This window comes from Embiotoca jacksoni, unplaced genomic scaffold, assembly GCF_022577435.1.
Source record: "Embiotoca jacksoni isolate LCO1_2020_lvr unplaced genomic scaffold, fEmbJac1.0.p SCAF_15, whole genome shotgun sequence".
Taxonomy (NCBI): domain Eukaryota; kingdom Metazoa; phylum Chordata; class Actinopteri; family Embiotocidae; genus Embiotoca; species Embiotoca jacksoni.
Window position 1 is genome coordinate 12,436,945 of NW_027185285.1, and position 56,962 is coordinate 12,493,906.

At 42.8% G+C, this 56,962-nt stretch overlaps 4 protein-coding genes across 8 annotated transcripts in view; 3 read left to right on the forward strand and 1 right to left on the reverse strand.

Annotated features, from left to right (window-relative positions):
* The window catches only part of LOC138197688 (solute carrier family 2, facilitated glucose transporter member 6-like), a 6,384-nt gene extending 3,007 nt beyond the window's left edge, over nt 1-3,377 (forward strand). The window contains exons 4-8 of the mRNA XM_069148547.1: nt 210-309; nt 521-714; nt 915-1,090; nt 1,318-1,607; nt 2,940-3,377. Coding sequence (XP_069004648.1) covers nt 210-309; nt 521-714; nt 915-1,090; nt 1,318-1,607; nt 2,940-3,277 — 1,098 coding nt within the window. The 3' untranslated portion in view covers nt 3,278-3,377. The remainder of the gene's footprint in view (nt 1-209; nt 310-520; nt 715-914; nt 1,091-1,317; nt 1,608-2,939) is intronic.
* A 7,854-nt stretch (nt 3,378-11,231) lies between these two features.
* litafd (LITAF domain containing) lies at nt 11,232-18,015 on the forward strand. The gene is made up of 5 exons (XM_069148549.1): nt 11,232-11,300; nt 15,681-15,730; nt 15,845-15,934; nt 16,134-16,335; nt 16,880-18,015. Exons 2-5 carry the CDS (start codon nt 15,685-15,687, stop codon nt 16,995-16,997), a joined length of 456 nt encoding a protein of 151 aa, XP_069004650.1. The 5' UTR covers nt 11,232-11,300; nt 15,681-15,684; the 3' UTR covers nt 16,998-18,015.
* A 2,719-nt stretch (nt 18,016-20,734) lies between these two features.
* On the reverse strand, nt 20,735-46,497 carry usp7 (ubiquitin specific peptidase 7 (herpes virus-associated)). Of its 4 annotated transcripts, none has more exons than XM_069149687.1 (31): nt 45,978-46,497; nt 41,718-41,822; nt 40,951-41,149; nt 38,976-39,114; nt 38,544-38,632; nt 38,341-38,449; nt 37,685-37,815; nt 37,129-37,183; nt 36,969-37,049; nt 36,479-36,569; nt 36,129-36,211; nt 35,489-35,598; nt 34,597-34,774; nt 33,000-33,144; nt 32,681-32,811; nt 31,925-32,059; nt 31,321-31,422; nt 30,634-30,739; nt 30,052-30,144; nt 29,832-29,899; nt 29,486-29,586; nt 28,671-28,824; nt 28,201-28,268; nt 27,370-27,478; nt 26,484-26,561; nt 26,216-26,316; nt 24,208-24,307; nt 23,755-23,874; nt 23,600-23,671; nt 23,067-23,157; nt 20,735-21,817 (listed from the first exon to the last, which is right to left on the reverse strand). In XM_069149687.1, exons 1-31 carry the CDS (start codon nt 46,063-46,065, stop codon nt 21,711-21,713), a joined length of 3,339 nt encoding a protein of 1,112 aa, XP_069005788.1. In that variant the 5' UTR covers nt 46,066-46,497; the 3' UTR covers nt 20,735-21,710. The 4 variants fall into 4 exon arrangements, with proteins under 4 accessions (XP_069005788.1, XP_069005785.1, XP_069005786.1 ...); XM_069149684.1 differs by having other exon boundaries at nt 27,370-27,472; nt 45,978-46,162; XM_069149685.1 differs by lacking the exon at nt 45,978-46,497 and adding an exon at nt 45,331-45,738.
* Nucleotides 46,498-49,178: 2,681 nt separating this feature from the next.
* Nucleotides 49,179-56,139, forward strand: hapstr1a (HUWE1 associated protein modifying stress responses a). Of its 2 annotated transcripts, none has more exons than XM_069149688.1 (5): nt 49,179-49,612; nt 50,919-50,999; nt 51,640-51,707; nt 51,937-52,147; nt 54,096-56,139. In XM_069149688.1, the coding sequence occupies exons 1-5, from the start codon at nt 49,417-49,419 to the stop codon at nt 54,410-54,412; spliced, it is 873 nt and encodes a 290-aa protein (XP_069005789.1). In that variant the 5' UTR covers nt 49,179-49,416; the 3' UTR covers nt 54,413-56,139. The 2 variants fall into 2 exon arrangements, with proteins under 2 accessions (XP_069005789.1, XP_069005790.1); XM_069149689.1 differs by lacking the exon at nt 49,179-49,612 and adding an exon at nt 49,632-49,884.
* Nucleotides 56,140-56,962: the final 823 nt, after the last annotated feature.

Genomic DNA, 56,962 nt, shown 5'->3' on the forward strand with positions numbered 1-56,962 from the left:
AAATAGGAAGACTTTGTAACTGTGATTTTAAGTGAAGTCTCTGTGATCTAATGCAATGAAAAACATATATTTTTGAGTGTGGCCGAAGAGGTCCAAATACTTGTACTTTTTGGGGACACTATATGATATATCTCACCGCCTTTTGCCTGAACTCGTACTGTATGTGCTCATGGGACTGTGCATATGTCTTATGTGTGTTTGTGTCACAGGTTTACATCTCCGAGATCTCTCACCAAGCGGTGAGAGGAGCACTCGGCTCATGCCCTCAGATCACAGCTGTGTTCGGGTCCCTGGTGCTCTATGCCTTTGGTAGGAACATGCCTATTTTTCATATTTCATATTTTTTTCTCAGATACAGATTAGATGACATAATTGCTTCTGCAAGGGTCAGATCTGAAGAAACACCTCTATTCATTCATCTTGCATTTCTGAACTCGTATTGAATTTGTATGTTGTGTATTTTGCTATTAACTGGCTTAATATTTGTTCCTACTCTCTTGCTTTACATGGTGATGTACAGCTCTGGTGGTACCATGGCGGTGGCTGGCAATTGCAGGGGAGGTACCTGCTCTGCTGATGGTTGTACTGATGGCATTCATGCCCTCGTCCCCCAGGAGGCTCCTCTACCTGGGACGAGAGCACCAGGCTGAGAAGGCCCTCCGCTGGCTTAGAGGACGTCACTATGACACATACATCGAGCTCAGTGCCATACAGGTAAAAGACAAGCAGCACTACAATTTGGGTTCAAGAGATGAAATGTATAGGCACAATGACGTTTGAAAGTTTAAAATGTGAGAAGGATGACATCATTCTATACTCACGCTGACTTCAGTGATATACTGTACATCCTACAGGAGTTATGAAAGCAACGTAGATGTATGTTTGTGTCGTCTTGTCTCTCTCTACCAATGCAGCACAGCATCAACAAACAGACTAAAATCACATTGTCCCAGCTGGCCAAACCCATATACTACCGGCCAATCCTCATCTCAGTGGTGATGCGTTTCCTGCAGCAGATGACGGGTATCACACCCATTATGGTCTACCTGGAGCCCATCTTTGCAGAGAGCAAAGTCTCCCTGGAGCCCAGGTTGTGTATCTTTTTTTTTTCTGTAGTAAATTTTGCTGCTTGCAGTGCTCGTATGAAATGTGCTTCAGACAGAAAACAAAGTTTATTAGATTATTTAAATACTAAATAGTCACAATCACTTTGCAAGTCATGAATTTTCAATTGGTTCTGAATCTTGTTCTTGAAACTGTTTGCTTTGCTCACTGTTGACTCAAGTTACTCACTTATCCCTGTTCTGTATCTGTCAGGTATGATGCCGCCATAGTGGGTGGGGTCCGCCTCTTTTCCGTTGTCATGGCAGCCAGTTTGATGGACAAGGCAGGACGCAAAGCCCTGCTGTATACGTCAAGCATGCTGATGTTTCTGTCCACTTTGACTCTGACCATAATCTCCCCGACCACACCATGTGCTCCAGGTCCTGCTCCCCCAAACCTCACCGCTCTGAACTGCAGTCCTCATGATGACTTTACTTTACAGGCGAGCCACAAAACCGCGGCAAGCCTCATCCCTCTCATCAGCACTGTAGTGTTTATATTTGGTGAGTTTTGAAAGCGAGGCTCTACAGGGGTGACACTCAGAATCAGTTACAAAGAACTATTGGACACTAAGATTTTAATTCTTGCTCGGTTTTATGAACGTCCTGCGTCACCATGTGGTTGACCTCTGTGGTTCTGAGTAAAATAGGTTGACAAGTATTGGATGGATTACCATGAAATTAGGTGCAGATTTTTGGTTTGCACCGTCACCTAACAGCAAGAAGGTTCTGGGTTTGAACCTCCTGGTCGCTGGGGCCTTTCAGTGTGAAGTTTGCATGTTCTTATTGGGCCTCTTTGGGTTTTCTTTGGGTGCACCAGCTGCCTCCCCAATTCCAAAGACGTGTGCAAGGTTAATCGTGCTTTAAAATTGGTGGGAATTTGAGTGTGAATGTCTGTTGGCCTTGTGTTGGACTCCTGACCTCTCCAAGGTGTGCCCCACCATTGCCCAAAGTCAGCTGGGATGGGCTCCAATATTTGGCATTTGACATTAATGTCCACTGGTTGGTTGGAGTTCCTTTTGTCACTCCTATTGTCTTTTCTTGTCCCACTGGTGGCCGAGATAGCCACCTGTGGCCGGTTCCACCACTTCTTCCTTGTCCGCTCCAGATCCGTCCCTGGTTGCCCCGGAATATCATGACCTTGGTGAAGTGTTCAGTAAGGACCGGGCTCTCTCTCATCCATCTCATCGGCCTCACGACTGAGCTATCGACCTTTTACCAGGGGCCACCTTGCCTTTCAGTAGACTTTACAACCTGTCCAGACCAGAAAAGGAGGCTATGGAGAAATATATCACTGACTCCTTTTTTGAAGTATTTTGAAAACTTGGTCATGCCATTTTGTCTCACCAACGCCCCTGCAGTTTACCCAAAGCTTGATGAAAGATGTCCTTCGGGATTTTCTGAAGCATTTTGTTTTTTGTCTACTTAGACGACATACTCATCTTCTCCTAGGACCTTTTTCTCATGCTTTTCTGTCCGTTCCCTCTTTGTTCCTCATTTGTTCCTCTTTGGCTGTGGGCGTGGCCTCTTTCAGGCCCCTCCCTTGGCTCACTCCCCCGAGCAGCTGGCAAATATCAGTATGGTCATGGGGTGCTAAATGTATCTCATCTGTACATAATGAGAACTAAAAAGTAAACAATTCATTTTACTACCTTTTTTGAAAAACGTAAGTCTACTAATTTTAGCCAATTAAGAGTCTGATAAACCTGCTAAGATATGCTGTGACTGTGCCCTGACAAAGCACTGCACATAACATTTGATGCTTTTAATGTTATGACAACATGAAATTGAAAATGGTTGGTTTGCTTTGTCATCACATTGTTGCTTGTCTCCTAGGATACGCCATGGGATGGGGCCCAATCACTAGGCTGCTGATGTCAGAGGTGCTGCCACTGGTTGCTAGGGGCGTGGCTTCCGGTCTGTGTGTCACTGTCGGCTGGTTGACGGCCTTCATACTCACACATGCCTTCACACACACGGTGGACAAGTACGGCCTGTTTGTGCCCTATCTGTTATTCGCTGTGGTGTCCGTCTTCAGCCTGCTCTTCAACGCCGTGTGCATCCCAGAGACTCGCGGTCGCTCACTGGAGGAAATAGAAAATTATTTCAGGACAGGACGCATGTTCACCGTCAACGAGAATCCTTCCACTATACAGTCCAGCTGGACCTCATAGATCAGTCTGAAAAAAAAAAAAAAAAAGCAATTCAAGTTGATTTTTGATGTTAATCAGTATTAGACCGGGCCTTGTATGTTGAATGTAAAGCAGAATTGAACCACCGTGCCCTATATATATATATACATACATACATACAGTGGGTACGGAAAGTATTCAGACCCCTTTAAATTTTTCACTCTTTGTTTCATTGCAGCCATTTGCTAAAATCAAAAAAGTTCATTTTATTTCTCATTAATGTACACTCAGCACCCCATCTTGACAGAAAAAAACAAATGTAGAAATTTGTGCAAATTTATTAAAAAAGAAAAACTGAAATGTCACATGGTCATAAGTATTCAGACCCTTTGCTCAGTATTGAGTAGAAGCACCCTTTTGAGCTAGTACAGCCATGAGTCTTCTTGGGAATGATGCAACAAGCTTTTCACACCTGGATTTGGGGATCCTCTGCCATTCTTCCTTGCAGATCCTCTCCAGTTCCGTCAGGTTGGATGGTGAACGTTGGTGGACAGCCATTTTCAGGTCTCTCCAGAGATGCTCAATTGGGTTTAGGTCAGGGCTCTGGCTGGGCCAGTCAAGAATGGTCACAGAGTTGTTCCGAAGCCACTCCTTTGTTATTTTAGCTGTGTGCTTAGGGTCATTGTCTTGTTGGAAGGTGAACCTTCGGCCCAGTCTGAGGTCCAGAGCACTCTGGAAGAGGTTTTCTTCCAGGATATCTCTGTACTTGGCCGCATTCATCTTTTCTTCAATTGCAACCAGTCGTCCTGTCCCTGCAGCTGAAAAACACCCCCATAGCATGATGCTGCCACCACCATGTTTCACTGTTGGGATTGTATTGGGCAGGTGATGCTCAGTGCCTGGTTTTCTCCACACATACCGCTTAGAATTAACGCCACAAAGTTCAATCTTGGTCTCATCAGACCAGAGAATCTTATTTCTCATAGTCTGGGAGTCCTTCATGTGTTTTTTGGCAAACTCTATGCGGGCTTTCATATGTCTTGCACTGAGGAGAGGCTTCCGTCGGGCCACTCTGCCATAAAGCCCCGACTGGTGGAGGGCTGCAGTGATAGTTGACTTTGTGGAACTTTCTCCCATCTCCCTACTGCATCTCTGGAGCTCAGCCACAGTGATCTTTGGGTTCTTCTTTACCTCTCTCACCAAGGCTCTTCTCCCACGATTGCTCAGTTTGGCTGGACGGCCAGGTCTAGGAAGAGTTCTGGTCGTCCCAAACTTCTTCCATTTAAGGATTATGGAGGCCACTGTGCTCTTAGGAACCTTGAGTGCTGCAGAAATTATTTTGTAACCTTGGCCAGATCTGTGCCTTGCCACAATTCTGTCTCTGAGCTCCTTGGACAGTTCCTTCGACCTCATGATTCTCATTTGCTCTGACATGCACTGTGAGCTGTAAGGTCTTATATAGACAGGTGTGTGCCTTTCCTAATCAAGTCCAATCAGTTTAATTAAACACAGCTGGACTCCAATGAAGGAGTAGAACCATCTCAAGGAGGATCAGAAGAAATGGACAGCATGTGAGTTAAATATGAGTGTCACAGCAAAGGGTCTGAATACTTATGACCATGTGATATTTCAGTTTTTCTTTTTTAATAAATTTGCACAAATTTCTACATTTCTGTTTTTTTCTGTCAACATGGGGTGCTGAGTGTACATTAATGAGAAATAAAATGAACTTTTTTGATTTTAGCAAATGGCTGCAATGAAACAAAGAGTGAAAAATTTAAAGGGGTCTGAATACTTTCCGTACCCACTGTATGTATGTATATATATGTGTATACATATATATGTTTATGCACAAGGGTAAATCAAGAAGTTCAGAGACTGCTGCTCATCCGTGCACACGTAGCACAGCACCATGACGTCCAATGAGCAAATGATACAAATTTCGTCGCTTGATTGTCATCAGTTCCAGAGTTAAACAGGTTTTTGTGAGCAGTGGACCTGCCGTGGGGTGGAGTGCACACATGAACAGCAGTCTCAAAACCTATTGATTTACCCTCACATATATATTGAAAGTCTTTCCTTTCAATATTCATCCAGCCATTTATCCAGCCAAAGGTTAGATCATATACCTTTGCCACTTTAGTATTCCAGTTTTTCTTTTTTATTCGTATATTCTATATGACGACAGAAAGCACACCCCTCTGATGGACTGGAAGGTTTTATACCCACATCTTGAACACGGCCTGGTCAATGTGACCACTGATGTGTACACGGGGTAAACACAAAGGAACATGATGAAACTAATATAACAATTCTTCAAAGAGAACAAACACAGCTTTAAACACGGCCTCCGAAACTAAGTGGTTATTTAAACACAACAATGCTATTTTAATATAAAGATAATGGATTTACTGCTCTACTTTACAACATGCCATTATTTTACAGTGACACATCATAACACTTACTTGCGTGTTGTCACCTTCCCACATAATTGATGTACACTTTAATTAATATTATGTACTGTGTACCTTTAGTAAGGTCTTTAGAGAGACTTAAAAGTGAAAATAGACAACAATGTACAAACTCTGTGCTCTGTTCATGATCACATAGCATCTATTTTCTATAAAAATTACATTTTGTCCTTTGATTCTTTAGTTTTAATTTACTGATATGGATGTAGCACAGTTTGCTTAATTGTCCTTTATTGATTATTTTTCATAGATTGAGATCAACAAGGCTTAAAGATTAAGAAGCACGTTTTGATTGTGTCATGTCTACATGTTCTGTGCAGTATTTTTCTCCCTTCTGTGATCCTACTGTAACATTTAACAGACTGGATTTAAATGCAAACTTTGCACGTTTGCCTCGAGTAGCACCAACAACAGTGTATTTCATGAGCGTGGAAAAAGAGCGTTACCTACATAGACTACAGACAGAATATCAGGAAAAGCAGATGACGGTACTGCCACGCTGTTTGACTGACTCATGACCTGACAGGTGTGGTGCAGAGACACAACAGCCGTGAGCAGTTCACTCCACTTTCGAAGTTCTGTTGATGTGCATTTCATTGTTTTGTTTCTTAGAAAAAAATAAATTTAACAACTGTTAACTGAATGACTTCTGTCAATCACACTTTGACACACACCTAACGTCTGCAAAAGCTAAATAGAAAAAATATAGCACATAAACTTGAACATATAAGAGCCTTAAATGATGTCTGGAAAAAAAAAACTGCTTCATCATCTTCTCTGTGCCAATAACAGAGGACAGAAAGTAATGCCAGCAGGCTCAACGTGAAGCCCTGCCAGGTCACACGTCGTAGTACACTCTCTCTGTTGCAGGTTTGACTCTGACTCAGCCAAAGATGCACATGAATGCCCAGTGACTCATCATCCTGCTAGTTAGGGCTGGGAAATATATTGAAATACTGTAGATTTTGTAATACAAGACTGGATATTTTCTTAGATTTGAGATGATGTGATAACATAAGTGTTGTGTTTTCCTGGTTTTAAAGGCTGCATTACAATGAAACGGTGTCATTTTCTCAAAATACATAACTTTCTAGCTGTTCTATTATTTGCCTTTATTTTAGTCATTATATCCACATTACTGATGTTTATCAGAATTCTCATTGTGTAAATATTTTGTAAAAGCACTGTCACAATATCGATATTGAGGTATTTGGTCGAAAATATTGTGACATTTGATTTTTGTCATCCAGTTGTCCAGTGATTGCACAGAATCACTGCATAATACTATGAACTATGTGCATTGAAAATTAAAGTGGACACATGTAAATTTGGGACCAACCACACTGTTACATGACAGTATTCCCTGATGGGAAAGGTCTCACTGTTGAGTGCTACCAAATTAACTGGTGTGTAGCGCGACCCAATACACTAATAGATGACATTTATATTTGAGTGCAGAAAGAATCAAACCGAATGACCGAAGCTACATGGAAAGATGCCGCCACTGCTGAACTTGCCCTCAACATCAGGAAACCATGAATGATCTTGTCAGACAGGACTCCATTCCTGGAGGTATTACTTCCGGTAACACCTTTAGGTGACAATCGTAAACCTATATGTTGCTGTGTCAGACATGCAGCTCTGTTCTGTGTGTGATGTTAGGTGTAGTTACGGTGTTGTAACACACGATCATCAACCAATTTTCTGACAGAATTTTTTTGAAAGGATTATAGGAACTTTGCGTCACCTGTTTTGAGTAATTGTGACAGTAAATACTGAAACAGAATCATCAGCTCTCCTTCCACTTTAGATATGAAAATTTCAAAATACAATAAACGGAGCTACACACTTACAAATGAGTATATTCTTTATTTAATTTGTTGTTATAGGTCAGAAACACATGTACTTTAACAAAGTTTTATCCTCCACATCAAAAAGGTTAAAAAAAACAACAACACAAAAGACACAAAGGCATTGAAGCTAAAAGAGACGCTGACAGCTGGTGGAAGGAGACATCAGGCAGCAAACTGATAGCTTTTCTCTTCCTCTCAGTCAGTATTTAAATACCTGCTGAGTCAGGGACTATTTTTAGATGCCTGACTATAGCCACTCCCTTTTTTACTTCCTATCAATGCCTCCCTCTGTCTCTTCTTTTTGTTTAATGCTCCACATCTGTGCATACCTGCCCACTGCAATCAGACTGTTCAATAACTCACCTCTGGTAAAATCCATCACACAACAATGACACCCTGGCACTGCTGTCTTGTATGTCATTTTGTTCTAATCCATTTCACTGTTGTTTAGGTTTAGGTTAGTTTTCTTTAGTTAATATTTAGTTTATTTAATATTATTTTATTTGATTTTATTGTATAGAATGTGCACTTTTAAGATTGTGAATCAATAACAACAATGCCACTTGTAGATTAAGTAAGAAGATCTTCTACTGCACCCAATAAAAAAGAAAATGAATGTCAAAATATTAAAAACATGACATGAAAAAAATCTGATTTCTCTTTTTTTCTCTTTTTTCTCATATCTGGCTTCTGGCATAACACGCTTTTTTTCCTGAGTTTGCCTTTTAAATAACGAGGTGTACCACGAGGCTCGATCCGGACCAATACTCTGTGTGCTTCTGATTCTCAACCATACCTCTTCAGTAGATTATAACATTGTTCAAGATCGAGTGTCAGATGTTTGCACTTTCACTGATGTTCTGGGCAATGGACATGTTTGATTTTTGTTCACAGTAAATCACAGCTTGTTTCAGGATTATGACGAGGATCAATGAATCATTTCAAAATTATACTGATAAACCATCAGCCCTTCCAGGAATGTGCTCCAAGCTGCTGTCCACATTTTCAAGCACTTTTAATCAGAGAACAGCATTAAGGACTCAGGCAGAATGCTATAAGTGACAGATAATAGTCATATCAGTGTTAGTGCATCCAAACTTTCTAATTCTCCACAATATTTCAGCCATTTTGTGGAAACCTTTTTCCTAATTTTTCATATGTAATGTAAGTTTTGCATTTAAATCACATCATTAGATTCTTATTGTATTTCATTTGATCTAGCCTACTTGTTAGCTTTTGTAAGACTAATTTTACTATTTTTAAATGGGTTTAATCTTCATATAACCAACAAATTTCCTCCTGTCCACATACTGAAATGTCCTTGGACAAAACATTGACATTGCTCCTGATAGCAGGCACCTTGCAACTGATCAGCCTCTCAATCTCTGTATTGTGTCAAGAATGTCACTGTTTAGGCAAACGTCACAACACACACACAGACACACACACACCATAGCTTTTCAAGGAGTGGGGATTGGTCTATTCTGAGGAATGTTGTTCATCTGGCCCATCGAAACACACTCACACTGACGAACACACACATTCATACCCGACAACCACCTCACCCAGATGATATTATGCAGAGACAACACCCCACACTCTCACACACACACACCTTGACAACTGTGGATCATCCCAATGAATGTTATGGGGTGAGGGAAGAACAGAAAACACAAACAAGAAGCTAAACATTAAAGTTATTATCATATTTTAGACAATAACAGCATATTCTGAGATTAAATGGTTTTAGTCTCACAATCACTAAGAAGATGGAGTGCAAAAGGGTTGAATTATATGTTGTTAATGTTCCCCCTACATTTCACACTGAACTTTTTGGAGTTTTCTCACTATTTGTCACCACTTCATTTATATATTTTGTAGCTTAGAATTTTTTTTCTGTATTCAGATTTGCTTGTACTTCAGTTCTAGGTATTTGTCATTTTTGGAACTCTGTGATGTTCACTACAAAAAAAACACAAAAATTCTCGACAACCTTCATGGTTTTAATTGTTTGCTCGTGCTAAACTAGTCTATGATGATAAAAGTTCTGTTGAGTTGACCTGATCGACCTGAAAAAAGGGTTCTGGGTTTAATGATCATTGGTTTGGACCCTAAACATGCTGGAAAACACATTCAGTCTCCTTCAACACACAACATACACGTAAGGTGCGCCTCGACAAGGCCCTCAACCTCCAGCAGTGGTCTGTGATCCAGTGACCAACAGCAGAAAAATGTGATTGAACTGGCATGCTCCCAACTGCTTGAAAGAAAATACAAGGAGCTGAAATTCAATGACGCCAACATGATAAAAAACCTAAAGCAGGCACTGTAAATTCTAAATAAAATGATTTAAAAAGTAATTAAACCAAAACAAACCCAAAAGGCACGAAAAGAAGGCTAAATGTGCCATCAATAAAAGCTGCAGCACATACAGTAGTTTTGATTGATGGCCTCATGCTTTGACCAACAAATGCCTTGATGCCATCAAAGCAAGTGGAAAGCTGTGAACTACGAATGAAGGAATACATGATGGAAAAAATGCCATAAAAAGCCATGAATTTGCAAAGAAAAGTGCCAGAAATGTTCGGATGCAGACCCCAAAAGCTACTGGACCATCCAACAAGCAGTTATGATGAAGTAAACTGGCCCTTTAGGAGGATTTGTTACCTTTTCATAGAGCTGGTTGAAGCCTTACATTTCATGCACTGATATAACAATGACATTTTGTGTTTCTTCAATCTTCACTGCAAACCAGTTGTTTTCCAGCTCAGGTGTTCTTGACCATCATCTAATGAGTTAGCAAACAAAGGAGAAATTTTGTTTACTTTATCAGAGAGTGTTTAATGTTATATATTATAATATTCATTTAACAATAGTTCTATTCAACAAAAATCAAATATATCAGGTCCAGAAAAGTCTTCGTTTACAGGGCCTTCTTGGGAAGAAATCTTACTTGAATGTGAATTCGGTCTACTGTTTTTCTGGATGCTGGAAATGATCACAATTACAGGACTTCAGCCCATGTTTGAACTCAATCAGTTACAGAAATTCAGCCTGTAAAATATTCTTTATTTTTGAACTTTTATTTAGCTGTCAATTGTTAAATATTAGTAACTAAACTAAACAATTCCTTTCGGAACAAATAGGTAAATTGGTTTTTAATTTTGTTGCTGAATGGGCTACTTTTTGAGTGTCTCAGTAGCTCCTCTGTGCTTGTGAAAATACTCTGAATTATTGTGACTTTCTGTTTAAAAATGTGTCAACATATGTCATCCAGGGTTTGTGGATGGTCTGCAGGTCACATGTCAGGACAAAACCATTGTGTGACAACTCAGATCTGTGTTAGATCAGTCCAAGCTGCAGGGGGGAAACAGGTTGTTCAAAGAGAGTGACTCTCACACACACACACACACACACACACACACACACACACACACACACACACACACACACACACACACACACACTCCCTCAATAATTTCACAGACACAAAGAACAAGTTAAAAAAAGAGGATCAGTACAGCCTCTGAAAGTTGCATCAAAGCCACTGAGTGACTCATTGCTGCTGCATGTTCAGGTCTTTGTTGGTGAGGGCGGAGCTGTGGGCGGGCGGGGAGAAGATTTTGGAGATACAGGTGATACAGGTGATACAGGTGGATGTCTCAGTTACAATCTGTCCGGACTCTACATCAGCAGGTGTTCACACACATCTCTGCATACTGAGTGCAACACCACGCCAAGGTAAGACTGTCAGAGACATCTGTGAACAGAGAGGGGATTGGATTTTAGTTTGAAGGAGCTGAGATGGAGATTTCTTAGGCTTGTAAGAGAGGTTTTAAAACAGGAGTTTATTAAAAATGAAATGAGTTTATTCTTCTGTTAATCAGCGAGTGTTTTGTCATCTGTGCCCATAAGAAGGCAGAGATGACAAGAAAAGATACAGTAAGTTTTGGCCAATCAACTGCAAGTTATTCAGCACAAAGGTTATTCATCTCAAACTTTTTTTTAATCTTTTTTAGTGAATCTGTCGTGACATAAATGTCTTTTTACTGTTGGAATCTGACAGCAGCTATAACAGGATTTATATGATCCAGTTCAGCCTGGAGGAATATTTTAGACAAAAAAGATCCTCCTCGTTGTTAACATTTTTTATTGTTTTTTTGTAGGTTTAGTATTTGAGGTTTTGAGGAATCTGTTCATATGTGAGTGCAGCCTGATATTAATGCAGCTGTGATAAGAGTCCACATCTTGTTCTGTGATTTTGTTGTTTCTTTGTTTACCGTGAACTAACCATTTAGCTGAATTACTATCAGGACCTGTAGGGACATTAAATCTGTACAGACAATAACACGGCATTTTAATGAGACAGTGTCTGATGGACAATCTTTTTGGCATCATTTTGAAAACAGAGATTTTGGATGTACTACAATGGACTAATGTTAATGCATTTTGTAGATTGGTTAGTGTCAAGGGCAAAAGGTTAAACAAATAAGTAAATAAAGCGAAAAGCTGGAAGTTAATAAGAACCAATTGACTATAAATGTTGAATCTGAGTGATTTGACACAAGACTCTGATTTGCTCTGATATGATATGACACTGAAATATGACTAAATTGGAACATTTGAACACTTCATTGACTTTTGCTCACATAATATCAGGATGTGTTTCATATTCACATATTCTACATATGTTTTATTACACAGTTTAAAAGAAGCAAAATAATTTTGACACATCGACTGAACTTGAACATCATATATTTGATGTTTAAATTGTTACAATTTGTTAATAAAAACACAGTCATCATCCTTAAAGTATTTCACTTTGGAGGAAGATGTACAACGTTGCAGGGTGGCTCTTTATAAGTGTTTTGGCTGATTGGTTGGTTGTTAAAGCAGAATCAAGTTTGACTAATAATCATAGTGACTGAAGTGATTAACTGGATCATTTCCAGTTTGAATCATTCTTCTCCTTCATCAGCTGATCATTGAACTGCATCATGGAGGCAAACAGCAAGCAAACATTCTTCCTTCCTTCCTTCTCTCACTCCCTCCCTCCCTTTCTGTCTCTCGCTCTCACACACCCACACAGAGAGAGAGACAGAGTCAGGTTTGACCAGAGCACATACAGTGAGACCACACCTGTGGTATAGACGTGTTTCAGGGTGTTACCTTGTCAACATGAAAGATCGTCCTGGTCAGCATCAGAGTTTCATTGAACTCGTTTGTAGTTAATCGGGTGTTTAACCACAGTGGAAATCACCACCAGTCAAATCATTTCACCAGGTACTCCCCTAAAATCTGATGTTTCATATTTTGAATTCATCTACTTGTTTATTTCATACTCATTTCTCCATTCTTTAATTCACTCCCAGAAACCCGCCTCAATAATAAAGTTCCAGATGCAGCAAATTGCAACCTGAGCTGAGGTCTTTCACTTCCGTCCTCGCTGACAGACGATGTATTGTCTGATCAGTCGCCAGAAACTTTCCTCCATTGTGGTTTTAAAGTATCTCTGCAATGCGGCGGATGGATTTTTCGTAAGAAGCACTCAGTCACCAGCTGTTCAGAGCACAGTGGAACAAAGCCAGCGAGTGAAAGGACGACTAGTTATCCGAGATCAGTGCTCGTATACCTCCAGAATCAGCTGGTGCAGTAGTTTCTGCAGAGGAATATTCAGGCTGTGAAAAACTGCAGTTCTACATTCATGAATTTTGCAGGTAGCAAAATGTCGAGATTTTGGAAGTACAGTATATTTTCATCGAAGTATTTTACTTATTTTAGATGAAACCCAGTGATCCCATTCTGTCGGACCGATTTCACAGATTTATGAAAGGCAGCCGTTTAGTCTGCAGTGTGTGTGTGTGTGTGTGTGTGTGTGTGTGTGTGTGTGTGTGTGTGTGTGTGTGTGTGTGTGTGTGTGTGTGTGTGTGTGTGTGTGTTCAGTCGACACACCTTCACTCTGTGACACAGACTTTTACAGAAGCATGCAGCTCAGTCGCATTCCTGCACCATCATATGGGTGGATACAGGATCAGTGTGCGTTTGTGTGACACAGTGACAAAGCAGTCTGTCATCTGCTGCAAATCCAAAGAAGTGATGAACTGTGGCTGCGCATCAGTGGATGTCATGAATGAAAGGAGGAACATCCAGCAGGGTAGTGTGTCTGATTGTGTGTGTTTGTTACTCATGTTGTAGGGGCATACATCTGTGCACAGTCACATTGTCACTTCTTTAGGGGACAAAAAGGAATTTGATTTATAGCTTAAATTATTAGATTTTAAGGTGAAGACTTGGTTTAAGGTTGGAGTCAGGTTGGGTTTAGGTAAGTCAGAGTTGAGGTTCGGATTGCAGTTGTGTGATACAAACATGACTGTGTGTCTGAGAGAGGTGTTTGTCAGTGCGTTTGTATGAGAGAGAAAGAAACTGTAATGTTTATACAAAGAGACTGCTACATGATAGCCAGGCTGGAGTGTACTTTGTGTTATTGTGTATTTGTGTGTGAGAAAGCGTGCATAGTCATTCTGGTGTGTGTTTTTGTGTTCGTACATGAAAAGAGGGAAACAAAGAGAAAACAGAGATAAAAGATAGGTAGAGCATGTGCATATTTTAGTCATGTATGGGATCAACTGGTCACGTGGCCATTGTTTTTTAATGGGCCTTAAGGCCATCTGACAACAACAGGAAGCAGCCGCAGAGTTGGACAGCAGCTGTTGTGAACAATTACGTTAACATCTGTGAGTACTTTATGAATCATCCATTATGGACTTATTTGGATTATTTGGATTTACCTGCAGTACAGCGTAAGGATAACATTACAGGAACAGTATTTCCCTTCAAGAGCTGCAACAAAGTCTAATAATATGTAAATACTGTTACCATGCTGAAAGTTTGTCAGAAATTTCGTAAAAATTACCAGATAATTTGTTCCACACTCCGTTGTGATCTATGTAATGATTTGTGGGTCAGATTGGAGTCACATGACTAATCATGATTTAACCTTCCTGCTGGTCTTTCGTGAGCCGTTTTCACAGCCATTTTGATGCAACGACAAACCCGAGTAAAGCAGGAAGGTTAATGCAGTCACGTCCCATACTGGGGGATTTTTGACTAATGGCCATAATTACTGTCGAGCTTCTGAACTAAAAGGACAGTGTTATCATAGACAGCACTCATATGCAAACTAAATTTGAGATTTACTCAAACTTAATTTGTATTTAACTCAATTTGACTTGACTGTTTTTATTTCTGTCTTTGTCCTCTGGTTTTGCTGTTTTTTGTGGATGAATAGTTTTGAGAGTAATTGTGTATTTTCTTCTTTTTTTTTTTTTTTTTTTTTTTTTACATTTGTGGCGGAGGGAATCCAGCATACATTTTTTTTCCTAAATTTTATCTTAACATCACAGTGCACCATCCAAACATCATCTCAGAGCTGCATTAAGTTACTCCTAATATATGACCAACATTTTTAAACTGCTGTTACACAAATTGAGTTGTGCATTTTTACATCTTAAACAGCCTGTTGTAATCATCAGCAGTTTTACAAGTAACATTACAGTCATATAAAGCCAAACAATGCTGTATTTAGAGGGAAATGACTGATGAAGCTTGAACATGAGGATGACAGTCAATAGAATCACAGGTAGACGTTTATGATTAGAAGAAGTTTGAAGTAATCAGATTTGTCTGATAAATAATCTCACTATTACAAATGAAACAAAGACTTCTCTGTGTTCCCTCAACAAGCACGAGTCTTGCAAGCATCTCTTTGTGAACAATAAAAACAAAATCAGTGAGGTAACTCACCTGAAAGATGCCAGCCGTCACTCCCAGAGCGGACACACCCGGGTGTTTCCTCAGGTGCTGACAAAAGCATCCACACAATGCAGCGTATATTCCCCCGGACCGACAACTCACCCTTCACTTTGCGCTAAACAGATGTCAGTCAGAGATGACAGATGTCTTCAATGGAGCCTGGATGATGTTTTTACCTCCAGCAGTGAGGCTTGGGCTCTATCTCGTGGCAAGAAAGAAGCGTCACATTTTGTGGAGGAGAGATGAAAGTGTTACGGTAGTCTTCAGTCTTAACTGCAGCCCTCAACTTTGTGTGCTCTCTCTTTGCAGCACAATGAATTCGGATGGAGCAAAAGAACTCCCTCCCTACCTCACACCAGGTAAGAGCAAGCACAGACATGCTCACACATCATCTTCCTCATCATCATTATCGGCTCATTAACTTCATGTTGTTTTAATTTCTTCTTCTTCCTCTTCCTCGGGTCCAATTGAAGGTCAGGGGGACGGAGTGAAGGTCTACCACGTCCACACCCCCTTCACCCCTCCCAACTCACAGGAGACCTCCGCCACTCAGGTCACGCCAGGTATACTCTCACACCTGATATTACTATTTTTTTTTATTTTTTTTTATTTTGCAAAAGATATCAGAAACCTGGGTTACAATTTATTCTCCTACATTTTGAATGAACTCTTCTGTTCCCTTCCCTCTTTATTTTCTCATCGTCTCATTCTCTCTGTCTCCCTGTCTTCCTCGTCTCTCTCCTCCTCTCTCCCATCCATCAGTGTACACCAGTGGAGGAGGAGCCCTGAATGCAGGTCTGGAGTCTGAAAACGGCAGAAGAAAGTTTGTGAGCTACGATGTTGGTCTGGGACATTCCTCCGGCATGACGAACTGCAGCTCCTGCCAGCAGCAGGTCATGACCAACGTCACCTACAAAGCAGGGACGTACGCCTGGCTCATGTGCCTCCTCTTCATCTGCTGCGGGTGAGTGTGTGGTGCACACGGCTAATAGTGTTCTATCTGTTCTACATTACATTTTTAGGGGGGGGGGCTCCAAGGCAAAACATCGCTGTTGCGCCCCCCCCCCCCCCTCCCCCCCCACAGGGTGTCTTAGACAGCATACACAGTTCCTATAAAGTAGAGTGCACAGAGCGGACTATGTATGTATATGCAGACCAGCCAGTTAAGTCCCAAGACAAGGCTGCATCATCAGCCAATGATGCAACACATACCATAGTTGATATTGAATATTTGCAGAAATCTAATTGACAGAATGAAAGTTTAGCAGTGAGGCTTTTCAAAACACGGAGGGGTAGGACTCTATTTTATTTCTGTAAAGGGAATTTAGTGCAGTTTTTTAGTCCAGGGATGATTGGAGGGACATTGGAGAGTACTGCTTTTTTCTTTTTAATGAAATATAATATTCTGCTTCAAATTACAAATGTATGAAATGAACTGTGTTTCTGTGTGTGTGTGTGTGTGTGTGTGTGTGTGTGTGTGTGTGTGTGTGTGTGTGTGTGTTTTTCAGGTTAATCCTGTGCTGCTGCCTGATTCCTCTCTTCGTGAAAAGGTTCAAGGACACGTACCACACGTGCCCGCGCTGCAACAGAATCCTGCACGTCGAGAAGAGAAAATGCTGTAAATGACAAACATGAGGGCTGAAGTGGACCCTTAGAAATAAGAAATAACATCCTGTTACCTTTGTCTGTGTTTTCTGAAGCCGACAGAAAAAGGTCACAGTTGAAATGTAGCTTATTTCTATGAATGAGCCACAGCATTAGCCGGGGCAAAAACCAAACCTGAATGACTTCTGCATTGCATCATATATTATTAAACAGACTGGGAGTGACTGTGTTGTCAGAGATTAGATGTCATCAGCTGACTGTGATAACTCTGGCAAGTCAAAGCACACCCCATGCACTTTTTTTGGAACCGTTACTTTATCATTATACTCAGAAACCTTTCATACATAATGTTGTTATAATGAAGGCTTGTACATAGACTTTATCAATTAGGCTTGATGGGATTGTGCATTTGGAATTTAAACAGACCAGCTGTCCATTTGAAGGGACTGTCACCACTATAGAATAAATAAGAGCAAAAGAAAACAAGCCAACACAATACATCAAACCAAAGAACAGAGGAGATGTAAGAATATTTGCTCATCTGCAGTAATTGCACAGCAGATTTGTGTTGGAAGTGTTTTGCAAGGTTCAGGTCATCATAAATGAAACATTACGCAATAAAGTTAGACCGATGTGGCTTTTTTCTGTAATATTTATGTTGTCAGAAAATTTCCCTAATAATTCTTATATGATGGGATGAAGGGTAATCTGAAGTTCAAAGGAAAAATCGTATATATTGTATAACAGCAGCCACCTGGAAAAATTAGTTTGGATCATTTTATCTCCCAAACAGTCGATTTAGTATCTGAAAATAACATATCTTCGTTTATTACGTTGCAAGTGACAATGCAAAAATACAGCTAGAATTATATATTATAATTATATATTTTTGTCCGATTTCTCTTTTATTCCAATTTATTGAAAAAAAAAAAATCGTTCCGCTTCACTTTGTCCCTTGGATGAAATAATATGCTTGGAATTCATTTATTTACAATTTGATACAAATGTTCTCTAAATAAAGTAGATGAATATATAGTAACCGGCTGTGTTTTATTTATTTTTTACTTCCTCCAGAGAGGTCAGAGGTCAACCAGCTGACTTATTGGTACATTTTGTGGTTTGTTCTCAGAACAAGATGCAACTTTAAACGTAAATTTTTACTTGACAAGTCCGAAGAAATTAGAAGATCCAGAAAAAGCTTCTAAATGAATTTTGTTCATTCATTCATCCATCATCCGGGGTCAGGTCGCGGTGGCAGCAGGCCAAAGCAAGCTGACCCAGACTTCCCTCTTAACAACATCTTCCAGCTCATCCTGGGGGATCCCGAGGTGTTCCCAGGCCAGCCGGGGGATATAATCCCTCCAGCCTGTCCTGGGTCTTCCCCGGGGTCTCCTCCCAGTTGGGTGTGCCCGGAAAACCTCCAGAGGGAGGCGCCCAGGAGGATCCTGATCAGATGCCCGAACCACCTCAGCTGACGTGAAGGAGTAGACCTCGTTCTTTCGGTCACGACCCAGAGCTCGTGACCATCGGTGAGGGTCGGGACGTAGCTCGCCCGGTAAACTGGGCACATGTTGTAACTGCTGCAGCCGCACCGATCCGGCGGTCGATCTCCCGCTCCATCCTCCCCTCACTGGTGAACAAGACCCCGAGATACTTAAACTCCTTCGCTTGAGGAAGGCACTCCGTCCCCACCTGGAGGGAGCAATCCACCGGTTTCCGGCAGAGAACCATGGCCTCAGATTTGGAGGTGCTAACCCTCATCCCCGCCGCTTCACACTCGGCTGCAAACCGCCCCAGTGAGTGCTGGAGGTCGCGGTCCGAAGAGGCCAACAGGACCACATCGTCTGCAAACAGCAGAGATGCGATCTGGAGACCCCCGAACCCGCCGTGCTCCTCCCCGCCATGCTCCTCCCCCCGGCTGCGCCTTGATATCCTGTCCGTGAAGGTCACAACCAGGATCGGGCACTGCTCCTCTTGGATCTGAGGTTCGACAATCGGTCGGAGTCCTTTCCAGCACTCTGGCATAAGCTTTGCCCGGGAGGCCGAGCAGCTGATACCCCGACAGTTGGATCACACTCTCCGGTCCCCCTTTTTGAAAAAGGGAACCCCCCCCCCGGTCTGCCAGTCCATGGGCACTGTTCCCGACCCCTATGCGACATTGAAGAAGCGTGTCAGCCAAGACAGCCCAGCAATGTCCAGCGCCTTCAGCATCTCAGGGCGGATCTCATCCACCCCCGGCATCTTGCCACCGAGGAGTTTTATGACTACCTCAGAGGCCTCTTCCAGGGATATGGGTGCCCACATGAGTGTTGAAGTCTCCCAGGAGAACTATGGAGTCGGCAGGCGGCTCCCTTTCCATTTTAAATTTTACTCCAGAGGTGACTTTTTTTTTTTTTGCTTTAAAGAAAAAGTTGTTTGATTATATCAACACAAATTTTATTCCATACACGTCACCCCGTGATCTACTCCTGAGGATGGGAATCCAAGGACAATATTTCCATTATCACATCACTGTCAGCTCAGCAGTGTGCTCCTCTGTCTTGACCTTTGACCTCACAGGGAAAATACCTTTCCCAAAGAAGTCTCTTATTCTAAAGCATACTGTGTTTCTCAGGTTTATCGTAACAATTACGTTCGTTTTCGATGTCCGTCAAGATCCTCGGGCATCAGGCGGGAGGATATTGAATTCGAGGTGGGAGGCGGCAACAAACCAGATGACTTACCACACAGAAACAGGAGGAAGTGTTGTCGGCCGGGTATCAATGTTCTCATCCCAAAAAGTCAAAGCAGTGCTTTAACAGTGTTTGGTCCCGGTCGAACACTCGGATGGACAAGCAGCAGAGCTGTGGATTTGTTTTTATAGAAAATTTTATTCAACATACATTTTCCAGCAAAAAGGCAATATACAGGAATAGTTGTCGTACACTGCTGCTACACTGAGGATTTTAAACTGGAAAAGATCAAATTAAGGTGTGATTCTGCAGGTCATCTTCGTACTGCACTTTTTAACAAGACAAACCAATGCAGTTAGTTTTGTAAAGAAACAACAATCCAAAGGTAACAGAAAAAAAAAAAAAAATTGTCAATGGTACATCAGGAACGCAAAAAAAAAGAAAAAAAAAAGAAACCTACACACAAGAAATATGAACACCTGGCTCCTTCTGTACCCAACAAAAAAAGGCGTGTGTTTCTCTTAAATTTTACATGTTCATATTTTTAAATATACAATTCTTAAATGTTGTCTTTACAGAGCCAGCTATGCGTTATTCGGGGTGCATTCCATCTGTGCTTTAAAAGAAACAATCCACAAAAAAACAAAAAAAAAATTAATTCATAGGGCTTTAAGTGTTTCTTACAATGCTGGTTTTGTCTCTACACAATCCTCAAACCTGTGGGGCTCTAAGTGTCTGCAGCTCCCTACCAAGCACAGCGCAGTTACTGCTCCCAACCACCGGGGGGCGACAGTGTCAACCAAGAGAAGAGAAGCTGTGTGCGTGCGGTGAGTGTTTGTGTTTAGAGGAGGAATGACTTGAGAAAAATGAACACAGCCCCTCCGAAAAAGAAAAGAATATTAAAAAAAAAAAGAGAGAAAGTCGAGGATGTCATGTTTGTGTGTATGAATGTGTGTGTTTGTGTGTGTTTGTGTGTGTTCCTTGAAAGTAGTGCAGCAACTCGCACCTGAAATGTACATCTGCCGGTCCTGAGAAACCTCTTGACATTAAGTGTCAACGTTCAAGATGAAATACAGACAAACCTCCTGATTTTTCCCCATTTATTTTTAAACAGATGCCGTTTTGCAGATTTTTTTTTTTTCCATTTCATTATACAAGATCTGCAGAAGAGAGACAAAAAAAAAAAAATTTAACTTCCTCCAACCAAACTAAGTGAGAAAGAACTGTGTAAACTTGGAAATACTGTTTTTTGTTGCACTATAGGATGGGAACAGAAATCAATAAGAACCTCATCAGGGCAACTACAGAGCCTCGGGGAGGATGATGCCAGCTCAAGTGGCCTCTTTGCCATTTTTCTGTCAGGTACTCCTCGCAAACATCCTTCCATCAAAACTCTGCACACAGCAGCATGACGCCTCATTAAACAACTCTTTATTTAAAAACAACCCCCCAAAAAATCTGAAGGAAAACAAGCTGGTGAGTGAGGTGGGAGAGGGGGGAAAAAAGCTAAGTCTAGAAGTTCATATATATATATTTATGTATATATATATATATACTTATATTTATACTGTGTCCCAATTCCTCTCCTCTTCACTTCTTTTATCCTAAAATCCAATTTCTTTTCTCCTACTTCCAGACAGGCAACAAAAAGCAGGCAGTCAACAGGTAGAGAAGCCAGAAAAAAAAATTAGCCCCAAACGTGGAGGGAAACGGGGGGAGGGGGAAAAAAAACAGTCAGGAGGTGGTTGGTGCAGTTTATTTTGTGGTTGAAGAAAAAAATCCGTCAGCTGCAGCAAGATCCGTATGACTGAAGACGTGGTGCCGGTGTAGAGCTGTAGAGGTGTAGAGGTGTAGAGGTGTCCAGGCAGGGTGTTAAAAGTGATGAATACACACATACGAGCACACGCGCACACCCAAACGGTCTCTCTCTCTCTCTCTCGCTCGCTCGCTCGCACACACACGGTTGGTTACAGTCTGTGGTTATGGTTTGTTAAAGTAGGTAGGGAGGAAGGCGGAGCAGGATGAGGAGGATGAGGAGGACAAAGAGGAAGGGCAGGCTGCTTTAGTTGTGGATCTTGATTGCTTTCTCCAGGTAGGTGTAGCGACCTCTCTTTGGAGCTTTGTTGAAATGATCCAACCCTAGCCAGGGGCGCGGGTGGGACATGTTACCTGTGGCGGAGATACGGCGAACACGTCATCAGACAGATTGACACCATCACGGAGGAATCATTGACACGACCGACATCACTAACGGCACAGAATCGGCTTCGGCATCGAACGGTGTTTTACGTCAACTGAACTCTCGGGTGTCGGCGCGACATTCATTTTGAGCAAACGGTTTAAAAACGATCAAACGAGTCAAGCTTCACGGATTCTGACGACCTCTGTAACTACAGGCAAAACCAGGCACTCCCGGGTCAGGCTTCGTTCAAACGGACTTCAGCACGAACAAACGCAGTCGCCCGATTCATTTAAATCGGATCGGTAAAGCTAAACGGAAGAAGAAAGAAAAAACAAACGGCTCAACTAGCTCAACGTTTGGCCGACCAGGAAGTAAACCATCAGACGAGGTGCAGCAGAGGTCAAACGGACTCCTCGTTCCATATCGTTACGCCTCTCCTTGCAGCTGCTGCGATTAAAGATGAAATCATTGCTGATCACAGCGATGCCCGCGTTCTGCCATTTAAGAAGAATTCTAAATCAACGATTTTTAACTCACACTGGACTTCCTGGATTGAGCTCATGAACACCAGAGCAGCCTCCTGCACTTCCTCCTGCACTTCCTCCTGCACTTCCTCCTGCAGAAGCGTTTGAAGCTTTCGGTACGACCGCCGGTTCAGCGGTGAGCTGAATGTCATTAAACTGAAGGCGACCGACGGCTTCAAACCTCTACGATGCAGCGACGGGTCGTGATTTTCCATTATTTGAGTTGTTATTAGAAAATAAAAAGTCAAATAGTACACGTGACTATCATCCTTCCTTTTACCCGCTTAATGTTCCCGTCTTCCCGCCGGCTGGTGATAAAGTGTAACTACGGGCAGAAGGTGGCGGCGACGCGCCCGAACGCTGTCTGCCAACATTCAACAAGGTGAGAGAAGAAGAACAAGTCGCTAGTAGTCGAACGGCAGCCGACTCGTTCCCGGTGAACATCGAACAGTAATTTGACTTGAAGTGCCCACTGTTACCGCGGTGACCAGTGTCAGCAAGTCCCAAAGCGCTCAGAAGTTCCAAATCACACTTGCGGAGGATCGCTGGAGCCGCCGTGTGCCGATATCAGAAATACATTCAAGTTGAGTCACGTCTCCCAGGAGTGAAATCGAACCGTGACGGAAGGCTGATTGGTGGATAAACACTCGGGGAGTTTGTGCCATTAGCGGAGCGTCGGGAACAACAGAACAGCAGCAGAGGCAGTAAATACCTGGCTGTGGTTCAAAGTCCTTCAGGTTGACCTCATACTCGTCTTCAGTGATGTACTGATGTCGGCCCATCATCACAATCGCAAACTTGAACTGAGAAACACACGAACACTTAACAGTTAACGTAGAAGACGAGCTGTGTATACCACTGAAGTTTTAATGATCAGGACGAGACCGGTAATATTATTATAAAACAAGTCCTTGTATTAATGGCAATATTAAGACTCGCTGACGTAATGATTTCATTCGTTGTACACGAGAACATCTCGTGTGGCTAAAAGCAGCGACTGTTGTTTACAAACTGAGAAACTGAGATCATGTTTGGTTTGTTTTTACTGAATATCTGAAGGTAAACTAATGTTCACGATGAATTACTGCTCAGATAAATGCTGCACATTATTATTTTTTTTGCAATTCTATGTTCTTAAAAATCAGACATATTGGATTATTTTGTCAATAATGTATTTATCGCAGAAATATTGTGGTATTATTTTGGAGCCATATCTCCACTAACAGTAAGCAAAGTGGGACGTACCTTCTCAAATTCTTTCTCCTGGATGTCCAGCATGGTCTGGATCCTCCTCATCACCTCCCGAAATGACTCACCCTGACGAGGAGGAAGGAAGGACGTCAACAACCAGACGAATGCGTCACGTGAACTAGACTGTTTACAAACATATAAACACACACCTGTCTGATCTTGAGCAAGAACGGGATCCCAAAGGTGCCAAAGACTTCCTTGTGGAAGTGAGCGACGGGGATTAGCATTTCGCTGTCCTTGTCCAAGTCCACCTGGTCCAAAGGAATCTCCTGAATGACGGAAGCGGATGAGACAAGTGAGAGAGGCGAGATGGACCAAAACACACTAACGTTCTCCAGCCAGAGGAGGTCAGTGCTTCAGCTCGGCGTTTAATCTGGAACAAGTGAGCCAGAATATCTTACGGCATTAATATTCCTACATATAACAGCAGGAGTATTACCGCCGAGGTGGCTGGTTGTGTCGACAGATTTGGACCGTCTCAACAAACACAACAAGTGTCAGTAGAGACGTGACTGAAGGAGGTAAAATGGGGAAAAAATAAACTCGAAGGGAAGGAGACACTGAAAACAGTCACACGGGGAACATCTCCCGAAAACACTTACCTCTATTCTGAAGGTGCGGCTGGCAGGAGGATTTAAACATTCTAGCAGCTCGTCCTCCTGATGAACCCCAATGATTTTATAGCTTACTATCTCTAACAGCCTGCAGAGGGACACAGAGAGGAAGGATTCGTACGTCAGCACATTTTAAAACACTCATTTTCAGAGCATAAAATACACCAGAGATAACATAAGACTTAAACAACAAAAATAATAATCGGAGGCCAACAAAAAACAAAATCCAGCGCTTTTGCTTGCCTGAGATCTGAGTCCCTGAGAGCAGGTGAAATGCTGGAACTGTCAGCATCCAGTCAAATTATCAAATTGAAAAAGAAAAAGAAAAAAGAAGCCCTTTCAAACAGGCAAATTGCATTTTGTACATGATTAAAGTTAGATTAACTGTAAAATAACAAGATGGTTCCTGAATTCAGACCGACCAGACTGCATTCTCTGAACTGGTCCTGACCCCAGATACACCGAGGAGGACAATGAAGGAAAAGGTTCTCATCTTTCCAGTTCAAAGCGTGAGCTGAACTCTGGATGGAGTTCAGTGAAAAACTACATGGAGGGAGTGACTTCAAATACAAGAGATGATCAAAACGTTCAGAGACGGCACCTGCAGGCAAGAGCGCAGCGCGGTGACGTGCACGGAGCCGGGGGAACCTTTGCGACTCAAGGATCGACCACTGCTACGTACTCAATTGCCATTTGAACGTGGACGTGAAACCTGAGCAGAGAACGCACGTCAAATTTGGCGTCAAATTTTTGGGGAACAGAGAGAAGTCGCTGGGAGTCAAATCCAGTAAGTAACAGAGACCGTTTTCACTGGTGTTAGAGTGTAATGTGTTACTCCTGCCAGAAGGTGGCAGTAATCCACCTAAAAGTTGTATTCCAATCGGCATTAAACAACATGAGGAGAAGAAGAACAGGTAAAACCGTCACTGTGCAAACAGCAGAAACCTGCAAGGACCACTGCAGCCGTCACAAAGTTCTGATTCAAAACATAATTGACGATGAGCTTCCAGACCATCAGTCGACAACAGTCACGCACAGTCAGCAGAGTGAAGCATCTCCAAGATGAAACTAAAGATGTGCTTCTCATTGGATGTGTCCGTGGTGAGGACTTCAGAAGTCGGATGGCATTTGTTGGATAGATAGATACTTTATTAATCCCACAAGGGGAAACTTTTTTCGCTACAGCAGCATTATCCATACAGGAAAAGCAATAAAACAACAGAGTAAAAAATATTAAATATAAAAATGCACAATATGCATATAATAAAATAGAAGAATATTAAATGAAATGAAACTAAACTACTATTTGTTAATCCTGAGTTGATGCGAGTGGGCTCATCATCATGTTGGAGAACCAACGTGTGAGACAGAGCGTTTCCCCTCCGACGCCTACGAATGTTAATGTGACACTCGGTGTTTCCCCTCCGACCCTGGGGGACAAATCTACGGTGCGCAACCCTGCAGATGTCAAATACGACTTCTTTCTCACCACTCTGATTGGACAGCTCACCTCCGCAGTGCTTTTTGTATCATTTTGAGGAACACTGTAAACTTATGTCCAGAACACATAGGACGCTAACAGACAAACAACTAGTCACCTTAATTACCATTAAAAAAAAAAAACCTCCCCAGGCACAAAGCGACGAACACCTGGGACGCCAGCCAACATACCTGAAAAGCAACTGACACAAAAGCACATTCAACCGGTTCGAACGTCCCAGGTGCTGTCTTGCAAACATCACTGAGATGTTTAGGTAACGTCTGAACTGGTGAATTGACAACTGTGCTGACATCCAAACACCAGGCACGTGCAACAACACCAGAAATAGCTTCTTCCACCAACATCCTCTACGGTCTGCCATGATGTCCGTTTGCTTTAAGTTCAACCACCGCTGGATGGAGACTGAAACTAGCTGACAACGTTGCGCTGCTTAATCTAATGCTTCGACAGGTATTTCAGTCATATTTCGGTCACGCACACCGGGAGGATAGATACCTGAGCTTCTCGGAGCCTTTTTCAGACAGCTCCACTGCCTTTTTACATTCTTCCAAAAGGTCCCGCACGCAGCCATGCTTGTCGGGGTAGAGGGTGATCTCCTGCAACAAACACACACAGTTCATGTGTCGGCTCAAATCACACAAACATCTCACTGAGTATGTGGACACTTGTGAAATATTCCATTTTGTAGAAGTCAAAATGTCAATGTGTGAGAGCGGCATGCTCAAAGCGTGTGTGTGTGTGTGTGTGTGTGTGTGTGTGTTACCTCCTCTCTGAACTGGCTGTTGAGCCATATGGACTTAAAACTCCTCCTGTTCTCAAAGTCTGTTATCTTCATCTTTAACTGAGGACACACGAAAGAGAGAGCAAAATAAGAATAGCTTTGAAAGCTTTTGGCTCTGCAGACGTCGTCATTGGTCACATTAAATATGTCCTCAAAATACATATCTCATAATTCAACCTAAAACACACAAAACAAAAAGCATTTTTAACAGAGGGGAAATCTTCTGAATTTGCATTTATAAGTAGAGCTACAAACAGTTGCTTAAACTATCACTGAGGTTGAACTGTTGTATTCAGAAAATCACATTATGATTAAAGAAAAAAACCAGTAACTTTTCTGGACGTTTGTCTTTTTCTGACCTTAACTGATAGCTGTAAGCTAGCTTACGTTTGATTAGCTTATCTGGGATCAGACTGAGCCACATTACTATGAGCAGTTTGCCAGGCGCTAGATGATTCAGGAACATCTACCACGTCAGCGTTTGACAAACTAAATACAGTCTGTCCATGTCAGGTATGGTTTACTGCAGACAAAGACTGCAACCATTTGTCTGCTAAACTTTCAGGAAGGCAGAGAGCTGTTGTAGTTATGATGATCATTCGGGGTTTTTTTTTTATATCAGATGTCATTCTAGCATTTTATCAAATATCTTAGAGAAGAATGAACTGATCCAAAGAGAAAAACAATTGAATGCTACAATAAAAACAACTGAATGAAATAAAGCTAAGCAACAACAAAGAGTAAAAAACAAAACAAATTCAGAAACAGGACCTGCTTGAAACATGTTCCTGTCTTGGCCGACAGCAGCTGTTTTATTCAACCCGTCGTAGAAACCTCAACAAGAATAAAGTGGGCAGCCCGTTCCTACCTGCTGGTAGTAGAGTTTTTTGGGCTGCCGAGGCTTGAAGAATTGCAGCAGGTCCCGCAGTGTTCCCTCATAGTTGTGTCTGAGAGGATTCCCTGGACCGTCCCTGTACCTGGCCACCACACCACCAGGCAGGGGGGGAGGACAACCAAGGGGCGGACAGAGGGATGGGAGGAGAGGCGGAACAGAAGGAGGGGGGGGGAGAAGTGGAGGAGGAGAGAACACAGGGAGGTGGACAAGGAGAGAAAAGGAGGAGAGGGAGGTGAACAGCAGGGTAAGGAAATTTGGAGAGGCGCAGAGGCAAAGAAGAGAGGAGGGGGAGAGAGAGGGAGAGAGAGAGAGAGAGGGACAAGAGGGAGGAGTGAGAGGAAAACAACAAAGACAGGTGGGGGGGGACAGGTTACGCAACATTTCTACTGACAACTGCAAGTGATCAAATCAAAGGCAAACATGACGAGTCGTGAGAACGAGAGCGCGGTACGTAAACGTGCACTCCGCATTTCTACATGTTAGGAAAGACGACAACAACAATCATTTGAAAATAAAATAAAAATTCAACCTTGAAACAACATTGTAGGGAAAATTCTTCTGCTATTTAAATAATAAATGATAGTCATCTTCCTTGTATCTCATTTACAGCTTCTGATACCCCAGTTTTATATTAAAAACGGACTATAAATCCCATATTTATTTCCTTCCTTGACATGTAGTGAGAACAACAGCTAAAAATGATGCTTAATATTTGCATTATTAGTATTACTACATTCACACAGCGTTCACGTGTGCGTGTGTGTGCGCGCGTGTGTGTGTGTGTGGATGAGACAAGCCTCCTACCCCTGTGACTTGAAGAACTGCAGCAGCATGGGATCTGTGTTCAACCTCTGCGCTACTGTCTTGGCCACCTGACAGACAGACAACACAAACATTACAAGGTGTACGACGGCCGGCCTGTCACATCTCATCTGTCACTGAAATGCGAACAGCCACAAAAAGCATAGAACATTTATAATGCATGAAGCTGAGAACTTGGGAGGTTTAAGGATCTTTTTACAGATGCTATCTTCCGATATAACATCAGCGCCAAATATCCCAATTTCTTTGAGCAATAACTCTCTGGACATTTTACTGTCAGGGTTTAAGATCAGTTCACATAAATTAAAACGAAAGAATAATTTCCAAAATATTAACCCAATATGCTAATGCTTTCCTTTCACCTGGGCTGGTGCAAACACATGAAATGATTCCTTTTTGTTTTCTTTCCTTAAACTTCAAATATTCATTGAAAGGGCCTCAACTGATCGTACCTGAAAATAGTTCATGCGGTTGGAGAGCGTGACCACGAAGCCGGGGTCGTTGTGGATGGTCTTGTCACAGAAAATGACATCCACCCGGTGGTAGAGATCCCGGAAATAGTCCTTGGCTGTCGGCAGCTCACTGCTGTCATTCTCTGGGTCGTCCCTGCGCGGTTGGAGGAAGGTAGGAAATATAACTTGAGTTAGAGAATGTGCAGTGTTGACAGGAGAGGGCAGAAGAAGACAATGTGAAGGAAGAGTAGAGGTAGATGTGACAAAGGCAAAAGGAAGGACAGGTGGTACGATGATGGAAGGACAGGTGAAGGACAGAGAGCAGGACAGAAGTAGGTTGGGAGACAAATTAAGCAGCAGGTATGAAGCATCCGAGTGGCACAGAAAATATTCAAAGCTAATTGTTCGTTAACTGAACTGAGCACAAGATCTTCCGCCAACAACCCCCCAAACGGAACAAAATATACCAATGGATTCTGTGATAAACTGAAATCGTATAAAGGCATGTTATGTTCCTGATAGTATGTTATATTAAGGACATTTAAGATGGCCGGTCAGTATAACGGGTATAAATAGCTCAAACAGAGATTGCTGTCATCTCATGAGAAGTGTCCTCTTCTATGAAATGCATTTCATTTACAAACCACAGAAGATACAAGGAAAACATCAGAGCAGCTGTTACCATTGGAAACATCACCTAAGGCTGCTATAAATGAGTATGTCTTCCTTTCACTCCAAACAGAAACATACAGCACCTAAACAATAGACCTCACACTTTCTGATCCAAAGAGTGGAATACACAAAGAAAAACCTACTTCTGGAAGACAATGATGTCCCCGTCCATGAGCTCGTCCAGGGCCTTGTCCAGAGAGACATCATAGTCCTGTATCCGCTCTGTTAGATTGGGCTTTACTTCCTGTGACACACAAAGCATCAAGAGGAATGTAGTCAAACATGTCTGCTAATTGAACGAGAGCATTCGGTGAAGGACGAGTAAACACTGAGGTGTGAGGAGAAAGAGAGATGCTGCATGTGACAGTGTGAACGTGTGCACGAGAGCGTTTGACAGACGACGGCCGTGTGCCAGATAGAAGAGCTTCAGACTGAGAGTGTGTGAAGGAGCACGTGAGGACAAAGACGAGTGCCGCATAAATAGATCACCTCATAGAGGATAAGGCTAGTTTCCTGCTGAAACCCTGCTCGCTCACACATGACTGGCAGCAGGTCTCCTGGTTTCGGGGAGAAAAGAACAACAGAGACATCCCGATTAATCTTTACATTCAAAGCATTTTTACTGATGAAGTTTATCCTGTTTAAACACACATTCGTCTACTTACAGGGTGTTAGGCCTAAAACAGACACGAGAGTATCCGTCACTTACTTATTTTGCAGGATATAGGTGTGTAGATATGTCCACAATAATTTAAGCTTCTGGTTTTGGGGTCATACATCTTCAAGAACAACATGACATCATCTATAAAAAGATTGAGAGAAAATCACTAAAGATACAGCAGGTATCTTAAAGAAGTGGCAGCTTGGTGAAGAGAAGAAAACTAACTTGGTCTGACAAAGAGAGGGGAGGACAGCATGTCTGGAAAACAGCCTAAATTAACACAAGTATTGTTAAAAATATAATACTAAATACACTAAAAAGTCCATTTTGTGGGGCTATGACAACTTAAATCACAACTTAAAACAACTATTACATTATATTAATTAGTCTGACTCTTCACACCTTGGGAAAAAAACAGTCATCATAACCTGTAAAGCAGCATTTTCTTCTATTTCACGTAGCACTATGCCTTTGCCAACACAAACTAAAAGCAACTAACTAACTAGATTCAGAGACTTTGACACCTTAAAAACAAGTTTTCTACATAAAATGCTGTTTAAGAAGTAAAGTAACAAAAACCACTGCTGAGACTGACATCAAACTGGACGAGGAATGACGTTCACAACTTACGGTCTTTGTCAAACTTGGGTAACGTGGCCCCGCTGGCTGCCATCTCCGGATCCACGGTCTCCAGAAATATTGTCCAGGGGTTCTCGTTGTCACTTAAGTCGATCATCTGAAACACAAACATGCACGAGCTTTTAATTAAAAAAAAATAATAATAATAATAATAAAAAAGTTTTCCACTGATACTAACATCTCTGAGTTGGTGTTAAAACACAGCCATTTTCCGAGAGTTGTTATGTATGTATTCATGAGCACAAACACAAATACGTTAAGGGACGGTGCCAACAATTAAGTGACACTGAATTGACGGATTACTTGTGGACCATTTTTCCGACGGCTGATGCATTATGAGGAGATAAATGCACGAGTCCTCGTAGGGAGGACTCCCTTCTAGAAACAATCCTGCTCCTGTTGCTGCATTTATCTTTACATTATTGTTTTGTTGCAGTGGCAACTTTATTAAATATTTTAATGTAGGCAATTTCATTTCTGCTTACAGTAAAAAAAAACGTTTTGGATTGCATCTTAAATAGATTGAAAATGCTAAATGGACATGCATTCCATTTCTGCATTTCTGAAGCTTTGTGTTGCATTTTAAGTCCTTTACATCACCAAGTGTCACGAGACAAAACTGCCAGCTCTCACATTTCAGCTTCATCCTGTTCAACACCCTGAAACACAAACACCTACCGACTTGTTGCACTCAGCCTCGTAGTCGAGCATGGCGGGTCGCTTGGTTCCGTTGCTACGGGCCTGCATGGGCCACAGCCTCATCTGGTCCTGTGGGAAACCCTGCAGCACATCAATAAGTGAGTTTCTTACAGTTTCAAAAAAAAAAAAAAAAAAAAAAAAATCTCAGCTTCAGTTTGTGATTAAAAGCCACAAAAAGCAGAACCATGATGATAAAAACAAACCAAGCAAGAGTGTTTAAGACTTTCAAACTATTGTATTTATTTCCCAATTGCCAAGCTGCCATAGTATACACTTCTCCCCTCGTCGTTAATCAGTGAGAGGGAGGGAGAATTAGAGGGAATGTGTGTTTGTTGACTACATGTGGCAGGCAAACAGGAAAGACAGCAAGCCTTCTCTTTCAGATAGAGGTGTGACTCTGCGTGAAGACAGTTTCCTTCAGCATAAATCAAGTATTGCCTAATGTTGACATGTTGAACCTATATTCTGTTTACTTTTCAACAGTTTTAAGCAGCAAACATGAATCAGTGTGCCTACACTACAGCTGAATTAGTCTGGTGCCCGCTGTGGTAACACGACATCTACACAGTCTTGAGTCTCTCACCATGGTCTGGGAGAGGTTCTGGACAAACTCCTGCAGCGTGGAGCTCTTCAGGACCTTGAAAACCGTGTACTTCACTTTCTCCTCGTCGTACATGTCGTTGCCCTGATGACCGCAGAACTGGTCCTCTGTCACCATCTGTCCAGAGGAGGAAGATGAGCAATCTTAGTGAGTCACAGTTAAACTGGACAAAGAACCAAAACACAGAAAGAGAGAATATAAAGCTTCATCTGCACCAACTGTCCAAAGTGTCGGCTACAGCTAACCAGTTCACTATTGCTGGTGGCTTACAGGAAATATGGCATTGGGGTTTCACATAATCTCATTCTAATATTTAAATTATACTCTTATCTCTTCACAGCACAGTAATGAGAGAAATTAGCCTCCATGCTGACTTCTTTGACCCAGTAATAAAGTCAGTGCAGAAAACGTCTATGAACAAGTCGTGTCCTCCCAACCACTCGCTGCTCTTCTCCATCTCAGCCACACTGAGACAAACCTGGGTGAAGACTCCTACGGATCTGCCAGCTGCTTATATGTTGTTCTACGTCTGGCAAAACAACAGTTCACTCTGGCGTTTCATATTAAAAACACAACTAAAACAACATACTTTGCGAGGCTTCCTCTTAATGTTGATGCTGCTTATGTGAAATATTTTGAGAAAAATATTCACCATGATAGATTATAAATCCAAATATTTGTATTCAAGGCAACACATGAATCCCAATTCTATTAAAAAGGTTAAAAGTGCTTCCCTACCTGGACCTGCATGTAGAGGTGAGCCTCTTGGCGCTCCTTCCTCTTCTGTGCCTCCACCCTCTTCTCCTCCTGCAGACGCTCCACCAGCTGCTGGGGGATGTCCACGTCAGTCATTGGCTGGAGCACCTCACCTGGGATACACCAAGCGGTACAAATGAGAACCATATGCCAAAGAGAGTGTAACATTTACGCTTAATACTGTCATTAAGATATTAAAGAGGAATGAAATGTTCCGACCTCCCTTATATATGTCGAATACAATGTCTATTTGTACTTTTATATTGGGGAGAGAGCGAGAAGGAGGAAGTATGTTACTTACTCAGCTTGGACTCACGGATGTACACCAACATGTAAGCGTTGGTGCAGTGGCGGACTGAGAGGTCGTCATCATGTCCACCGTAGTTGTGTTCTATGGCCTCCTCCTTGGTGCACCGTGACACGACGTCATCATCGAACTTACACCACTGCAGAGGGAGATGGAAGGATACGTGGAAGAGGGAAGGTGGTGGTGGGGTCAGAGGGAAGGTGGTGGTGGTGGGGTCAGAGGGAAGGTGGTGGTGGTGGGGTCAGAGGCAGAGATGAGGGAGCCAGAGAGAGGAGCAGATGGGAGAATAGAGGGATGGCTCACCAAGAATGGAGAGGGAAGAAAAAGAGAAAACCAGAAAGCACTTAAGATAACCGTTTCAACTTCTTCAAATATTTTCAATCAACCCCAATTGCAAATGAATGAAGCTAAAATTCTAGGAAAACCTGCCCTGATTACTTCTTGTTATAATAAACCTATTGTCCCCTTCACAAACGGATTACGAGCACAGGAGTGATCAACCAGCTGAACCGTCTACAAAATAAACAAAACATGCATTAATGTGTGCATTTGAGAGGAGGAGTTTTAGCGCCGTGTTCCAAATGGCGTACTTACGTCCTCACATTCACTATTTTGAGTGCATTTATTGTGTGTGAGAGAAACAGAGGGCACAAACACACGGCCATTTCTGAGTCAAATAATTAAAGCCGGCAGATACGTTGGCAGGTGATGCATTCAAGCGCTACAGTCATTTCTGGTAAGTGCAGTACGGCCGTGTGCAATTTGAGACAACACGACCCCGTCGAGTTCAAAGTACTCCGGTAAGTAAGACTCCTAACATGTAAGAGCACTCGGTGCTAGTGTACAAACAGAATCATGTCATTTGGAGCAGCGGAGATGAGTGGGAGTCGCTTTTCTGACATAACACTTCTGGACTCACACTGGACTTGTGTCAGTGCCACATCCGTCTATTCATCCTAATTCATAGCTAACGAAACACTGGTTTTGAAACATCCTTTCTTTTGACATTAGGTGGTCCCCTGCCTGTCTCTCAGGAATCTTGTCAACTATGAAGCGTCTATTCTGTGAAACTGAGTGGGTAGCGCCACTGGGTTTTTAACATCTTTGTATATTTTTGGAACATCTTGTGACTAAAGAACTGGCAGGTATCTATTTTGTAACTTGAATCTTGATTTATGCAGCCGTAGTTAGATATTTCCAAAAGCTGATGCTTTCTGAAGAGCCATGATTTTGGTTGTTATCTTTAAGAGCGTCATAACATCTCTATAAATAGTTAAGCATTTCATTTTGTGTGGGTAAAAAGCCTTATAATCAAATACACTATACAACTATAACCAATTCTATTAAAGGTAATGATTTAAGTACATTGTGATGTTTGTTGTCTATAGTAGTCAGTCCAGTGCAGAAGTCCCCCATCTCAAATGACTGCTAATGAATGCAAGGCTTTAATTCATCCAAAATACAAACTTGTAGTGTTTTTTTTATAATTCTATCTAATAGTGTACAAAACCCCTTAAATGTATGAATCAATCCTGCCAAACCCCACAAACACAAAATTTTGGTGAAAGGTGCATAAAAAAATTGTTCTCACTATTGGTTCCTTGACACTCACTTTGCCGTCTCCTTTTGGATTGAGATAGACGACATAGTGACCGCCATGGTTGTCCCCGCTGTGCACCAGCACGGCATGGAGGATGTAGTTGGCCGGGTCCTTGGAGTCTGGCTTCTGAAGGAACTCATCCAGAGGTAACTGATCTGGAAACTCAAACCTAGAGAGGAGGAGAAGGAGAAGCAGTGAGGATGGATGGGTGGATGGAGTAAAAGGGAGATTTGAGGGGGACATGTGAGAAGATGGAGAGATGACAGCAGATAATACAGGAACGGAATGCAGAAATAAAGACCACAAAATGATGTTTAAAAATAAATAGGATTGAAAGCCAGTTTAAGCTCAAGTATGATTCAAGTTCAACTGCCATTCCACATCCATACAAAACCCTGAGGGGGCCAGGTGCCTGTGGCAGCATCATGAGGATGACTCAGAGCCCACTGAGATGCAGGGAAATTATCTTTTCTAGATGGCTCTGTGTGCGTGCGTGTGCGCGTGCGTGTCTTTTGAAAGCGTCACGTTATTCTGCTGGATTGTTAAAACACTATTAGCTCCCACAAAGCATTGCACAGAACGACAGGTTCCTAACGGGAACAATCTCAGTGACTTCCTGTCTCCCCGTCTCAGAGCAGGGCATGCTGTTCACAGAGTGACGGCTCAAGTGACGTTTTTCTGGAAGTTTATTGCTCCTGCAGGCTGTGGTAATATGGACCAGACCTTCTCTGAGTTTACATCCAGGCACCAGCCACTGACGCACTGTGTGACGGGGAAGAATCTCCTTTTGACGGGGCAGTGTTTGGGTTGTAAAGTAATAAATGAAATAAAGAATGAATGTGTGTAGACAGTGGGAGGGTGAGGTCTGGTGCGTTTGCTTTACCTGTCATTGATCTTAATGTTTTGGTCAGTTTGTGGGTCATACATGAATCTCATCAGCTGCAGATGAAGGATTGGAGGGAAGGTAAGGAACTTGACTCCCTTTTCTGCTTCCTACAGTGCAAACATAAAACACATCAGGCATCTGGTCAGGACATCCCGCTGACATTCATTCTCCAACCAAGAATGCTTTTTGCTTTAAGCCACTCATTTCAACCAGATTGTTGATGCAATTTTTAAAGCTTAAATTTCACTGTAGCCACATATTTCTCTATTGCACCTCCTTTTCTTCAATGTTAACAGGAGGCAGGTAACAAGCATCAGGATCTTATTTTATAATCCATGTAGCTTGGACAAAATATTGGAATAAAGGCATTAAATAAAATGAGGATCGAAAGCTTTTCCATCTTTTCCACCGGGTTATTTGGACACACCAAATCTCTTCACGACTATCAGTAAAAAGTGTTCTCCATTTTCAGATTTACATTGAGTCCTGCTGTATCAGATGAGGAAGATTGAGCAACAAATATTAAGTTTACATTAGCTTTAATACCAATTACAATATAGCAGCAAAATTAAAACATAAGCACTAAATCTAAGCAAACTAAAATAAATATCAAACATAAATAATGATGACGTCTCACCTGAAGGCCGTGCTCTCCTGCGTCGTATTTATTGTCTCCATCTAACTGTTCAGTTGCAACATAATCTTTGAATGACTCAAAGACTGGAAACAAGCAGGGAACATAGATGAGGTCAAGAAAACACCAATACTGATAACAAACACACCCAACTAGAGGTCTAAATACTGATGCTTTGCAGTAAGTTCTTTTATTTAACACTTAAACGTCGATAACTAACAGGAAAAGGGAAATAAAATAAGTGTGGGGAGTTAGTTTAAGCCAATATATAAAAACAAAAGTACAACTTTTACACAGCACCAATGTTTCACTGCTGAGTAAAATCGTTAGGTTGTGTCGTCGTTGCTACTCACTGTTCTTCTTTCCTTTTATGCTCAGCTGGATGTCATAGTAGTCCTCTATCCGCTCAGACCGGTAGTCCACATGCTTACACTGGATATATGACTGGACAGTAGCACACACAGAGACACACAGAGACACACAGAGACACACAGGGGTCAGACTGCATGATACAACAGGCGAGTCAGAAATATTCATTCTCAGAGGGTCACGTCTTGATTTAACCTCCTTCTATTCTTAAACTGACATTGTTCCAGGCTACATCCTGCGTTAGCCTCCTTCATGTCACTGTGTTCACAGCATGATGTACACGCAGTACGCACACATGACTGAGCAGAAGTGTGTCAAACCTACTTCCAACAAATTAGCAGCATAAGTCACCCTAAAAAGAGCCATGTCTTTTTGAACATTGATTAAATGTGGTATTTTATGATTAATATATAAAATATTACTATATCTAACAATTCAAGTCGGACAGGATAAGGAACATCAGAGAAAACCTACCACCATCTTTCCTCTGAAAAGCTTGGGGATGGTTCCCTCAACACATGTGCCTTTCATTTTGTTCTCCACATTGTCCAGAAGCTGGAAGACACACATGCACAGTGTCAGTAATAAATCAGCATGCAATCACATTTCATTAAGAGTCTATGAGGAAACTCACCACTCTGCACAGCTCCTGCACGTCATGTTGCATGAAGCTATCTAATGTTTCCCACCTTCACACAAAGAGACAGACACAGCGAAGCAGTTAGAGACAATCAGCACAGATCAGGCAAAAAATGATTCAATTACATTTTACACAGTCTTAATGCATTGGCTTTGCAAACATTAAAATCTTGCAGCAATAATGGCAGCGGAGATCACAGCAGCAAACCACATCGCCACACTCACAGGTAACATCCAACAAGTCACAGTAAAACAACCACACTCCACAAAATCTGTTTACTTTATGAAATCCGATTCAGTGTCAGCTGACACATCAAGTTGAATACAAAAAGACATAATAGTTCAAATTCAGCAGATATCTCACTTTAACCCGCATTTCTTCAATGTTCTAAACAGGAAAGAGGGCTCCAGTTCTACCATTGAGCCAAAACAGTAGATACTAGTTTCACTATTCATTCTCGCCTCCATCGTTCTTATGACAAAAGACAGTTCAATAACAGGACAGGTCAATATTGTTTGGTCAATAACAAACAAAAAAAAGCCAAAACTACCCAAAGGACTTGGTGAGTTTCTTGGTGCCAACGGGTTTGTCGCTGTGTTGCAGCTCGTAGAAAACCCTCTGCAGTGCCAGGGGGACGCTCTTGGACGAGTCATCTCCTTCTGTGGGCATCATGTACACCGCCTGGGATGAAGAGAGGAGTCATGAGGATTTACACCACATCTATGAGAGGAAAATGCTCTCAGAATGAAGTTAGTTTATCACCATTTTGCGAGGACATTTCCTAAATTCAAACTGTTCTTCTGATGACAAAACCCACATTTTCAGAGGTGTTATTGGAAAAGCGTAGAAAACAGAGATCTTGGTAAGTTAAAAGTTCTTAATGAACCTGGAGGATTGTGGTAGAAATGCTACAAGATGAACTAGCAGCAGATGTTGTACAACATTAGAAAACAAAGCATGTATTTATAGTCAAAGGGAAAAAAAGCAGCAACCCTTTGCAGAAGTGAATACCACACCGGCAGGTTGCATATTTTACTTCACATTTGTACCTATATTAGATTATCGTTTTCTCTGCATCTCTCTACATATGAACAGCACATGGAAACCTGGTCATCTAAAGCCAATGCATTCAGCCAACAAGGAAAACCAACACTTTGCACAAAGAAAACTCTCATGACAGACAAACATGCAAAGATAAGACGTTACCCGTCGTAGCTGGTTGGTGAAGAAGAGTGTCTGTAGCAGGCTGTTCATGTAGCAGGTCGCTCCCTGGTTCTTTAGTCCAACGTAGCCGGTGTGTTTCTTGGAGTCCCAGCTGGTTACAGAGAAAGCTCATGTTAGAGAAATACGTCTAAATGTAAAACTGAGACCGCTGCAGAGAGGAGGAACAAAAAAAAAAGACAACGTACGCCACTCCATGTGGAGCATCTGCCTGGACGTAGACTTCAAATGTGACTTTGTCATCATCAACGAAGCCCCTCTCTGGATCGGTCACATCCTGAAACACAACATCATCAAAACAGTTGTTACCTGTACAAAAGGTCCAAACGGGCAGTGAACAAAAATGTATTATGTTGCATAAAAATAAAACAACCCTGTCAAACCTGCCCTGTTTTATTAATACAATCAACAAATGTATAAAAACATATATAACAACACAACAGACTCGTTTTTGACCGTGTGTCTTCCAGTCTCGACAACAACAAAATCCAGTTTTTCTTGAATGGTTCTTGTCCCACCACAAAACAACATTTTGCTGTTGATATTGATAAGTCCACCCACTTTTTTTTTTTTTTTTTTTTACAGCCCGACAGTAATTCCTGACAAGTGTCTGTACTTACACTCCAGGACATGAAGTTGGAGAAGCCCCAATCATTCTCCTTGTGGAAGAACAGGTGACTGATCCTGCGGCTGAACGACTTCTCGTCGTCTTTGTAGTTGATGATCTTCAGCATGGCCTGCGCGTGGCAAGACCATGAGCTGAAACAGCAAAACCACCATATTTAAAATACTAGAAATATTGAAGGATTTCTTACCCCTGGGAAAGCAGACACATGAAGAACTGCTCTTCCTTGAGGGGGTAAAAGATCTAATGATGTGAACTTTGATGCAGATCTAGATTCTGATTGAACACTTTTAGCACATTGAGAAGATTGAATGGGCTACAACAAATGTGAGTTAACAACACGATTCATTGGAGCTAGAATTTAGCACAAAACCAACAACCTGTATAAAACCATGATCTACATAAGCTGATCCACATTCGCTTCCACTTCTGTTCCCAAAAAAACATAAAAGAATGGAAGGGAACAAGAAGAGGGTGAAGCCTCAAAAGCTCATTTTACTTCCTTTTTTCATTTAATTTTTCTTGGTTGAGGTTTCTTATTGACCAAAATATCTCTGAGGTATTAAAAAGGCACTTTCACTTCACTAGAAGATCAGGGCATCGGGATCACTGTCATTAATGAAACCAAAGGAACAAATGTTGCCTCAAATTGATGCAAAGTAAAAAATTAATTCAGACACACAAAATAACTGACTGCACAAGTCTGCACACCATTTAACATAACACCGAAATCATCAACAGAGCAGCCAAGTATCTTTATAAGTGCATCATTAACTGGCTGGAGATTGCCCGTGTGTAATCGCGCTATGACAACTGCCGTGTGTAATGAAGGATCCAAAAGCTTCTGAAACAATTGGACAAAGTTACTGTGAAATACCAGTCAGAGGAAGGAAAAGTTTTACTGAACTGAGTACAGTAATGTCGACCATTCAAACAAAAGAACCTCCAACGAACAGCCTGTCAGGTGTCCATTTGTAAAGGACACCAGTCAGAGAAGACAGCGAGGGGCTCGTGGCAAAGGAGGACAGGGCGTCATGGTTAAGATAACTAAAGCACTTGTGTCTCACTTGTCACAGCAGAGAAAGAGACCGTTGGAAAAGCTAACATCTGAGATCTGGGCCACTGTTTGCCAGAAGGCATGTGGGGAGACTAAAACATACTGGAAGAAGGTCTGATTTGAACAAAGTTGGGTTTTCTTCCCACCATACGACGATGATGTAATCAAGACACCCAACAGAAATGCACAAGTGCCCCCATGGTGCAGCATCACGGTCGGGGGATGCGTCGCTGTACGACAAGCGGGATGATGCAGCTAGAAAATTAATTTCAACATGAACTAATTGAAAAGGCCAACTTTTTTTTGAAATTGCGTGTTCAAAATGTATACACAAACAGGGTTGTTTCATTATCCCGGGTTGGCCAATAGTGGCACTGTGCCAAACTGTGATCGCATGCGTGTCCAACGCAACCTCACGGCACGGGATAGCTGTGCTGAGCTGCACGTCTGCCAACCACAGCCATCCCGTCCCGTCCCGTCCCCGTCTCTGCCGCTGTCCAAAGCACTTTAACTGTGCTGGACACTAGAGAAAAATAATAGTCACTTCACAGCTGCATTAGGTTACTGCTGATATAAAATGAATATTTCCTGCCATTGCTGCTTCACACTAAATGCTTTCAACTGACAAACCTGTAGGAGGTGATTATTGTGAAGACATTAGAGGAAATATAATGCGTTTATCACAGCCACACGAGCAGCAACCGCTACTTCTTTCCGTGCAGTGGGAAACCACTTGCAGCAAGCCAGCGCAGCTCAACTGATTGCAGCTGTTTGCAGCATGGCGCAGCACAACTATCCATCCTCTAGTGGAGAAACCCTGAATGGGTCATTTAAAGAAGCAAAATCTGTGAGAGCATATTTTTGCTACTAACAGTTTTTATCATGTACTCCCGAATCCCTCAAAGATACATACGTGGAGTCTGACTCTGCATTACACTGCAGGAAGAAGCCCACGCTCTTCTGGTGTGGCCGGTCGGGGTAGAAGCGCGGCATCACCATTATCTTCCAGGGAAGGTTCCGGACGAAGCAGGACGGGCTCAGCACCGACTCGCTCAGGCGGCTGAAGCGCTCCACCACAAATCGGAAAGTAGCTTCTGACCGCCAACTGGTGTCTGTGGAGGGGAAAGGGGTAAAACACGAGGGGTGAGAAAAGGTTTCCTCCCTCAACTTAACTGACAGGACCTGGTACTTTACGAGACACTTCAGTTCAGTATGAATATTCTGTTCGGTCCGCCGTGTGATCCAAACAACAGAACTCTCCTTCTGCCGATGCGCTCGCACTTTTTTTCAATGTTGACAAAAAGTGAGAAAGGCAGCATTACAACTCTACAGCTGAACTTCACTGTTGTCTTTCATTGTTAATTTAAATTAAGATTACCAAGTACAAAGGTCAGAGTCTTATGATTGAGTATTGCTAACATTTGTGCTTATTTTTGTTATTTGTTTGTTTTTCTTATTGACAAGGTGAAAGCATTTGAGTGCTTTAACTGTTACAGTAAGGGTTATGGCCAATTAGACACTTTTGAATGTTAGTTCATGCATTTCTGTCTTCTCTGCTGTACGAAAAACGCATTAAAGCCATGACCCCAAAATCAAGATACATACCAAAACGTGATATTAGTTTAAATTTCTTTCACTGTACATGCCAACGTGTTTTGTATAAGTACACATTGTGCTCACCATCCTCCATGTCTTCCTCTGTATTGTTGTGTCCATCTGCCATGGCCACGTTACCATTGATCACTGGGTTGGCCGGGATTCTTGGAGGGTCGTCTGTGTCTCCAGCTACAGAGAGAGAAACCGTTATGATGAGGCTGTATGAACTTGCAGTGTTGTTGCATTGGTACCTGGGTAGAGACGTCAGATTTCAGCAGTTCAGAAACGTGGGGTGAAACATGATAAAGACCAATAACTCATAGCTTCAAGAGCTAATAAAAGTTCACACAAGGTTTGCTCTCACGTTTTATTCATGGCAATTCATATTTACCTTGTTATCATCCAGCAACAACAATAACCGTTTAAAACTAAAAGTTGTACCTATGATGGATAATATGACATTATTTTCTTACTACTGTGAAACTATTTGATTTCAAGACAATGTGAATAGAAAATTTAAAACATTTTAAACTATTGTTTTCTTGCAATGTTTTTGCTACTGTTCCATCTTTTGGTTGATGATGGAAATGATCCTTCCCTTTCCTTTTTCTACTCTTTCCGGGGAAAACCCTGCGGCGATGGCATGACAAGTCTTCTTTCCCACTTGACGTGTGTGACAGAGTGGGGGCAACAAAAAGAGAGTGTGTTTGTGTGCACACGGAACAAAGACCATGCAACACAACAGCAGGCTGGGTAATTATGGACACAATGCAGCATTAAGCTGCAAGTCATCGTTCAAAGAAAACACACACGCTCAGAGGACAACAATTATCCCAGCCGAATGAGACAGCTCGATGCACAGCCTAATCTATCCAAACACACTGATGACAGAATCGGAGGAGCTTTGAGTCGACTCCAAGGAGCGAGTGAAATCTGCCTAGATCCTGTGATGATGACAATGACGCTACAAAAGCCAGACTTGAGAGTACCGGCGGCATTGACATGAACACAGGCATGTCATTAAACGTGTTGCTGTGTCAGTCCACCCCTCAAGACTCTGTTTCATGTCTTCCTCCGAGCTTACAGACTCACTAGTGTGTGTTCCCAGGTAACGTTACTGACGGAGTCCTCCAGCAGACTGACCTCGTTTCCCCAAGTGGATTACACCGTGGTAATGGCGTCTGTCAGTCAACTCCGTAAAGACCTATTGTCCCACTCCCACTGTATCAAGTCTATCCTGAGACCTTTGAGAAGTATACAGAAATGGATCCGCACCAGGCCGAGCTAGATGTAGGATTATATTTTGGATTAAAGAGTAGAACTGTGGAATGTAAAGGGGAAAATCAAAAGCATCTCGATAAAGTGATTTATTATTTATAAATGTGTCCAAAACCCACCACAGTAATTCATCTGAATGTCTGTTATGGTTGCATTACAACAGTAATCTTTCATAACCAGCATTATCACATCTTCTCATTCAATTGAGAAGTTGCAAAAATGCAATCTAATCTTCCCTAATCTTTTAAAGTCCACAGATTGTGGACTAAATTTAGAAAATAAAAGTTGTTTCAAGCATCATGCTAAATTTTCATCTATGAAACAACTTTGTGCTGAGCAAACAGAAAAACAACTCCAGATGTGTGTTTAACCCACATCAACAAGGTTATAAGAGCACAGCTGATCCTGTCACAATGACTTGGCACTAAGAGGCTAGAATACAATTTGGTGCATCAGCACATGCTCTGATGTATTCCTCTACTTTCAGAACACAGACCGACAGAGTAAAGGCACCCCAAAACAATATGGAGCACAAATAATATTACTGAATAAAATCCTGACTTAAAAACTGTCAATGATACCAAGCTGATCTTACAATTTATTTGTCCTTTTACAAAAAGCTTTATAACAAAGGCATCTTGAAAAACAGCAATATATTCTACCAATAGAGTCAGAAAATCTAGACTGACCGAGTGGCAGCAGCAGCCTGGCATCCTAGTTAAATCCAGATAAAATGACTGAGATATGCAGTGCAGGTGGTAGCTGAAGCCCACCTAAACTGTGGAGCCTTATACCATAAAGGAAAAGCAGTGTGTGTGTGTTGCTATGAGCAGTCAGAAAAAGCGAGCGGCTTATTATGTCAACTTGTTTTCACTGTCCTTGTAAGGCTGCAGTGCACTGAGGGAGAGCCAAAGAAAGGTGAAACAGCAACTGAAGGGGTCCAGTAAATGCACCTGCTAATAGTGAGGCAATTGTTCAAATAAATGTCTGAAAAATGCCAATTAGGCAGGTTCTTCCATTCTTATACTTAATAATTGAAAGGGGTGATCTCTATATTGTGTGCTGATGAATAAAAAAAGCAACAGTGTGGAAGAGAGCAGATAATGAAGTCGCTTGGAATAAATGACGCAGTGAAGCTGAGGGCTCCCACGAGCCTGTGCTCGGTTTAAAGTTGACATCAGTGATAATCTAATAAAAATGCTGGTAGTGCGGATGTTCCGTGTCTAAAATGCTCGGTCCATGCTTAAATGGATGGGCCCCCCCCGCCCGCTTCAAATCAAACTAACAAAAACACAGATCATTAAAAATGGCGAGCTCCATGCCTTTTGGTCTTCCATACAATGAAGCAGCAAATCCCCGCGCTGCCTCTGTGCGGGCCTGGCTCACCTCAACACTGCAGCGGCCGCCGCACGGGTTTTTTTTTTTTTTTTTTTTTACACAAAACACCGCCTCACGTCAAACTAAACAAACGGCAGAATAAAAGCACGTACGGTCGTCACGTTTGTCCTCGTTTCTAACACGGACGGATAAACACGTTATCACACGGGCGGTCATGAGAATCACAATTGACGCAGCTGCGTTCCCGTTAGCTTCCTTTAGCCACAGATTCATCCGCAGGCCCCTTTCATTAGCCACGTTTAGCCGGGACCCCGTGTAACCGAGCTTTAACGGGCTTTCGGAAACAACGCCGGGAGAGGACGATATCGCCTCGAGGTCAAGCGCGGCCGTACCGTTGTGGAGGATTTAGAGGCAATTGAAACGAAAATAAAAATCAAAATACCGAGGCGGACGTCCGAGGCCCTGAAACACGACCGATAGCTAAAATCGAACGATGCAAAATACGAGCCGCCATTTTGGAACGCCACACACCCCCTCCGTGAGCGTTAGCTCGGCGGCTAACTAGCATGCTAGCAAGCGAATGAACGTAACCGGGCGGGTCTCTGAGCTAATTGAGTAGCGTACAATTAGCTGCCCCCGCTAGCAGTGTCCCTTGCGTTTTTTTTTTTTTTGTTGTTTTTTTTTGTTGTTTTTTTTACAAGCGTAATGATCACATTAGGGGGGTTGTGTGGGGAGGAGGGAGGGAATAAAAAAATAAAAACAGATACTCTTTCGTATTAACCTGTCAAAATGTACAAACTGCGACTTGCAAGGACCCGATTTTTTTCAGATTTTGTCGCCGGCGTTCAAACGAAATCTGCGGCTGCCCGCATTGAACGTCCACGACGCTAACGCACCATCTTTTAGAGATCGGCGTTACATATCGATGCGTTATTAGTTAAAAAAATAATAATAATAAAAACAACAACTACTGTCCCTTTTTTTTTTCCTTCTTCTTTCCTTCACGGACTCGTGAACTTTGAGGAAGAACATAAACACCGATAACTCTTCTATTCAACCCGAAGCAGAGAGATGAATTTACCTGGCAGCAGCGGATCCATGTTTAATGGCGAGACTTTAACAACCGCGCTGTTTACAAACATTTATGTTTCACCGACGATCCGCGGGTCGGTCACTCTTCAGTCTTCATGTTGGATTCTTGATCGGCGACGATATTTTTTTTAATTTTTTTTTTAAAATTTATTTTATTTATTTGTTTGTTGTTTTTGTTGGTCGAACTGCAGCTTTGATAACTTGTCACGGGAGAAGTTAACGGTTCATTTAGAAACACAAACCGCCCGTCGGAATGAATGATGGCTGCTCTCTTTAACAAGTGCGGGGATTTGAGCGGGTTACGTGCAAAGCGATGAAATAGCGCAAGCAACACGAAGAGGAATACTACTACTACTAATAATAATAATAAATAAATAAATAAATAAATAAATAAAAAGAGCTCCCGTGTGCTTATAACGCAAAATGAGGTCAGCTCCACACAAGTATGCTGCAACGGACGCACCATCAGCAAAAAAAAAAAAAAAAAAAATGCAACCGGCTATCCGAGCTAGCTTCGGGCCTTCGTGTTTACTGTACTGAACCGAGCGCACATATTAAAACATGTCGGTGCAGCTGTCGACTCGTGACACACATTTCATATCAAGTCCGCTCGTCCTTTTCGCGTCCATTACTTACGTTCCATCTCCATGTCCTCCGGTTCACTGAGCTGCTGCTCGCCGGCTTTCTGTTGCTGCTGCTGCTGCGTGTGGTGGTGGTGGTTCATGTTGGCAGCTGTTGTTGTTGTGGTGGTGGTGGTGGTGCGGTGCTCCCTGCTCTCTCGGTTACCCTCGACCTTGTCCAGGGTCGGCTCGGCGGGGAACCGGGTTCTGGACTGCTGCCGGTGAGGTGTGGTGGGATGCGGAGGTGGGCTGGACAGGTCGAGCCTCGGCGGCCGGGCCTGCTCGTTTGCGACCTCGGCCTTGTCCGCTGTCAGCGCCGGGGAGCGAGGAGGGGAGGTCGGCGGGGGAGCGGGTAGAGAAACGCGGACGTATTTGCTCGCTATTCGCCCAATCTCGGCGCCTTTGGTGGGTGCGAGTCGCTTGGCTTGACGACGGGGGTTGGGATGGAAGGACTGGGGGTGGGGGGGGAGAGGGAGAGGGGGAAGGGGGGGGAGAGTGGGCTCCGGAGAGGGAGGCCCGCTGAAATTAGCTAAATCAATCCGGCTTTACCCCGGGAAATGTGGGGCAATACGAGAGCACTCGCAAGCACGACTTTGCACCGCGGAGGAACAAAAAAAAAAAAAAAAAAAATACCCCGTTTAAAGCTCGCGTTGAGCTACCTGACACTCGGCAGCCGAATAGTGATAACAATGAAAACAAAGGCTCATTTGCTACAGACACACATTCAACAACTTTGCCTGCGGTATCCCCAGTCCGTGTGCTCCTCCGATTGTCCCTCGTCTGGGGGAGAGCGGAGGAACAAGCTATCCATTCAAACCAGTTTCCACGACGGAAGAGCAACTAATGTTCACGTTAATTCACAAGTTCACGGAGACGAGAGTTGCCGCGGTCCGACATAAACCAATTTTTTTGTTTTTTTTTGTTGTTTTTTTTCTTGCCCCCCAAACCGCCCCTTTTAACACGATAAACGACAAAACGCGGTGCCTCGTTGCATTTCCAGCTAACCTCTGGTTTCTCGTGAGAAATGCGCCTGGTCACACGCAACGTTAGCCCGAGCTGTGCGGCTCTCAGCCCGCTCCTCCCGTGCTCCGTGATGTGTTGGGTCTGAGGTAAATCTCAAAATGGCGGTCGCGCTCCTCTTCTGAAATGTCACATCCGCATGGAGATCCAAACACGGGCCCATCCCCGGCCAGGTTCACATCATGGACCGGGCGTGTGCGTCGGACAAATAAAAAAAAAAAAAAAAAAAAAAAAAAAAAAAATACAAGTGCCAACAACAATTATTACTAGAATGGAAATTACACGAATGGCAGCGGCTGGCTCGGCATCCCCGGTGACTGCGTTGCAATGGGCCCGTTGATTTATCTCGAGTGAACGGGAACAAAGTGCCGAAATAAGTAAATAGGTTCATTTAGATAATTCCACCAGTAAGATCTCACACTTTTTATTGAGTAAACTGACTAAAAAAAAAATGTTTTTACTGAACAGTTACCGAACAGCTGTTATGCCAGAACATTAAAATGATGTATACAAAAACAGGCTTCAGTATTGCATTTGCAGAACGAGTTGCTGTTGTTGGCTAAATAAAAAGATCAAAACCCATCAGGCTATATTCAAGGGCCCTTTGCCAAACGGGTGGTATTCATGGTATTTGAAGTAAACCTTACATGCAGGATATTTCAACTTTTTGACATTTCTTTTCTTTCTTTCTTTCTTTCTTTCTTTCTTTCTTTCTTTCTTTCATTTTTGTTTTTGTTTTTTACATTGTGCTACAACGTTTTAATATGCTTATTACTTTCTCTGCCTCGCAGTCAGACCTGTAAAGTCTCATCTGTGTGTGGCTGGCCTTTATTTTTGCACATATATTCAACTTTCAAACTTTTCTTTGTTGTATTTACAAATAATTTGATTTGTAATGCCCTTTGATTTTATTCAATATCAGTGTGATAATCATCGTCGTGCTCTTCACTTTCGTCTGTTAATTAAAAAAGGTTTCCAGCAGCCTGCTTGCCCAAATCAGTATCTTTCTCCTGTGGTATCACAACAACGACTGTATTACTGCAAAATAATTGTGTAAAGCATTCTGGGATAATTTACAGAAAACTGGAATTACAAAACTATGGCATAGGTAGGGTACTTTGGATGCCATATTCACAACCAACCTGCAACCTCTGTTCTTTAACACCATTTTGACTTGGCCTACTTTACAGAAAGACTGACAATTTAAGTTAAATGAGTAAAGGCTATAAAAAACAATTTGGACAGTGTCATATTTATGAGAAATGCACTGACGTTTTTAAGGTTTTGCCATATGTATTATTAATGAATCGCCTACTACATCAAAAAAATAGTGTAAACTGTATATCAATATAGCTATATGTTATATCTATGGAAAAATAAAAGAGCATAATTTAGTACACAGTAGGCCTAACTTAACGCACTGGTAAAGCGTATTCTCGTATCACAAGGCATTATTGTGAATCCACTCATACATTATTATTCCTTTATCAGGGCAGAGCCCATTATGTTACTGACACAGCTTGTGGCCCATGTCTGCATTGCTGGAACCAGAGGGGCCGCGTTTGAAGGTCTAAAGCAGACAAGCCTTCAGATTTTGATGAAACGGCACCATCCCGTGGTCAGAAACTATAATACATCCGGACTTCGTCTTTAGTTGGGCTTTTTTTTATGATCACTCGTTTATTTCACCTCACTTTATGCTTTTAGTTGTTATATCAAAAAAGTATTTTCTCAGAGGTTCATCAAGGTACCAGTCGTATATAGAGGCTAGACTTATTTTTCGCAAGGTCGATATATTCATTTAGCTATATTACTTATATATCTACAAAACACATGTTCATAGCATGCAGATTATGAATATATTAAGGGAGCTCAGTAAGTTACCAGGAAATTATCATAATACTAAACTTTATTTACACAGGGCTTATAATATAATATAATATAATACAATATAATATCATATAATATAATGTAGTTTTCATGTTTTTCCACTGTACCGTTTTCATGACAAAATTCTGCAAGCTGTAGTGGGGAATGTTCAGAGGTTCTTTTGTGTCACCGTTATGACGGACGTGTCAGAAAGCCAATGAAATTCTGAGCACAGCCCCAAAGCCCACCCTGCAGTGTTCATGTAGCCAATCGTCATTGAACTCTAGATTAATGGGCGGGACAAAGTGCATAACATGGTAGTCTGCGTTGTATATATACCGACGTCGGCAACTAGGAAAAATAGTTAGCTAGGCTTATCTTCACAGATGGCAGAGAACAGCCGCAGCGCAATATTGTAGTACGAAATAGAGAAGAAGAAAAAAAAAAAACGTCAACAGTATTCATGATTTCGCTCATATAACTCTTTATACATTGTCCGCATATTCATCTTTTTTTTTTTTTTTAAAGATTAAAAAGCCACATTTCTGGAGTTTTTGGTGCATTAAATGGAGGAGAAGAAGGAAGACGGAGACTCGGAGATACAGGAACACGGACCCGAGCACTGGTTCTCAAAATGGGAGCGGCAGTGTTTGGCCGAAGCGGAGCAGAGGGAGCCGAGCGAGGAGGAGGCCGACAACGACCAGGAGAAACTGTGGCACCTCTTCCAGAACTCCGCCACCGCCGTGGCACAGTTATACAAAGGTTGAACCCAGCGCTTCTTCTCCTTGTTCGCTCGGTAGTTTTAAACGGGACGCCCCCCCACCACCACCACCACCACCTCCCCGTCTTTTCTTTTTTTGTTTTTTTTTGCCGTGTGATGCCACCGGGGCTGTTCTGGTTCTGGTTCTGTTCTGTCCGCCGCCTCGGCTCCGTTACCGGGCGTTACTGTCAACCAACGTCGGGAGCGGTAGAAATGCTAACTAGCCCCGTTAGCACAACCGCGCTAGCCGGTAATGAGAAACTGACGTTTACAGGTGATTTTTTTTTTTTTCCAATGCTAATATTGAGCTAACGTGCGCTAGCCAGTGTCAAAAAAAAAAAAGAGTTACGGGACTGAAATCTACTATTTTGGCGAATAGCACGACTGTTTAAAACCAAAAATAACAGTTTGATCGAGTGACATAATTAAAGCGACTTGAATGAACGTGAAATACTTTGGGTGATAAAGCGGGATTGTTGACACGAAGTTGAGACGGCAGCGCGCAGCTAACGTAACGGTAGCCGGGCTAGTTACAAAATGGCGAAGGCAACAACAATCGTAGCTACGCGACATTCCCAGATGACAGTCTGTCTCTGTCTCTCTGTCTCTGTCTCTCTGTCAGCGTTAACGTCCGTGAAACCGGTCGCGATCGGTGGCGGAAGTGTTCGTGAAAACGTACAAAATGAGCAGCTCGCGAGTAGTACACCTGCTTTTTTTTTTTTTTTAATATATATATATATTTTTTTTATAAACACTCGTTCAGCAACGCGTAACGTTAGCGAGCTTTATAATCACAAGATGGCGAGGATAATATCGGTTCGCTGAGGACTTGTTGGGCTGTCTTCAGTCCGTTTTGATCGCTTTGATCCTCACCCGGTCACACTAAAAAAAAACAAAAAAAAACTCCCCACGCCGGTGGACAAAAGTTTGACTTGTGAAAGCTGTCCGTGTTTTTTTTTTTTTTTTTGGCGTACGTGTGTTTGACATGGCTCGGCAACTTTACTGCTGAGAGGGCAGTTTAAGTTCGTGTGTCGCCTGCTGTCTTCATAAACAAGCTGCTGCCGAGCTGGCCATCTAGCGCTGGCTGACAGTTATTTTTATGCCAAACCCTTGTCCCCTGCAATTGGTAGATGCAAGACAAAATGGCGAATGAAAACGAGCTTCACCTCGATCCTTTTTGCTGTTTCTTCATATCTGCTTCCCTGAACATTACAGCCTAATATCACGTATAGAAATCAAATGTTTGTTTTTCCACCCACCCCTCCACCACCCCCGACCCCCTCTCCCCCCTCCTTTTCTCCCCCACAGACAGAGTATGCCACCAGCAGGGCCTGTCGCTGTGGGTGCCATTTCAAAACGCTGCCACGGCAGTCACCAACCTTTATAAAGGTAACTAACCACATCCTCGTTGCTTTTTGAGCAGGATTAATGAGCCGCCGTCTTCAGCCGGTGTGGACACCGACTGCACTTGTAAGTGTCAACATGTTGTTTATTGACGAGAGTCGTCCATCAAATGGTAAACAGATGTGTCATTATCACTCTTCTCCATACTGATCAGTTTGTCACACTGCTTGTAGTTGGGGTTTTTTTTAATTTATTTTTTTATGCCATGTTGATTGTGGGGATAAAAACAACAACAACAACAGACCACACCATGTCAGATATTCACAAGTGAATTGAAAGTGATTTCTACAAGTGAAAACAAAATTGGACTTCCTGAACTGACCTTACATTTCCAGTGTACCTCCCAAAACATATGTAAAGGATTCCAATATATGATGTCATAGTAAAAGCAAGTGCTGGCGAGCTGCCACCCTTTGAAAGTTACTTCCTGTTGCTCTAAAGCTACCACGTGGCTTTTTATGTTGATGTGTTTCATAAAAAATGCAGACTTCAGTATGTATACATTATAAGCCATGATCTTTCACTGTACTAAAATACAGATACTGTTAACACTGACTGAACATATTTGTTTGGCTTTGGCATACTTGATAGTGAGGAGTGTGCATTCTGTCTCTCACCATCACAGAGAGTGTGGAGGCCCATCAGAGGAGCTTCGATCGGGGCATCCAGATAGGTCACCAACGTCGTAATAAGGTGGGTCTCGTTTCTCTGTTACCTTTTGTGAGGCACCTCAAGTCTCTTGTATATGGACAAATTGTGATATTGCACCTACCTGTCATGTTGTTGGACATTAAGGAAATAGGTGTTTACAGGTCACATTAGGTTTGCACAACGGGGACGATTAAGGGTACAAAACGGTGTCTGTTAATAAAATGAAACATTTGCAAACTGACGGATGACTCACTTCAATACTGCGGTGCAGGACATGTTGGCCTGGGTGAAAAAGCGCCGAAGAACCATCCGCAGGGAGGACCTTATCAGCTTCCTGTGCGGCAAAGCACCACCACACAGAAGTAGCAGGGCCAACCCTCGGCTGGCCATGGTGGCCCAGAGCAGGGCTAATTCACCAGCTGAGACTGGCTCCTCTGTGGAAGCAGACCTCCAGCCCTTCAGGGAGGCCATAGCACTGCATGGTAAGGAAACTATAGTTCAAGCCTGGCTCACAGCTCACCACTGGTCATTCTGGCCGAATTATCAGGAAACGTGTACAATCCAGATGGCAGCTACTTTGTCGGACAGTTAATCAGTGGCACTGCAGGTCAGTGCTAACGACCACTAATGCTGCATGCACATCTGCTGGTGTGTGTGATCAGTACCACCGATCCCACAAGTTTAACACATTTAAGGTTTAGTCCTGTTGCTATTTGAATTATTGTTGTCGGAGCATTAAGTGTGTGTGTGTGATAGCATGCTTGTCCTTCAGTCATCGTACTCTGCGACATGTGCTTCAGAGATAAGGGTATGTTGTGCACGGGTGTGTAAGTATTGGCCAATGGCTGAAGAGGGCCTCACGTTGTCGACCCGCTCTGTGCGTGTTGGTGAGAGAACATCTGACTAAATCAAACGCCACATTGTTTTTTTTTGTTTTTTTTTAACTACTTTGTTTTAAAAAGAAATGCGAATGCAAGTGTTTCTATTTATAATTCAGTGATATTACAGTATGTTTGTATTTCTGTTGTGCTCTCAAGGCAAATGAATATTTGGTACTTTATGGGAAGGGCTTCACATTTTTCCGGGGCCGTTTTAGGGCGTACCGGAGGTCAGGCTGGATCATGTTAGGCATCTGGTGGTTTAGGTTACAGAAACGCAAGTTCAGCCTCTGTCAGGAGATTTCAGTGTGTCTCCTTTCTCAGTCACCGAATACCGTTTGTATCTCACGAGTGATGTTTGTGTGCGGGGACTGATGAGGTAGTTTGGACTTCTGTGTAAAGTCTATGTCAACTTTTTACATTTTAGTTAACTGCAACCGTTTAGATTTTCAAAGTAAAAATTTAAATTAGAACATCCATGTTTTTTTTTGGTTGTTGTGTTTTTTTTGGGCTAATCTGTCGCACAAACCATTTGCTGGGTGTTTCATAACATTACATGGGTATTTAGTGATAAAGGACGTTATCTGTTGGATTAACAAAGCTGCTTCAGGGATGCACTGCATGCTGCACCTGGTCAGAAAAATGTTGCTGGATTGGTTCACTAGCGTGTGATTTCATGTTTCACCTGCTCCATCCCCTGTTCTGTCACCTGCTGCACACTGAGCGTGGTTTTAGTTCAGACAGGAAGTGATTACGTTTGTGTTTTTGTTAGATGGCCGCTTCAGATGCTGTTTTATGGCAAAACATCTTAAACATGCCATTCTGAATAAGATTAAGACCTTGTGAGTCCTGTTCTCTCCTGAAATCCAAAATGGAGACGGAAACGGTGAAATAACAGAGTGCGTGACTTTGACTGATGAGAAGTCCTGTCAGAGGTCTCTTTACATGCTGTCAATCCTCATCAACATAAATGTCAAAAAGAGAAAAGTGACCAGCCTTCATCTTTAAATGAGCTATTTTGCGGGTTTTTCCAAGCCTGGACCCCCCCCCCCCCCCCACACACACACCCCCCCCCCCCCCCCCCCGAGTCCTTTCTAAGCTTTACATTTTATATTCCTGCACAGCCACTTTGGCCCAACAGCTGTCATTTAGGGGTCATACAGATGTTATACAGATGCAGCCTTGATGTGTTTGCTTGGTTGTTCGTCTGTTGGTTTGCTCAAAAGACGAGTGTATTGGTGGTGTATTATTTATAGTCCTAAAGCGCTCCGTAGAAAACATTCAGTTGTGGGTGAGAGGTACAAACTGAACCATCAATTATGCGTTTCATACACAAAAGACTGATGTAAAAAAACGTGTCTGTCAACAATTTAAATGCTGAATGAAGTAAAACGGTAGACATGATGTTTAAAGACCGGACCGGAGCAATGGAGACCGACTGCTCGTACACGGCAGCGTTTTGAAATAGAAGTGATGAAGTAAGCTGCTTATCTGTCTTCTCCATCCAGTGATGCCCTTTTGTCTGTTTCTGTCCCGTCTCCTCCTCCTGCAGGTCTGAGCGGAGCGATGGCAAGTATCAGTGTGCGCTCCGGCGCGCCAGGTTCTCCCACACATGTGAGCGGGAGCAGCAGCAATGGAGGTGGTGGAAGTGGAGGTGGTTCTTCCGGCTCCGGGCCGGTGTGCCGCAGCCGGCGTAACGGGCTCCAAGACGTCGACCTGAACACTTTCATTTCAGAAGAGATGGCACTGCATCTGGACTCTACAGGCTCCGCCTCTGCCGGAGGGGGAGGAACCAGGAAACGAAACTCCACCCAGTGCAGTGATGTCATCACAGACTCTCCTACGCACAAACGCAACAGGATGATCTGAGCTGATCTGCTGCCTGCCTATGTGTGAGGGGTGTGTGCGTGTGTGTGTGTGTGTGTGTGGGGGGGGGGGGGGGGGCCTTCAGAGCCAAGGCTGGGAGAAGGGGAAGGACGGGCTTATGTGGGACAGATGTACAGACAGACACTCGGATGCCTCAGCTGAAAATATAAACAGGAATCGAAGGCTCTCAGTTCAGTTGAACGAATTCTATTACTTGTCTCCTTTGCCAACACTAGTACTACAAATCCCTGATCTACAATCAGAGCACTTAATGAGAGAGTGAGAGAGAGTGTGTGTGTGTGTGTGTGTGTGTGTGTGTGTGTGTGTGTGTGTGTGAGAGAGAGAGAGAGAGAGAGAGAGAGAGACTGGGAAGTTGAGACGACATGACACATTCCTCAGACATCGCTGCCCTGGAGAGGAGACAACGCAGAAGGTCACCAACTCATTGTGGGACTCGGACAGTTCTCAAGGGGTGAAAACGAACTGTGCTGCTCGACAAGTAAAAAGCCACTTGATCTTTGACACATTTGTGCCCTTCCTTCCCCTCGACCTTACTCATCCTCACCCACCACCTTAAAAAGGAAGTGAGGGCCATGATCAAATCGTTTTGCTCAGTGGATCGAGATGCTCGCCAAACATTGGACCCACTGTTGTCAGAGACTCGCCCCGCGTCCAACAACCCACCCGTTCTTTCGGTTACTTCACGATCGCAGCTCTGAGCTGATGTTGCCTGTCAGTGGTGGGATAGTAGGAGTACACGTGTCACTCGTTACCCGTTTCATTTCTCTGGCCACAAGGTCGACCGCCTACCAACAGCAGGCTGTTCATGTTTGGACATTCAGACCTTCCTCTCTGCAAACTATTCTGCTTCAGTAGTGGCTTGATGTACTTCAGCCAGTCGCCCTTTTTTGTTATTAGTTCTTCAACCACCAGTGTTATAATTCTAGGTTTGTTGCCACTGTTTGCAGCAGCAATAGCCAAGTTCACTTTGCGTTCTTACTCCACTTTTTTTTGTTTTATGTTGTTCAGGATAATGGAAAGGAAATTTATGGTTGTTTATTTTTTTTTTCTGTGTCTACAGCCTCTCGGACAGCCCACGTGCTGCCCCCCACCCCCCCCCCCCCCCTTCGGCCCCCCCCACCCCTCCGCCGCCCCCCTTCCCGGTCTTATTATAAAAGCAGCTGCTGTTTAATGTGATCTTGTGATGATTCTGATGAGTTGCAATAAGGATTTTTTGCACTTAGCTTTCACCTCTAACTCATGCAAACAAATCGGCTCTTCCATTGTATTCCAGTTGTAGCCTTGTTCAGCCCTAAACGAGCCCGCTTGCGTCACACAAGTGCGGGTCGACCTCTGGTGCATAGAAAAAGCAAAACACTTAGTACGAGTAGAAAACGAGCTCTTGCGCTCACCTCTGACTCCAGCAGCTCTCCAGAAGTATTTGATGACGTTGTGGAGCGTTTCTGGGTGTTGGCTCCGCGAGTATTCAGACACCGAGAGGTCCTTCCCCGTTTCACAAATGATTTAACTTATTGGACGAAGATAATCTGTGCTGTAAAGAGAGCATAAATCACAGAAATGTTATGACAACGTTGGCGTGCGTTAAGAGAGCCACCAAACATGCCACCCAGTGGACACACAACATACTGGATAATCGCGCTGGAGTGTCAGTGTTGGGACACTGTCTGCTTTATGTTGTTGGAGGGGTTGTGCACATGAAATGCGCATGGTGGGGGGGGGGGGGAGGGCAATGGGAGGGGTGGAGGGAGGGAGGGAGGGGGTACTTGGTACAGAATGATGCACCTTGGGGCTCGTTTCTTTCTTGAAATGGTTGTTGCCTTCCATCCTTCAGTGAGGGAGGAGAGCAGGAGACACCGATATCACACGGGTCAGTAAACTTGGGTTTATCCAGCCTCTGTTCTGGACCGAGTTTTTGATTACTTTTAGGGTACTGACAAAAATCTGAGTTTAACTTCAGCTTGGTTGTGGGCGCAGTAAACAAACTTGTTCCAATATGCTTTCGTTTTAGCACAGGAAGCTAATAAAGAGTAAATCTTTCAAGACGTTGTCCAGAAAATAAACACGATTTTAAATATTTGCCATAATGCCCAGCTGTAGTAGTGATACAGTAAGTTAAGACTGTGAGATGTTAAATGTTTCCTACTCTTTTCCCTCCTGTTGACTTGTTCACTCACCTTTACCTTTTATGGCCTAGAAAGTGGGTTTTCTTTTAGTTGTATAAAGCATGCCAGTTTTTAACTTTCTTTACATTTTGGTCACAGATTTCATTTTTAGTTTTTGTTTTGCGTTATAGGTTGAATGTTATATTCATACACGGCTGCAGGCTCATCAGGTCTGAACGTGGGACTTTATTCAGTGGTTTGCGAGTAAAAAGCGCTGAAGGATGAAAATGTAAACTTCATATTGAACAACGTTGATGTGAAGGAGGTTCAACAAGCGATCCGCGCCGAGGCCGTGTCGGGTGCCCGTGTGCTCCGTAAAGCCATCACGGCTCTAGTGAATAATCTAACATAGGAAGCATCCGTGGTTCTT

What these genes read in the sequence shown, in the direction of transcription:
- litafd (XM_069148549.1), top strand. Translation starts at nt 15,685, where the DNA reads ATGAATTCGGATGGAGCAAAAGAACTCCCTCCCTACCTCACACCAG. An exon ending in CCCTCCCTACCTCACACCAG is followed by an intron (nt 15,731 to 15,844) that starts GTAAGAGCAAGC and finishes GTCCAATTGAAG; the next exon opens with GTCAGGGGGACGGAGTGAAG. An exon ending in CTCCTCTTCATCTGCTGCGG is followed by an intron (nt 16,336 to 16,879) that starts GTGAGTGTGTGG and finishes TGTGTTTTTCAG; the next exon opens with GTTAATCCTGTGCTGCTGCC.
- usp7 (XM_069149687.1), bottom strand. Translation starts at nt 46,065, where the DNA reads ATGAACCACCACCACCACACGCAGCAGCAGCAGCAACAGAAAGCCGGC. An exon ending in AAACTCACCAAGTCCTTTGG is followed by an intron (nt 37,184 to 37,684) that starts GTAGTTTTGGCT and finishes CTTTGTGTGAAG; the next exon opens with GTGGGAAACATTAGATAGCT. An exon ending in GGACTTTGAACCACAGCCAG is followed by an intron (nt 21,818 to 23,066) that starts GTATTTACTGCC and finishes TCTCCGCCACAG; the next exon opens with GTAACATGTCCCACCCGCGC.
- hapstr1a (XM_069149688.1), top strand. Translation starts at nt 49,417, where the DNA reads ATGGAGGAGAAGAAGGAAGACGGAGACTCGGAGATACAGGAACACGGA. An exon ending in AGTCACCAACCTTTATAAAG is followed by an intron (nt 51,000 to 51,639) that starts GTAACTAACCAC and finishes TCACCATCACAG; the next exon opens with AGAGTGTGGAGGCCCATCAG. An exon ending in GTCACCAACGTCGTAATAAG is followed by an intron (nt 51,708 to 51,936) that starts GTGGGTCTCGTT and finishes ACTGCGGTGCAG; the next exon opens with GACATGTTGGCCTGGGTGAA.